We start from the raw sequence: 72089 nt of genomic DNA on the forward strand, positions 1-72089 counted from the left end.
AGCGTTTGTTGTGCAAGACCTCCCAATCAGTTTTCTGATTTATTCAATGTATATCCTGCCTTTCCTCCCAAAGGAGTCCAGGGCAGCAATCAGTGAGCGGCTTTGTTGTGAAACACCTCCCAATCAACCATAATTGCACAAGCTGCCTGTGTCGGTATGTGAAGGAATCCCTCCTGAAAACAGGGACTGTGTAGAAGTCCCATTGGGACTCCCTCTCACCACTGCACTTGCTTCCCCTGCCCTGAGGGAGGTGGGCAGATCCATCCTCTCAGAGTGACTCCAGTGTGGGGCTGCCAAAGGAAGACCAGGAGCAAATGTAAGGGTGGCAGAGGAGAGGGCCGAGCTGGTCTCAAGCTGGTTTGGGCACAGCAGCAGCAGCTGCAGAAGTCGTTCACTGGTGGGGAAAGCTCTCGGCTGCAGCTGGGGCAGATAAAATGGCACAAGAGAAAAATGGCTTCAAAGCTCCTGGCGAGACACATTAAAATAAAGGAATCAGCCACTTACCAACCCTATCTAAGGTCTGGTTGTGCTTTCTGTCTCAGGAGCTGCCAAATACGTGTGGCAGAACATTTTCTGAATGAGACATTTGGTGCACAAAACAGCTCTCTCTGTGCTATGAATTTACATGAAATACTGAGAGCTGTTGCAAAATCTTTAGAAGCCATCAGCTTAAGCATGTAGGTGATTCTGAAAAGCTCTTGTTTGCTTCTGAAAAACAAGCAAAGATTACCCTGAAAAAGCCCACTCCATCGCAATGAGTAGATGGAGCTCTCTTCCAGCCTTGTGTAAGGAAATGTAAGACCAGCAGTCATTCTCTCTCTTTCTGTCTGAATTGTTCCTGCTGCAACAGCTCATTGTGACTGCAGAGATGATGTGGCTTGCCCTGGCGCAGTCTGGCCCTTTAGGTCTTCTACGAAGGCTCAACACAGGCTCATACGTGTATCCCAAGCATCTGGAGATTGGTCTCTGCAGTCCTGTGAACTGTTGTGCTAAGTTCACGTCATTTTCAACGATGCCACCTGTTTACTGCACATACATCCTCATTTGTTAAAGAGAGATTATATGACTTCAGCTATTTTAATGAGCATTCATTCTAATTTTTTTGTGGGGAGGCAAGTGGTATCCCATACTTCCCAGTGCAATCTCCTCATCACACTCAACCCAGTTTTTAGGGGAAGCAGGTTCTGGCAAGGAGCCCTCTGGTAAGCCCACCTCTAGAAATATCAGACAGGAAGGAGTGGCAAATTTACTTTCTCGAAGCCTAGAGAGTATTGCCTTTAACAAACCTTTGTGAAATATTCTTAAAACAGAAGGGGCAGCTGAATAACTATGCAGTCTAGCACATGGGAAAGATTTTAATGAGAAATTGCAGAGAAATACCCTTTTAAAACCAATGGAGCCAAACGTCCATGTGTATGAAGAAGTTTCTTTGTAAGAAGATAGGGCAACAAATCCCAACCAGAGACTTTCAAAGTAAAAATAAAGTCAATCTAGTCCGACTAGTTTTGTCTTTCCCTGCTTGAGTGGGAGGCGTTCCACAAAGGGGTCTCAGTGCCAGGTGCATCTAGATCGGGCTGTTAGGAGCAGAGGAAGATGCCTCAGGCTGAACCAGACCACTGGTCCACATAGCTCAGTATTGTCTACACTGACTGGCAGCAGCTCTGGAGACGCCATTGGGCACTGTTCTTCAACCTTGGATGCCCATGTTTTGTTGGACTGCAGTTCCCATCACCCTTGGCCATGGACCAAGCTGGCTGGGGTTGACGGGACCCAAGGCTGAAGAATACTGCCTTTGGGGGTTGAACCTGGGACCTTATGCATACAAGGTAGATGCCCTACCACTGAGCTGGGGCCGCTTCCCCTACAGGCCATTGGTCTAAACTGGGATATAAAAGTTTGCCCCAGCTTCCCACCAGGCAGAGCTTCCAGGAACATACAGCCAAGAGGCAGACAAAGGAAGAGGCCCTTGGGGTGCATCTCTCACACACATTCCACTGGCTGCTGGCAGAAAGAGATTCAGGACAGCCACTCTTTCTGCCAAATACAAAGCAAAAGGATTCATGTGGCCGAGAGATTAGCTTGTGCTCCACTGAGAGAGGAGGAGGCACTTCAAGCAACTGTTGGTGGGAAGGGGCATTGTCCAGGGGGAATTGGCTGGGCAGATCCCCCAGGGCGAGAGCCCAAGGACAAGGCCAACTGGTGAGAAGCCATCTATAATGTAGCAAGGATCCCTGATGGAAGAGACCCTGGCCATTGACAGAGAAACTCCCAGGCTCTTATGGCTCTCTAGTCCCTGAAGATTCTCTTCAGAGAAGTAATTGAAACAGTGGTTGGATTGCAGGACATATGAACATTATGCAGAGCTATCCACCCGGGTTCATACGAACGCCTCTGCTGGACCAGGCCCAAGGGGCTCATCTAGTCCAGCCTCCTGCTCTCACAGTGGCCAACCAGATGCCCCAATCAAACCCCAAAACAGGACCACAGCCCAACAGCATTCTCCCCACTTGTGTTTCCTAGCAACTAGTAATCGGGGGGATACCGTCTCTGACAGTGGAGGTAGAGCATAACCATTGTGGCTAGTAGCCATTGATAAGCCTTGTACCCCATGAATCCAACTGGCCTCACATGGCTTCCTGTGCCTGGCATAGCTCTCCAAGGTCTTGGGTAGAGAAAGGTCCCTTCCGCAGCCCTGTCTTTCTGAAAGCCTTCTCACTGGGAAGACCAGGGACTGAACCTGGAAACGTTTGCCAGCAAAGCATATACTCTGTGGCCGAGGGGTGGTGACCTTGCCCACCAGCTCTCTGAGTGCTGCTGACAGGACCTCCAGCCCCCCCACGTATACAGCCCAGGGAGGTGGGCAGGGCAAGGCAAGGGGAAGAGGCAAGGCCCCCAATGGATTAGCTCCTTTTCCTTTGAGCTGAGGGAACCCAGCTGTGCAGCAACAGGCCTGTCAGTTTTGACAGGGCAGGGAGGGGAGACGTTGAAAATATTCATATTGTGTTATTTATTCAGTTCTTTCTCTCCATTGATTTTAATTAAGTTCAGTCTCTGCTGCAAAGCCTGAGGAGACAATGAGCTAGAATCAAGCTGCCCCATAATATTTCACTTGCTGCCTGTGTCTCCTCAGCACGAACGCAAACGAAGCCACGGTACACATACAGCCTGGGCAGATCCTTGCCTCGGCTGGTCTCCAAATAACAAACATAAAATTAAAACCCTGTTCAAGCAAACCACAAAGTCATTATGAAGCACTGTACCAATCATAGCTTTGATCCAATCTTTCATGCAATTTCATGGCGTTCAGGAGGAATTGACCACGCACATGCTGATCATGTTAGCTCTGGCTTGATTTTCTGCTCCCACTGAAACAAAGCAGCAGGAATGGCAGAAAAGCAATCTCATCTCTTGATTTGGGCTTCTGTCACACTTCTTAAGGCCAGCTGCAGCATGGCAGGAGCGGCCGTAGAGCTGGTGCTGGCAGCGGCTGCTGGCACCTCAGGTCTGATGTCACACCTATCCCAGGAGCTTTGTGCATCTCGTCAGCAACTGGTTACACTTGCAGCCTTCTCCATGCCTGACATACAAAATGTACTTAAGCCTAATGCAGCTTGGTGCTTTAGCTAAGGGGGTTAAGAAGATCCAAGGTGAGGCGCTTGTTGGAACTGAGGAAAGATCACAGAACTGTGGATGTGAGGAAGGGATCCTGGCTGCAGGCCGACAAGACCAGCAGGAGGGGAGTCCTCCTAGATTAATCAAACAAAGTCTTTGCGTAGCCTAGAGTTGCCATGGAAGGAAAATTCTGATGAAGGTTCCAGTCCAGACAAAATGCACAGATTGACAATTACAAGCAGGCCAACGAAGTGACGACTGGTTTGCAGCATACCCTCTTTCCCACCAGCGTCGGCATCGCGAAGTGTTTCCTTTCTCTGACCAAAGTGTTTTACGCACACACAGTATGTAGGTATGGCTTCAAACTTCAACTAGCCATTGAGGGCAAAGATCAAGGATGCATACAGAGGAGCATATTTCCAAGTAGCCTGTCCATATCCTGAGGCTTAACAAGTTGAAATGTTTCCATAACAACCACCAGACCTGATGGTAACACTGCCTGCCTTCACCTCTTGACTGTGCTATACCTGTGGCATCATCCAAGCCAACATTTCTGTTTTACTGTCACTGGATATTAGAACTGAACTGATGGGATGCCCAGGAATTTTCCTTAATAGGGAAATGAACATGGTTCTCTGCCCCCCTGCCCCCCAGCCTCTGCTCCTCCTGCCTCCCTGCTGCCTTCTCAGCCCCTTTGCGCCTGGTCTTTAGCAGCCCTCCGCTCTTCCCCCCATCCCCTCAGTACTGCGCAGCTGCAGCCCAGGCTCAGGGACATGATAATGAGATGCCCACTGAAAGGAAGCTACATGTATGAAAATGTGGCCTCGGACCAGGCAAGTCCTTTCTTCATGAACATAAGGAGGGCCTGGCTGCTGGATCAGTCCAAAAGGGGCCCCTCTTATCCAGCCCCACAGTGGCTCTCAGAAATGCTCAAGCCTGCCTTGGTGTCTTTCTCCGTCATGTTTCTTGTAGAAGGCACATACAAGGGCACCTCTCCCAAGAGGAAAGGTCCCAGAATCCAGTTTCTCACCTTCCTGACTGTTCCGCTCTTCATCGACCTGCTTAGCGTGATCTTCCTGAACCCCTTTTATGAAGCCACGAGGGTTGGTGGTCATCACAGCATTCTGTGGCAGTTAAAAGGCAATTCCTGTCTCTTCATGTGATGGAGGAGGAACCACAAGAAGGAAGGTGCCTTGAGCAGCAGCAGCAGCAGCAGCAGCAACAACATCTCTCACCATCTCTCCTCCCAGGCCGTACCAAAGAGGCCAAGTGTTGTTTATGTCTTGTGAGGCCACCAAGTCTCAGACAATTAATATCAACTTGCTGTCATTGTGCAGCTGCTAAAAGCTGAGCAAGAGGAAAGTCAATTAGCAGCACTTTGATCTGACAGCCCAAAGAAAAGGGCAGCAGCAGGACCTGCCAGCCCTGATTGGTTAAAGGCAAGAAGTTCAGGGACTTGTCAGGACTCTTGTTAATGCCATTTTGGGGAACCAGCACAGATGGGTAGGGGCCTAATGGGAGCTTGCACACTCTTCTCAACCTCCCACGAGCAGAGAGCATCACATACAAAGCAGTTGTTCTGAGACGCTTGCTCCTTGCTGATTCTCCTCTCACTCCTCTCGCTGACAAGAGATACCTGAGGAGAAATTGCTCAGTTACAGTAGGAGCTGTGATGATGGTCCAAGAAAGGAGGCCATGAGAGGCTGAGTGGGGATGCTGCAGCAGCCAGGCTCCTGCATAGGCAGAGGGTTGGACTAGGTGACCCCTGAGGTCGCTTCCAACTCCATAATATATGCCCTTGAAAAAACTGCTGCCCAATTAATTTGACTTACCTTTTCAGTGAATTTAAAGTGGGTTTTTTTGGTCAGAAATTAATTAAACCAGTCTTCCCCCAACCTGGTGCCCACCAGATGTTTTGGACTACAAGTCCTAGTTGATGATACTGGGGCTGATGGGAGTTGTAGTCCAAAACAACTGGAGGGCACCTGGTTTGATGAAACATTGGAGCCCAGAGCAGGAGATTTCTCTGTCCATTGGAGCCCCTGCTGACAGTATGAAGGGGTTTAGTTCAGCACAGGCTGACCATTTCAGAACAAAGCCTTGCCCTGAAACAACACGTGACACAGAACTGTGTGTTAGGGTTCCCATGATTTTTTTAAATAAAAAAGTACTTTACAAAGGGAAGAGAAGTAAAACAAATATCAACATCTGTAACATTTCAGTACAAAGTAATGGTATCCTTCTCTGCAGGTTGAGTTGGATAGACAAATGGTTTACCAAACTGATAATCAAAGTAATACCTAATCACTTTGAACAAGTTCAGATCTGCAGGGCCCGATGAGCTGCATCCTAGAGTATTGAAGGAACTGGCTGAAGAACTCTCAGAACACTGTCTATTACCTTTGCAAAATTGTGGAGGTGACGTGCAGAAGAAGGCTAATGTTGTCCCTATCTTCAAAAAGGGCAAAAAGGAGGAACCTGGGAACTATATGCCAGTCAATCTAACATCGATCCCTGGGAAAATTCTGGAGCAGATTATAAAGCAGTCAGCCTGTAAGCACCTTGAAAACAATGCAGTGATTACTAGAAGCCAACATGGATTTATCAAGAACAAATCCTGCCAGACTAATCTTATCTCAGTTTTTGATTGGGTAACCTCCATGGTAGACTGTGGGAATGCTGGGGACATAATATATCTCAAATTCGGCAAACGTTTTGACAAGGTGCCCCATGACATTCTGATGAGCAAGCTGGCTAAATGTGGGCTTGATGGAACAACTCTCAGGTGGATCCACAGTTGGCTACAGAATAGTGAAAGAGTGCTTATCAATGGTTCCTTCTCAAAGTGGGGGAAAGTAACAAGTGGGGTACTGTAGGGCTTGTTCCTGAGCCCACAGCTCTTCAACATTTTTATTAATGACTTGGATGAGGAGGTGCCGGGAATGCTTATCAGATTTGCAGATGATACAAAATTGGGAGGGATAGCTAATACCCTAGTAGACAGAAACAACATTCATGGGGGTCTTGATAGGCTAGAGGATTGGGCTGAAAACAACAGAATGAAATTTAACAGGGATAAGTGCACAGTTCTACACTTAGGAAAAAGAAACCAAATGCACAGTTATAAGATGGAGAATACTTGCCTCAGCAATACTATATGTGAGAAAGATCTTGGGATTGTTGTTGACCACAAGCTAAATATGAGCCAACAGTGTGATGTAGCTGCAAAAAAGGCAAATGGTATTTTAGGCTGCATTAACAGAAGCATAGTTTCAAAATCGTGTGAAGTATTAGTTTCCTTCTCTTCATCTTGAGTACTGCATCCGTTTCTGGACACCACACTTTAAGAAGGATGCAGACAAACTGGAACAGGTCCAGAGGAGGGCAATGAGGATGATCAGGGGACTGGAAACAAAGCCCTATGAGGAGAGACTGAAAGAACTGGGCATGTTTAGCCTGGAGAAGAGAAGACTGAGGGCAGATAGGATAGCACGCTTCAAGTACTTGGAAGGTTGCCACATAGAGGAGGGGCAGGATCTCTTCTCGGAGCGCAGGACAGGGAATAATGGGCTCAAGTTACAGGAAGCAAGATTTTGACTGAACATCAGGAAAAACTTCCTGTTAGAGTGGTATGACAATGGAACCCATGACCTAGCGAGGTGGTGGGCTCTCCAGCACTGGAGGCATTCAAGAGGCAGCTGGACAGCCACCTGTCGAGGATGCTTTTAGTTGGATTCCTGCACTGAACAGGGGGTTGGATTCAATGGCCTTATAGGCCCCAACTCTACTATTCTGTGATTCTATGATTCCTACCCCATATCAATATTTGCACTACAAATATTCAAGAACAAATCATATATCTCCATTAATATGTATATATTCTCTTCTAAATGTGTGATTGAATATAAGTAGAATGCATATTGTTCAATGTCTCTATGAATAGCCACCAATCCTGTGATAAGAGAGTTGTTTTCCAGTTGCTGTCCAAATATGACTCGTTGCAAAAACAAGTACACCACAAGAGCGTGTTACTGCATAGTCCCATTCTTTTGTATTAAAAGGCTTCTGATCAACCCAGCGTTGAGCAATCAAAGTAGGTGAGTAAGTTGGATAAATGAAGGTGTACTTCTGAAGGTGTACTTGCTGGGTGATCCCCTCCCCCCCATCTCGGTGTCATCAGAACCAGCTGTGGTCTGATCCTGCTAGTCTAGATCAATAAGCAGCAGGTGGAGCTCAGGCCTTTGGGCTGGCTGGGGGAGAAGTGGCCTTTGGTGATCCCACATCCTAGTTCTGTGGGGCTCCTCTGCATTGCACCAGCCCCTCCCTCCTTCTCACCCCCCACCAACGGAGCCCTCCAGGTCTTTGTGTCTCATTCTCCCAGCCCTGCTTGGTGACTGCTGTTTCAGTGCTGACTTGAAATTCTGGGGAAGCAAAGAGACTTCTGTGCCAAGAGGCGTCTCTACCTTGTTAAATGTTATGGCTGCTTTTTATCATCCGTTTTGCCCCCTCCTGCATTTTCTTTTATGGCCCTATTATGCTGCCTGGGAGGTACTTGGTGCATCATCCTATAGAAAGAGTTATTGTGCACAGCCAGGTGGGGGGGGGAGAGGGAGGCTGCAACCCCCTGCAGCAAGCTTGATGGGACGGGAATGGCTGTTGGTGCCCGCCTGCCCCTGCCCTGTGAAAGGGTTAGAGGTTGTGTTAGGAGGAGGAAGGGTTGGGCAGAGGTTGGGGGCATTTCCCAGGGCCATGAGGGCCCCCTCCTCCCCCAGCCGGTCACCATCTCCTGCACTTCAGCTCATTGTTCATGCCCTGCAGCTCCTGAGGAAGGTCTGCAGAATGTGCTGCCAGTGGGCCCTGTGTGGACCCGCTTTCCTCCCTGTGATTTGGACTCTGGACTAAGCTGTGATCACAAAGAGCCAGCAGAAGCATCTCAAGAACAAGTCATGCCAGACCAACTTTATCTCCTCCTTTAAGAGAGCTGCTAGCCTGATAGACCAGGGACAACGTGGCACATCTACCATATCATTGGGGCAGTCACCATTTCAGCAAGGCTTTTGACAAGGCTTCTGCCCAACCCAGATTCCCCACCTTTTAGCCCTCCTCGGCAGGATACGAGGTCAGGCCCCTTCTCAGGCTATAGACAGTTCCCGGGGGGCTTACCAAAGGAGGAAGCAGCCACAGCAGCAGCGGCAGCGGCAGCCACACTTCTCACAGCCAGGATGCCCTTGTGCAGCAGCAGCAGGAGAGATGCTGAGTCCCTCTGCCCTTGCTGTGCCTGGGCACCTTTCCCCCTGTTCTTCCAAAGAAGCTTATGATTACACCCAGTCTTGTGGGGTTCTTCCAGTGAGCCCAGGAGATGCAGACAAGGGTCCTCCCCAGATATTCCCCCCAACAGCCCCAGCCCCAACAGCACCCATGGCTGCCATCGCCACTCCTGGCAGGAGCTGATTCCCCTCCCACAGGGACAGTCTTGCCTCCTGGCCTCTCCTGGGTCACGGGTGGTGGGTCTCCATCAGGTCCTCGTCACCTTATTGGGGCTTCTTCACTGAGTCTCTCTCAGACTAGAATGCGCCTTGACCATTGTCTGTGTCTGACAGAGGGTGGCTGGTGGTTTTAATCTTGCAGAAGACTGGAAACAAACATGTTTGCTCTGATAAAATGTATTGTCTCTCTGCCTCTTCTGTGTATCTTCAGACTTGGCCCAGAATAGATCTGGGCTGCACCTGATCAAGCACAAGAGTCCTAATAGCTTCTTGTACATGGTGTGTCTTAAAGGAGCCATTTAATTGGTTCTGTTCCACTCTTACCCCTCACCCCCCCCCCGGTTTGAATGAACATGATATTGCCTCTCTGGGCAATGCAAGCTTGGGGGGAGGGCTGTCGTAGCCAGGGATTCTGTTCTCCCTGAGTGCAGGGACTTGAGGGGGACGACTCAGTTGTTCCTTGGGGCGTGTGCGTGTGTATTTGTGTGAGGGGGGCCAAGCCTTCTGAGCAGCATAAGGTGGCAGTGTGCAGGTGCTCCACCACTGAGCTACAGCCCTTCTTTGTGCAGATTAAACTGCACACCTAGAACTGGGAGGAAGTGTGAAGGTGCTTTGTGCCGAGATCATCGTGGTATCCCCAGCCAGGCTTAATTCAAAGAGGAGCAGAATTCCTTGTGCTGTAACTCTTCTCTAAGTGGTGCAAATCAAGGCAAGGGGTCCATGTTAATAAGCTAAGGCAAAGGAAAGACGGGGCAGACTTAAAGGGAGGAGATGACTGGAGGTCAGCTGTCATCTCAACAGGAATAACTATGTCTCTTACAGGTAATGGCGTTCATCTCTGACCTCTCCCGACAGGCTACTCCAGGCCTGTTTTTGAGAAAGAGCGTTGCAAAAGGAATATCGTGACTTGAGAATAAATGGCCCAATTAGCATAGAGGGAGCCTCTAATTAACCAGCAATCATCCATTACTGTAGCTTTCAATTCATTAAATTGCATAATTACATAAAAAGACTGTTGATGTGCTCTTCAGTGTATCTGGTATTGTCTTCTCAATAATTAGTTCCAGAATTGTCAGTTTGACAGGGCAATTAAAAATGTTTAAAGACACCATATCTCTCCCTCCTTTGGTTTGCTCTGCAGGGCATTTTTAGGAATGGCTCTTCTCTCAGACTCAACCAGAGTAACAATAGACAATGCAAGGTGGGCCATCAGGTATGTTGAATCCTTGGGTGACATTTCTGCTACATTTATTTTTTTGTTTAAATATAGACTTTGGCACCATTTGCACTGTGTGAAGTGGAAAGACTTGTGTTTTGAGGGTTAGCAACAGCAGTGGGATAGGGCCATTAGAAAAAAATGCTAGGAATTGCCAGATGCTCTCATCTTTTGCCCTAGTTTGCCATCCCAGTTTCTGACCACGTGAAAACCAGACAGGGTCCCTGGCCTAGAAGGGCCAAATCAATCAATACAAAATGTCATAAGAATTCCAAGCAAAGTCAAGATGCACAGGAAAGCCCAAGTATCACAGAGTTGGAAGTAATCTCAAATGTCATCAGGTCCAACCCTCTGTTGATGCAGGAAATCTGGTACTACAAGATCCCTGATAGGCTGCCCATCCCGCCTCTGCTTAAAAGCCTCTAACAAAGGAGAATCCTCCACCTTCCAAATCTGACTGTTCCCCTGTTGAACAGCTCATGCTTAATCTTCTGCTGCTCATCCCAAGAGACACACCTTCTATCCTTGTGCAGAACGTTACTTTTATTTTTGCTGAAATTTGTTCTGTTATCTCTCTTGTCAAGATCATCTTGAATTCTCTTTACCTAAGGTATTAGTTACTCACCCCGGCTTGGTATCCTCTGCAAATTTGATGAATGTTCCCTTCACTCTTCATCCAAGTCATTTCTAAAGATGTTGAACATTGCTGGGCCCGGGACAGAATCTTGTGGTAGCCGCCTTGCTATTTCTCTCCAGGCTGAGGAGGAGGCATGGATTAGCCTGTTTGGGGACAGACTGTCTGCCAGCTACAAATTCACTTCACAGCAGCAGCATTCATTGCACATTTGACCAACTTGCCAACAAGAATATCCTGGGTGACCTTGTCAAAAGCCTTGCTGAAATTGTGACTCCCACAATGACATGGTAGATGTGCCACATTGTCCCTGGTCTATCAGGCTAGTAACTGTATTAAAGCTGGAGATAAACTTAGTCTGGCATGACTTGTTCTTGAGATATCTCCGCTGGCTCTTTGTGATCACAGCATTTTTCCTAAATGTGCACAGACTGACTGCTTAGTGATTTGTTCTAGAGTCTTTCCAGGTATCAAGACAGAACCGGGCATCCATCTTGGGGAACACCTCCATTTAGAAGCATGCTGCTCAGTTTAAACGAACTAGTCTGCCTTCAGGCCAGTAGACATTTATGAGACATCACGCCCTATTTCTTGCAGCTTCTTCTTCCTATGGAGAGCCACACTGCCCATTTATACCAACCCATAACACCTCCTTTCTCCCCCAGGGAAACAGGAGGGAGCTCATGTAAGACATTTACGAGGGTTAGGGTTAGGGTTAACATAACAATATACTGAGGCAAGAATCAGTGCCATGCTATAGAGGGAGTAGGGAACCGCTGGCTTGCAGGCCGAACTTGGCCCTCTAGATCTTTTAATCTGTCCCTTGGAACTTTCTCACGAGCCCAGTAGTTCACACACCTGAAGTGCTTTTGTGTGGCTAGAACGTGTCCTTGGATTGTGATGATGTATCTTGCTTGTTTGGATGGGAAGAAGCTCTATCTGCGTGTGTGTGTGTGTGTGTGTACAGAAATCTCTGACTTCTGTGAGGCTGAAGTGCAGCCTACTGTTCAAAGGGGAAAGAGTCACATCTGTTGCCACACCCACTTTTGCTTCTGGCCTCGCTCCCCCCATGATTATCTTTGGGGGAACATAGCTTGTCAGCTGAAATGGTTCCTCATCCTTGCTCTGGAGTCACCTTTGAGCTGCTTCTGGGTGTGGAATGTTAAGGAGGAAATCATAGAATAGTAGAGTTGGGAGGGGCCTATAAGGCCATCAAGTCCAACCCCCTGCTCAATGCAGGAATCCAAATTAAAGCATCCCTGACAGATGGCTGTCTAGCTGCCTCTTGAAGGCCTCCAGTGTGGTAGAGCCCACCACCTCCCTAGGTCATGGGTTCCATTGTCGTACCGCTATGGCATCAGGAAAAACTTCCTAACTTATAGGCCCTTTCCAACTCTGCAATTCTTTGATTCTATGATTCCTACCCCATATCAATATTTGCATTATAAATATTCAATAACAAATCATATATCTGTATTAAAATGTATCTCTTTTCTTCTCTTGAAACGTGTGATTCAATATAAGTAGATTGCATAAGTAGAAGTACTTAAAGAGTGCTCTCATATCTCCCCTCTGTCTTTTCTTCTCAAGGCTAAACATGTCCAGTTCTTTCAGGGAAAGAGCACACAAAGGGGCCTTCTGGACCAGCTAAAGCTTCTCTCTCTCTCTCTCTCTTTCTCATATATCTGTCTCCTGCTCCTGGTGTGTCTTGCCAGACACATGGAGAAAAGAAGCAAGTGGCCAAGACTGAGTTAGCCATCCCCTGTTCTTCGTCCTAAGCATCAGGCAATCAGAAGTTCCATTTCTGGTCACTGCCAGCACTGATATATAATTGTTTTACATGAATGTACCAACCTTTTTTTTTAAAGCCACCAATGTTTCCCTTTGCCTTGCCTTGCCTGCTGCTGACTCCTTCCCACATAATGGCTCCAAAAGAGTCCCCCCCCCCCCAGTTAGCTGGAAGCTTCCTTCCCAATAGCATTTCCTTCCTTGGTAGGAAGTGGCACATTAGAGTCCAGATGGCAAGCTCTCCGTTGTTCTCTAGTCATTATTTTGCATTCAGTATCCATAATTTCCTTGCTAAACAGAGTAACTTTGCAATCTGTTGCAGGCCATTACATGCGGAACCAGAGCCAAGCAATCGGTCCCTTGCTGCTGCCCACCCAGCCAGGGGGCCCAGCACTTGAGTCACTGTTGCCATCCGGTCTGTGTTTCAAGGGATTCAAATGGGGATATCCAAGTAAAATAGGCAATGGGGGAGTGAAGTCAGGTTTTGCACAGGTGTGTGTGGGGGGGGGCACTGCAAAATGCATGGCTTAGGGCGGCGATTGCAAGGGCTGAGAGATGGATGGGTGCCCTCTGTGCTTGTAATATGCTTGCCGTCCTCCTCCCCACTCAGTTGCTTTGTCGATGGGTGTTAGTGTGCACGTTTCTCCATCAAATTAATAGGCTCTCTGACAAGCCAGCCTGGAGCTGAGCAAGGCCTGGGACTTGTCTTGCAACAGACACATGTGCTGATGGGTTTTAGGGCCTTGAACTAGTCCCTTTAAAAAAAATTAATAACAAATTTAACAGAGAAAGTATAACAGAGGAGAAAAAAAGGGGGAAATAACAATCAACTTATTGGCTCATATTAAGAATACAATAACTATCAATACATTTGATTTAATTTAAACATGTACATTGATACATGCTGTCCAAATATCCAGATGGATACCCACACAAAGTTCATGTTTATAAGAAAATATGTTCAGATATAACAGGAGTGGTGAGGTCTTCAGACCATTGTGTAATAGACAGAGGGTATTTATCCTTCCAGGCTTGAAGTATAAGTCTCTTGGCAACCATAAAGGCTTGCAAAATCCATTTTTGTTGTCCTGCCATTAATTCCCATACTACAGGAATATAATTTAATAGCTCATGAACAGACTGTGACTATCAAGGATTTTGCCAATACAAAATTGATATGGACAAACAACTTCAGACCAAACAGAATGCACTGCTGGGCATGCCCACATCATATGCCGACCAGTCCTGAAGAAAACTCATTCCTGTTTAATTCCATGGCTTCCTGTAATGCACTTTAGCCTCTGTGGAGAAGCTGCAGGCAACACCTCCAAGGACAGACATGACAGATGCTTCAAAACAATGGTCCATCTAGCCTGACAGCCTCAGTCTCTTCTGTCTGTCCGGGTTGCTGGTATTGTTTCTCCCCAGCCCTGGCTGGAGCTCGCCTGGCAAGTGCTGCTCTGGAGCTCCCACTGACTTCCTCTTCCAGGCTGCAGAGTGGTGAGGTTCTCCCCTGAGCTACTTGCCTCCAAAGTGGGGGAGAGGCAGGATATCTTCACTGATGCCCCGAGCACCACCTGCCCATCCCACCTCCCTGCTTTCCCAGGTCGTCTGACCACCCTTGCGTTTCCTCCCCCCAGCTCACCTGCTGTCAGGAGCACATGGCACCAGCGGTTCTGTGTGGAACTGCCATTCATCCCATGTGCACATGTACAGACACACACACAGGAGTGCAGATGTTTTTTGGAATCCGTGTGGATGGCACAACTTTGCTTGTGTCTAGTACACATTAAGAATAATATTCCCAAGCTTGCAGTGATGAAGAGAGACTTGTGGGATAGATATCTGAAATCACAGGTAGCAATGCAGCCTAGCCATCAGCACGGCAAGTCAGTGCAAGGGGCCCAGGTAAAGGCATGCATAGTGGTGGCAAAGCCTATCATGTCCCTGAAGCCATCCAGGCTTCTGAGAGAAAGCTCTTGGATCTGGCAATCTCTCTAGCCCAGTTCTGCACAGTTCTGTCATGGGTAGAATGATAAGACCTTTGCCAAGCTCCAATTATTTTTCAGAATTTGGTGGCAACTCTGGGAGGAGTTGCATGGCACATTCTTTGGCAAGGCATGATGCCCTGCCAAGGTGATGCTGTCCACTGACTTGGCATCTCTCTCTCTCATTCTGTAAATCCCTCATTCTCTGATCATAAAATAAGTGTTCCCATTCAGTCTCCATGTCACTGACAGCCAGTGTGGTGTATTCTTTAGAATGATGGAGTAGGACCTGGAAGATCAGAGTTCAAATCCTCATTCAGCCATGAAGCTCACTTCTGTTGACTTTGCTCCAGTCTTGGCCTAACCTACCTTACATGCTTGTTGTGATGATCCAATGGGGAGAACCATTGTACTCTGTCTTGGCTTCTTGAAGAAAAGGTGGGATATGAAAGAAAGGAAGAAAGAAACCTGCAGCCAGACGGAGATGACAGCAGCTCTCCAGGATGAAGGCATTTCCCAGCCCAACTGTGACTTTTCCTGTGTCCAGGAAAGGCCTGGACCTGTGCAGTGGTGGAACTTCTTGATTTTGGGAACTGGGTCTGCATAAACAGGTCAGTGCCCTCCTCCCTGGAATGGAGCCTCCCTCAAAAATAAAGTCAGAGTGGTGGGGCTCTCCTGTCTCCTGCTGACCTGTTGGCTGATTAATGGCTGGTGGCATCACTCTTGCTTGTCACTCAGTGCAGGACTGGGCACACTGACAACAGCAGCTCCCCTTCAGTCAGAGAAGAACTTCGTCACGGCAGAGTATTAACAAGTTCATAAATTCTTCTTGTGCCAACTCACACCGTTACCCTCCAAAGAATTTATTACTCAAAATTCTCCTCTCTGCTCATAATAATGAGATTTTAACTCTGATACGTGGTTCTAACGACGGCTGGTGTTATTAAGCGGGAGGCAGTCAACTTGGTGAAGGAAAGGCTGGCTAAGCCTCCTATGAGTGGAGACAGGAATGCTGCTTGCCATGGAGGCAAGCCCCACAACCATTAGGAGTATTTCTCTGAAGCACTTTGGCCTCCATTTTGCCTGGGAAGGCTTAGTCACCCAGTGCCATGTTATGTTTTATTTCTAGGCCGCCTTTTGGCCAAAAAGGCCCCCAAGGCGGCATACACACAAATAAAGAACACAAATACAAAATACAAATAAAAACAATACAATTTACAAAAAATCAAACTAACAAAATTATAGCATTTCTAAAACATGGATGGGGGGGCAAAGCAGGTGGAAAAGCGGGCCCCTTGATGGTCCCAGCACAGTCTCACCCCAGCAGCAGTCACCCCTACATTCAGTGCAAGGAAAGAGCCGTCACGCCCTGGCTTCGGCCCCCCATCCACATGGACCATGGGCATGTCCACACATGCTCTATTCAGCAGGCCTGAATAGGTCTCCAGAATACGCACACAGTACCCTGTTCCCCATTCCCTATTCAGCACCCCTAGTGCAATGAAGGCATGTGGCCCACCTGCCTGCTGGCATTCCAGAGCCCTGGAGAAGGAAGCCACCACACAGGAAGTGCTGCGCATGTGCTTTATCTAAACTGTGGCTTATTGTCTCATGGCTAATTCCCCCTCTTAGAAAACCCAGCACTTGCTGGGGGGGGGGCACTGTGACCCTTGGTTAAGGACCCTAGCACACATTCTCAGAGTGTGTGAGTGTAGCAGTAGATACATACAGTATGTAGACAAGGAGTTGTGGTAACAGGGACAGGACTGGAAATGAGGGCACCAGCCCAGACAGATTTCCCAGGAAACACTTGAACGACATTCAAAAAAAGGCCAGTAGACCCAGAAATGTGTGTGGTAAACAGAACATGAATCTACAAAAGATGAAGTCCATTTCTTTTAGGCAGATAAGGGGTCAAGAAGAACCTGGCTGCTCGGTCAGGCCAAAGGGGGCCCGTCTGGCCCAACATCCTGATCTCACAGTAGTCCACCAGATGCCCATGGGAAAGAACCTCATGCCTGGCTAAGCCATTGATGCCCCTTGGCTACACCCCAGGCTCGTGCCATGGGCTTCCCATCTTGCCTTCAGCGGTGGGGGGCCAGGGATGTGTTTCCAGCTCTGAAGTGGCTGGGTTGGCCCAGCTGCTTTCCTTCTGCTGGCAACAATATTTTGGCTTGGCAGAAGAGTTTGTAGCTGGTGCCTCCAAAAGATGATGATGATGATGCATTTGTGTGTGTGCACGCGTGCAGTACGTGTCGCCCACCTCCCTGCTATGCCACTCCCATCACACTCTCCACAGCCAAACCAGTCGCAACTCTTTGGAATACTTTGTACAGTTCTGGTTGCTACATCCCAAAAAGGATCTTGTAGACTTGGAAATGGTTCAGAAAAAGGCAACCAGAATGATCAAGGGGATGGAGCAACTCCTATGAGGAAAGGTTGCAGCATTTGGGGCTCTTTAGTTTAAAGAAAAGGTGAGTGTTGTGTAAATTTGTATAAATGAGCAGAGATCGTCAACAGTCTGAGATGCGCGTGTGCCATTGTGTGTATTTAGCTAAGTAGCAGGCTTTTACCCTGCATTGAGATCACTGAGACTTAAGAACATAAGAACATAAGAAGAGCCTGCTGGATCAGGCCAGTGGCCCATCTAGTCCAGCATCCTGTTCTCACAGTGGCCAACCAGGTGCCCGGGGGAAGCCCGCAAGCAGGACCCGAGTGCAAGAACACTCTCCCCTCCTGAGGCTTCCGGCAACTGGTTTTCAGAAGCATGCTGCCTCTGACTAGGGTGGCAGAGCACAGCCATCATGGCTAGTAGCCATTGATAGCCCTGTCCTCCATGAATTGGTCTAATCTTCTTTTAAAGCCATCCAAGCTGGTGGCCATTACTGCATCTTGTGGGAGCAAATTCCATAGTTTACTATGCGCTGAGTAAAGAAGTACTTCCTTTTGTCTGTCCTGAATCTTCCAACATTCAGCTTCTTTGAATGTCCACGAGTTCTAGTATTATGAGAGGGAGAAGAACTTTTCTCTATCCACTTTCTCAATGCCATGCATAATCTTATACACTTCTATCATGTCTCCTCTGACCCGCCTTTTCTCTAAACTAAAAAGCCCCAAATGCTGCAACCTTTCCTCGTAAGGGAGTCGCTCCATCCCCTTGATCATTCTGGTTGCCCTCTTCTGAACCTTTTCCAACTCTATAATATCCTTTTTGAGATGAGGCGACCAGAACTGTACACAGTATTCCAAATGCGGCCGCACCATAGATTTATACAACGGCATGATGATATCGGCTGTTTTATTTTCAATACCTTTCCTAATTATCGCTAGCATGGAATTTGCCTTTTTCACAGCTGCCGCACACTGGGTCGACATTTTCATCGTGCTGTCCACTACAACCCCGAGGTCTCTCTCCTGGTCGGTCACCGCCAGTTCAGACCCCATGAGCGTATATGTGAAATTCAGATTTTTTGCTCCAATACGCATAATTTTACACTTGTTTATATTGAATTGCATTTGCCATTTTTCCGCCCATTCACTCAGTTTGGAGAGGTCTTTTTGGAGCTCTTCGCAATCCCTTTTTGTTTTAACAACCCTGAACAATTTAGTGTCGTCAGCAAACTTGGCCACTTTACTGCTCACTCCTAATTCTAGGTCATTAATGAACAAGTTGAAAAGTACAGGTCCCAATACCGATCCTTGAGAGACTCCACTTTCTACAGCCCTCCATTGGGAGAACTGTCCATTTATTCCTACTCTCTGCTTTCTGCTTCTTAACCAATTCCTTATCCACAAGAGGACCTCTCCTCTTATTCCATGACTGCTAAGCTTCCTCAGAAGCCTTTGGTGAGGTACCTTGTCAAACGCTTTTTGAAAGTCTAAGTACACTATGTCCACTGGATCACCTCTATCTATATGCTTGTTGACACTCTCAAAGAATTCTAATAGGTTACTGAGACAGGACTTTCCCTTGCAGAAGCCATGCTGGCTCTGCTTCAGCAAGGCTTGTTCTTCTATGTGCTTAGTTAATCTAGCTTTAATAATACTTTCTACCAGTTTTCCAGGGACAGAAGTTAAGCTAACTGGCCTGTAATTTCCAGGATCCCCTCTGGATCCCTTTTTGAAGATTGGCATTACATTTGCCACTTTCCAGTCCTCAGGCACGGAGGAGGACCCGAGGGACAAGTTACATATTTTAGTTAGCAGATCAGCAATTTCACCTTTGAGTTCTTTGAGAACTCTCGGGTGGATGCCATCCGGGCCCAGTGATTTGTCAGTTTTTATATTGTCCATTAAGCTTAGAACTTCCTCTCTCGTTACCACTATTTGTCTCAGTTCCTCAGAATCCCTTCCTGCAAATGTTAGTTCAGGTTCAGGGATCTGCCCTATATCTTCCACTGTGAAGACAGATGCAAAGAATTCATTTAGCTTCTCTGCAATCTCCTTATCGTTCTTTAGTACACCTTTGACTCCCTTATCATCCAAGGGTCCAATCGTCTCCCTAGATGGTCTCCTGCTTTGAATGTATTTATAGAATTTTTTGTTGTTGGTTTTTATGTTCTTAGCAATGTGCTCCTCAAATTCTTTTTTAGCATCCCTTATTGTCTTCTTGCATTTCTTTTGCCAGAGTTTGTGTTCTTTTTTATTTTCTTCATTCGGACAAGACTTCCATTTTCTGAAGGAAGACTTTTTGCCTCTAAGAGCTTCCTTGACTTTGCTCGTTAACCATGCTGGCATCTTCTTGGCCCTGGTGGTACCTTTTCTGATCTGCGGTATGCACTCCAGTTGAGCTTCTAATATAGTGTTTTTAAACAACTTCCAAGCATTTTCGAGTGATGTGACCCTCTGGACTTTGTTTTTCAGCTTTCTTTTTACCAATCCCCTCATTTTTGTGAAATTTCCTCTTTTGAAGTCAAATGTGACCGTGTTGGATTTTCTTGGCAATTGGCCAGTTACATGTATGTTTAATTTAATAGCACTGTGGTCACTGCTCCCAATCGGTTCAACAACACTTACATCTCGCACCAGGTCCCGGTCCCCACTGAGGATTAAGTCCAGGGTTGCCGTCCCTCTGGTCGGTTCCATGACCAACTGGTCTAGGGAATAGTCATTTAGAATATCTAGAAACTTTGCTTCTTTGTCATGACTGGAACACATATGCGGCCAGTCTATGTCCGGGTAGTTGAAGTCACCCATTACTACCACATTTCCTAGTTTGGATGCTTCCTCAATTTCATATCTCATCTCAAGGTCTCCCTGAGCATTTTGATCAGGGGGACGATAGATCGTTCCCAGTATTAAGTCCCTCCTGGGGCACGGTATCACCACCCACAACGATTCTGTGGAGGAGTCTGCCTCTTTTGGGGTTTCGAGCTTGCTGGATTCAATGCCTTCTTTCACGTATAGAGCGACTCCGCCGCCAATACGTCCTTCCCTGTCCTTCCAATATAGTTTATATCCAGGGATAACCGTATCCCACTGGTTTTCTCCATTCCACCAGGTCTCCGTTATGCTCACTATATCAATGCTCTCCTCTAAGACCAAGACTTTGTAAAATAAAAAAAGCTACTTTATTTATAGAAATACATAGTAGATAGAAAGGCATACCTAGTTCTAACTAAGTTGGAGGCGCAACACCCAGGTTTGGGAGTTGCCCTCATGGCTCAGGAGGGAGAGCAAAGACAAAGGTGTCTCCTCTCTCTCAGACAGTCGAAGAAGAGAGGAAAAGGCTGAAGGAGGAGGGGCGGATAAGCTTCCCTTAAGACGTATCAGTCTAGCGACGACGGGAGGAAGTCAGTCAGAGCATCACAGGTGAAGGTAAACAAGCCTATCCCAGTTTGGTCTATGACCGTAAAGAAAAATCAATCAATCAAGCCTATCCATCTGGAGGACCCCAACTCTATCTCCCTTCTGGAACATAAACAAAGGAACAAAACAGGAGTTGCTCTTGCCCCTCTTCCAACAAGTGTAAAAGGTGACATGATGGAAGTGTATAAAATTATGCATGGCATGGAGAAAGTGGATAGAGAAAGGTTTTTCTCTCATAATACTGGAGCCCACTGGGGCCATCACATTAAAGTGACCGTTGGAAGATTCAGGACAGACAAAAGAAGGTACTTCTTCACACAGCCCATAATTAAATCTATGGAATCCGCTCCCACAAGGAGGAGTGGTGGCCACCAACCTGGATGGCTTCAAAAAAGGATTAGACAAATTCATGGGGGATAAGGCCATCAGTGGCCAGCTACTAGCCACAATGGCTATGTTCTCCCTCTGTTGCTGGAGGAAGCATGCCTCTGGATACCCAATGCTGGGAATCACAAGTGTGGAGAGCATTGCCGTTGCGCTCAGGTCCTCCTTGTGGGCTTCCCATTGTGGGGCATCTGGCTGGCCACTGTGAAAACCGGTGCTGGACTAGATGGCCTCCCCCCTCTGGCTTGGTCCAGCTGCTGCTGCAGGGCGATTCTTTATTCTCATGGTCTCCTACTATGTCCGTCCCATCTCAGTCCATGGAAACACCACTTATCCTAATAAGTAAATGGAACCTCCATGCCCAGAGACAGCATACCTTTAAATAATACCAGCTTCTGGGGGAAACCACAGGGAAATGCTGTTGCCCTCACACCCTGCTTGCAAACTTTCCAGAGACATTTGGCTGGCTAGTGTTGCCAAAGGAATCGTGGGCTGCATAGAGATGTTTTGTGGCCCAAGACCACCAAGCCACTCCTGGGCTCCAATATTTGCTGTTGCAACACAGCATCCATTTTGCGGAAGGCACATGCCTTGCCCAAGTCCACAGACTGAGAAGGCAAAGGCCACCCTCCCTTTTGCCCATTTCCAAAAATAACCACAGCTGCTCTCTCTTCATGTGCTGCCGTTCCATCCTATGATGCCGATTGCCCCCCTCTCCACACTGCCCAGTCTTGTAAAGATTAACAGGAAGATGAATTCAGGCAGCATCCCAAGGCAAGGCAGCTGTGCATGCCACCTCCTTACATAACACTGGTTAACTTATGGAGTCCATTGATGGCATCATAAAAGGACTAGACAAACTGGTGGAGAAAAGGCAAGCGATTATTCATGCTAGCCAAATGGAACTTCCATATCCAGAGGCAGTCTGTCTCTTCACATGCTGGGGACAAGCAGCAGGGGAAGGCCATTGGCCATCCCACCCACCCCCCTGCTGCCTCACATCAGGTTTGATTTCTGACATTCAAGTCTGGTTGGGAAAGGGCTGAGGGCACACACACATGCATGCACAGAGCTTCATTTGTCCCCTGGGAGCTGGGATGATCTCCTTGGCAATTAATGTTCTGGGTGGCAGAGATGTATTGGGAGAGCCCGTGTTTCCATGAAGGGAGACGGAGTGAGCTGTTCCAATTTGCATGTCAGAAATCTGGAGCTTGGTTACTATAGTTACTGCCAGGATACATGGATAACAATAGGAAAGGAGAGGAAGACAGTGTGTGTATGTGTGTGAGAGAGATGGATTTCTAAATGGATTGTTTTATAGCAACAATTCTCCTTCACTTGACAGCACTGGCTGTAACTTCAGCCTGAAGAAAGTTCACCCTTCAGGAAAAATTTGTCACCGCTGGGGGATGGGAGCCACAAGAAGAAGCCTCCTGCTCTATAGAGAAGAGCATGATCAAGGCCGATGTGGTGCCACAAGGTTGTGCGTTGCCCAGAATTACAAAAAATGGAGGGGAGAAGGGCAATGGCACCAGATGGCAATGGTGGCATGGGCAGCAGAGCTTCCTCAGTTGCCCAGCCTGTCTGATGCCAGGGCAGAGCTGTCCAGATGTTGTGGGCTGCAGCTCTCGTTGTCTGCCCTGACCATTAGCTGTGCTGGCTGAGGCTGATGGGAGGTGGGTCTCCAAAACATCTGGGGGCACCACATGGACTACTTATGATTCTAATTGCTCCTCTCAGACATTCCCAGTGCAACGTGGTGTGTGTGTACATGTGCACGACCCCACACACTGCTTGCCTGACTCTCACGGAAGTACCTTAACCAAAGTTTGGTACACTTCATGATCAGGTGTCCTATTTTCAAGCTTGTGTGGTAATCGAGGCCCTTTGGACTACTGCATATGCGCTTAATTTCATTTTTTTAGGAGACCCAGAAGTAGCTTCACCATTTTAATATTCCTGTGGAGTGAGTGAGTTATCAGTCCCAAGGCTCTCTACCTATTCTGCCTCAGGCAGCAATGATGGACAAGGGGCACTGACAGGGGAGGGAGTACAGAGTTGCCACATGACTGACACCATTCAGGAAGGAAAGCCACATGTTGCATGGGGTGAAGAGGGGGATCATGAAGGGAACTGGGGGGGAGGAACCAGGGCAAAGTCTCAATGAGCTGCAGGAAAGAAAAAACAAGAGGAAGGCATTCTGGGTGAGCATTTTCAAAGCCAGCCTGCTCAGGAAAGGAAGAGGAACTTTCCCCTAGCCACAGGGGAAAGTTTGGAGTGTTTTTGGAGGCCAGGAGCACTTTGGGAAGCAAGATCATCTTGAACATCCAGTAAAGTGCACCTTTTGAAATATGCCCTCCCTTCCTCACCACCCTGTTGCAGCAGCCACCCAGGCAGGATTAATAGAATCCAGGACATGAAATGCAACAGAAAGGAAAATACTTCTTCAAGCACCCAGAAATATTTTTCCTTGCTCCCCTAAACTGTGTATCAGGACAATAATTCATTGAATTTTGTGTGTGTCCCCCTTAGCCAGAAACAGGATCCGTGCACTGATTGTAGTTGTAGTAGGAACAAATGTTCTTGGTTTTATTAATATGTGAGATGATCCATGAACCAACCTAAAGCCCATCAGGGCTGGGCGGGCTGGCTGGCTCTGTGTGTGTGCGCGCGCTCTTACAAGACCCCTGCAGGGAGGATTGAGTGTGCAAGGGCTCAGACCCTGGAGAGAAGAAATCAATTGTGGGGGGTGGAGAGAAAGCGGGAGTTCAGTCTCTACCTTCCCCATATTGGAGATTTCCATTTAAGATGAGTTACATATTTTTAAACTGTTTTTATGATTGGTTGTTTACATTATATTTACATTAGTCTGGCTATGTTGTAAGCTGCTTTAGAATAGAATTATATAACCACAGAATAGTGGAGTTGGAAGGGGCCCATAAGGCCATCAAAGTCAACCTTCTGCTCAATGCAGAGGTGCTTGCCTGGGATAGTGGGGTATACTGCCTGTATAAATATTAATTAATTGATTGATTAATTAATTAAAAACCCAATTCTATCCTGACCTGGAGGACGGGTTCTCTAGCTTAGGGTTCCTGAGGTCAAGGGCTTGTGTTGGCACAAAAGCCAACCTTTCCACCAGGCGAAGGCTGAAGGGTCCCAGGATTTATATCAGGCCTATGCCTTCTGTGAAGCCAATAATTTGTTTCTTGTAAACACATTTTTTGAGCAACCAAAAAGATGACTGTACACGTGGACATCACCAAATGGTCAATATAGGAATCAAATTGATTATATAATTGGAAGCAGAAGATGGAGAAGTTCCATACTTTCTGCGAAAACAAGACCAGGAGCAGACGGTGGTACAGATCATGAACTGGTCGTATCGAAAATCAGAGTAAAGCTAAAGAACAACAACAAAGCAATCATAATGCCAAAATACAATTTAAATAACATCCCAGAAGAATATAAAGTTCAAACAAGGAACAGGTTTGAGGCTTTAAACTTAGTTTTAGAGAGCCAGAAGAACTATGGATTGAAGTCATTATTAGGGAAGAATGCATACCTTTAGTTAAAGAGAGAGAAAGACCTCAATGGATGGCTGAAGAAACTTTTAAAATGGTTAAAGAGAGAAGGAAAGCAAAAGCAAAAGGAGATAGAAACACAGAACCCTAAATGCAACAATACAGCGACTAGTACGTAGGGACAAAGAACTATTACAATAGTTATTGTATAGAAATAGAAGAGGACAACAAAAAAGGTAGAACAAGAGACCTATTCCAAAAGATTAGAGAAATTAAAGGGAAATTTAAACCAAGAGTAGGGATGTTGAATAATCAACAAGGAAACACACTGACTGACCGAGATAAAAATAAAAGGAAGATGGAAGCAATACACTGAAGAACTCTATAAAAGAGATGCAAGGATGACAGATTCATTCACAGAGGAACCGTATGATGAAGAACCTGAAATTTTAGAATGTGAGGTGAAAGCTGCTCTTAAAATACTTGGAAGAAACAAATCACCAGGAACAGATGGCATACCAATAGAGTTGCTACAAGTTACTGAGACTGAATCTGTCCAAATTTTGACAAACATTTGTCAACAAATATGGAAAATAAAACAATGGCTTACAGACTGGAATCGTTCAATATACATCCCAATTCCAAAGAAAGGGGAATCCAGGAAATGCAGTAATTATCGAACTATTCCCTTAATATCCCATGCAAGTAAAGTAATGCTCAAGATTCTACAACAAAGGCTCTTACCATATATGGAGTGAGAAATGACAGATGTTCAAGCTGGATTTAGAAAGGGAAGAGGTACCAGAGATCATATCGCAAACATACGTTGGATAATGGAACAGACCAAGGAATTTCAGAAGAAAATCACCCTGTGCTTTATAGATTACAGCAAAGCCTTTGACTGTGTAGATCATGAAAACTATGGACTGCTTTAAAAGAAATGGGGGTACCACAGCATCTGATTGTTCTGATGCGCAACCTATACTCTGGACAAGAGGCTACTGTAAGGACAGAATATGGAGAAACCGATTGGTTCCCCATTGGAAAGGGTGAGAGACAGGGGTTATTTTGTCACCCTGTTTGTTTAATCTATGTACAGAACATATCATACAGAAAGCGGGATTGGACCAAGATGAAGGAGGTGTGAAAACTGGAGGGAGAAATACCAATAATTTAAGATATACAGATGATACCATATTACCAGCAGAAACCAGTAATAATTTGAAATGAATGCTGATGAAAGTTAAAGAGGAAAGCACAAAAGCAGGACTACAGCTGAACAAGAAGACTAAAGTAATGACAGCAGAAGACTTATGTAACTTTAAAGTTGACAATGAGGACATTGAACTTGTCAAGTATTACCAATACCTTGGCACTGTCACTAACCAAAATGGAGACAATAGTCAAGAAATTAGAAGAAGGCTAGGACTGGCGAGGGCAGATATGAGATCTTCAAATGCAAAGATGCATCACATCAAAGTCAGGATCATTCAGAGCATGGTATTCCCGATCTCTATGTATGGATGTGAACGTTGGACAGTGAAAAAAGAAGATGAGAGAAAAATCAACTCATTTGAAATGTGGTGTTGGAGGAGATTTTTGCGGATACCATAGACTGCGAAAAATACAAATAATTGGGTGGTAGAACAAATTAAATCAGAACTACCACTAGAAGCTAAAATGATGAAGCTGAGGTTATCATACTTTGGACAGGTTGTGAGGAGACATGATTCCCTAGAAAAGACAATCATGCTGGGGAAAACAGATGGGAGTAGGAAAAGAGGAAGGCCAAGCAAGAGATGGATTGATTCCATAAAGGAAGCCACAGACCTGAACTTACAAGATCTGAACAGAGTGGTCCATGACAGATGCTATTGGAGGTCGCTGATTCATAGGGTGGCCAGAAGTCGCAGCTGACTTGAAGGCACATAACAACAAAGCAATCCGAATCTTGCATTGCTCACTCAGCCAGGCCCAGCCTCAGTCTCAGAGGTTCTAGGCCTGCCCCCCCCAGATGCTTGAAACTCCCCAGGAGAACGTCTGAGACATGCTTCACTATTGTCTGCTGCACTGACTGGCAGCAGCTCTTCAGGGCTGCAAGGGGCCAGTCTCAGCCCTGTCTGGAGATGCTGCCAGGACTGCACCCAGGCCCTTCTGCGTGCAAGCAGAGGCTCTCCCGCTGAGCCCTTCTGCAGATGATTACTGTTGGACTCCTAGAAGGTTGAGCAAGGTGCCCCTGAGTGTGAAAAATGTGGAACTGCTTAAGGTCCATTTAAAGATGGGGGGCAGTGGGGGGAGGGGAGAGAGAAACCCTTCGTTGCCTGTTGTGATCAGCTGGGATGCCCTCTCGCTTTTTGTCAGACCCAGAAATCTGAGTTTCTGCTGCTGGTTACCGGACGAGATTAGCTGTGGTTGGACTGTGAGGGCTCCACACAGCAAAGTCTGCCACATGCTGAGCCTGCAGAGAAAACCAGTTGCCTCCTGCGGCATCCTGGAGATACTTTGTGCGGGGACTTCAGAAATGTTGTTTCCGTCCTTCATGTTCTGGCATTGCCGTCCTCCTCCAGGCCTCTCGCATTGCTTCCCATTTGCTCTCCGCCAGCAGCAGTATTAATACACACAGCCCACAGCTGGACTTAACGGAGGGGGAAAAAGTTATCTAATTAGTCAAATGGCACTTTCTGAAATCTCTGTGATGGACTCCAAGTCAGGCTGGGCCTATTAATAACTCTCCGCCCCATGAGCTGCAATATGCTGTTTGCTTGATAAAGAAAACAAACCACCCCTTCCTTCTCCTTTCTGCGCTAATTAAGGAGATTCCCTCCGTGGTGCTAATTCCAGATGCCAGAATCAGGCGTTGGACCTGGCAGGCTGTCATCGAAGCGGAGGCTGGCTCGCAGCAGGGGAGGGGGAGATCGAAGGGGGAGTGCGGGGGAGGGAGGGAGAGGGCCTGTCGTCAGGAGCACCTGGAAGTCACATTTCGGTACTCCTGGGGCTCTGGCCAGGGGCCTCCAGCCGCCATCTTTGCACTCTGCCATGCTCTGGCCCACGTCCTGTGAGATGAGCCAGTGCTCTTCCTCACCACCGCTGCCTCTTTGGGCCGCCGGTTGTTCCATTGCCTCACAGCTCCTTCCTCCATCTTACCCACCTGGAGTTCTCTCCCCGCTGCCCCCACACCACCCCCAGGTTTCTTCTGCCTCCCTCTGGACTGAAATTGAGGTGGTCTGCTCTGCTTCTTTCTTTGTTTGGCTCCTGTCAAGTGCCATGACAGTTGTGGCATTATTATGCCATCAGTAATATGAATTAACTGCAGGGGTTCCTGCTTCTGTTGGAATCACTTGACTATTAGGAGCTACTGAGGGCAAAAGCTGAACAGAAAGAGATACTTGTTTATTTATCTTTATTTATTATTACATTTATATCCCACCTTTCCTTCAAGGAGCTCAAGGTGGTGTACAAACATGGTTCTCCCCCTCTCAATTTTATCCTCACAACAACCCTGTGAGGTAGGTTAGGCTGAGAGACAGTGACTGGCCCAAGGAGCTTCATGGCTGAGCAGAGATTTGAAGCCTGGTCTCCCAGGTCCCAGTCAGACACTCTAACCACCACACCAGACTGGATTCAATGGTGGTGGTGAGGGACTTGGGCCACTCCAGACTGGTGGGGGTTTGCTGGTGTATTGTTCTGCAACGTGTCATTGATGCAGTAATAGTGCATTAGTGGTGGAGTTTCATACTGGACTGTCCGCACAGCATCTGTTTAGTTGCTTTGCGATGCTTCCCCAGTGATAATGCTACTGATGTCTGGAGGAGCTCCCTTGTGCCATGGTGCAACAAAAGCAGAACAAACCAAACCAAAACAATTGTGGAATGAACAACGACAGGATTTCATGAGGAAGCTAAAGGACTAATAGGAAAGGAAGCAGGATGTCCATCCTGAAACATTTAAAGGTGCAAACAGTATTGAAAGTGGAATAGCCCCTATAACCACCCCAATAGTGCCATGAGCAAAAATAAGCATGAGTGCACAATAAAAAGGATGCACTGGAGGGGCCTTTGGCTGAAGTTTCCGCCCCCCCCCCCAGCTTGTTATTAATCTTTCTTGTGTGGCCTTTCGTGAGTCACTCCCTCCCAGCCTCAGTCCTCACTCTATAAAATGGAAATAATTGTGATTTTTCTGTGATTCATTTTATGCCATTCCAAATTAGGGGTGCTCTTAGGTAAAGCAATAAATGCCATGTTAGTACTGCATACTTTTATCTTCAAATTTGCCAAGAAGATTTAAAATTTAGATCTCATAAAACCGTAACATCTCATAAAGGTTTGTTTAGATTCTGAGTGGTTAATCTGTGACCTTCCAGTTACTGTGGACTCCTCCTTCCATCAGCCCCAGCCTGGTGGCCAACCTTCAGGGACAAACCAAGAACATAAGAAGAGGAGCCTGTTGGGTCAGGCCAGTGGCCCATCTGGTTCAGCATATCCTGTTCTCACAGTAGCCAACTGCACTCCCCAGAGGGAAGCCCACAATCAGGACCTGAGCACAAGAGGACTTTCCTCTTGTGGTTTCCAGCAACTGGTATTCAGAAGCATGTTGCCTCCAGCAATGGATTTGTTTTAAATTAGGCACAGAAATGGTAAATCTGAATAAAGGGGTGAGGCATTTTGATGAGGATGACATTGTGTGAATGCCGTGCAAAACCTGCATGCATGAAGACTGCTGAGTCCACCACAGACTGCCATGTGGAAGCAACGCATTGCAGGTGTCAAGTGACTGGAAAGACCTCTGCCTGCTTGAGATCCTTCTAGGTGAGCTGCTGCTGGCCAGAGCAGACATCCACTGGGCTTGATGGGCCAAGAGTGGAGCTGGTGTAAGGCAGAATGTCCCCTCAAAATGTGCATCTGTGCTATGGAGAACATTCCATCCCCCCAACCTTCAGCCTGCTGCTTTCAAGGCCCATTTTTCACCTGTCACTTTCTCCTTGACCTCTACAAAGAATTATGAGGTGTAAACAAAATTCAAATCAGGCAAGAGCTTTATCACCCCTCTCAATGCTTTTGCCCTCACCCAAGGAAGGGAGAGGAAGGGGCTGGCTGAGGGAGGCCAAAGCACCTTTCACAAGCACCGCTCAGTGAAGTGGTAATGTTTAACCAGCACAAGGGAGGATCTGGTCTTTTCTACATCTATTTCCCCAACTGTTTGGGGGAATCTCCACCTGGCTTCATGCCACAGGAGAGGCTGGAGGGTCTCATCCATTCCATGTCTGGTCAGAGCCATGAAATCACAAAGCTGCTCTTGACATCCTCCTGCCTTACTTAACTCTTGCTTCAGATTCCAGCCAGGAAGATGGCAAAGAGAGGAAGGGGAGAGAGGTGTCCTGGGCACTGGTCCATCTAGCTGGCAGGAGACCTCCAGGGACCTGGACAGAGAAGGCTATTTCCCACCTCTGCTAGACTCTGAGGATGCACACACATCACGTTTTATTCTAGAATCAATGGAGACTTTGGGTAGAGACACACTTAGTGTTGTACTGGTTCCAGTGCATCTCCACTTCTCTTTTCTGAAAATGGGGGCTCACGACACTAGTCAAACTCTGCCCGTTTTTACTCTAAAAGTCTGGTAGGATCAGCTCCAGTGCATTTTTTAAAAAATTCAGTTTCAGAAAGATTGTGGAAGAATAAAATGATATGATGTTAATGAGATTTGATACCAATTAAGATAACCGCTGGAGGAAGGTGATTTTATAATCTATTAAGAGACAGGCTTGTTATGTGTTATAAACTTATAGCTGAACTACGACAAATCGGAAGTCAATACTTTAATATTTTTTTTCTTTTTTATTGTATTAGTTATTGATTTGTGTTTTTTCTTTTTGTATTGTTTTGGTTTTGAAAATTTGAATAAAAATTAATTAAAAAGAAAGAAAGAAAGATTGTGTAACTGATTGGTAGATCAAATGGTTGCCCTTCCAGGTGCGGCCAATGGAAACGCTTTGCTCCAGGCTCAGGCAGAGACAGTGATTGGCCCAACACTTTGCTATGGGTGGTCCTGAAAGGTCTGAAGTCAGCAGTGGGGAAGGGAAGTGTGGCCAGGAGAGGGCAGAAATGCAAAACATTCTCCCAGCTTTTCAAGCACCTAGTGTGCCCACAGCTGAAGCACTTGTTTTTTCTACACACAGTCTAGGTCTATTGCATATTTTTTGCCCCAAAAAGCGCTTCTTGAGAAATTGGTTTCATTCCAAAAATAAAAACTCAGGCACATTGATTCTGCTTTACCCTGCAGTGTTACCATTCAAAAATTGGTGAAAACAGATGTACCGGTAGGCATTCTTGGCAATGGGTGTGTGTGTGTATCTGCACACTTCCCCAATGAAGTTGAGGGTGGGTGTATATAGCAAGATCATCTCACCTGGGGCATGGAGGAAAAGGCGTGGATAATCTAATCAAGGGGAGGGTTTTCAAATGTGTATCAAGTAACCACATTGACCTTTGTGGATGGCAGGATCTAGAATCAATCTAGAATTGAAAGCAGCATGTTGAGGACAAGCATGAACAATTTCAGATTGAGAAAAACTACATTTTTGTGCTAGAAATGGGTTAGTATGAATGCAGTCTGAGATTGTTCTTACTGGCAATGCCAAGGAGAAACTGGGAGCTTCTGTCAGCAATTATTTATCCCCATTTCTTGACTGCATGAGAAACTGGGAGGTTGAGGACAACCTGAACTGTCTTTTAAGTGGCGCTAAGCAGTCTGTGACTCAGAGGTTCCCCTTTGTAGTTAAGGCAGCCAGTTTAAGGGAAAAAATATCTGTTCCACTAGCCATGTAACTGCATGTAAGTCATGTGGGGCATTTATAATGTTCTTAATATTTTAATTTTTAGATTTTAGTTATCTGTTGCATAGATTCACCGATTGTTTTTTAAATATGCATTTTTTTTGTGTGTGTATTTGATATGGTCCGAAGACTTATTCAATACAATTTGATTGATTGATTGCCTGCAAGGAAGAGCACTCCCAGACCATCACTATTTTTGTGGGATTCAATCACATACCAGCAAATTCAGGTTGCTCAATTATAGTTGATTGGGAGGTCTTGTGGAACAAACCCATTTTCCCCAAAGACTGGGGGGGGGGTTGCAATAGGGAAAGTGTTGGAAAATGGACTGTGCAGTGTAGGATAGCAGCACTTGCTTTGAATGATGCAATGTCATCTAACCTCCCTGCAAATAACCCAAGATGAATGCTCAATATGCAGGTCACCTGGAAGTACCTCGAGGCTCAGCCACTGTCTGTTCTGCAGCTGCTTTGGACAAAGCCTGTGTGATGAGCTGTGCATGTGGTCCACATGTGTGGCCAGTGCATGGGCTGCATGTGTACCTATAGGTGTGGTGTGTGTGAAATATTGTGTGTGGTGGCCACAAGGACTTCCAGGCATGCTGGATTGGCCAACTCTGAATACAGCTCTCATCCAGACCAAAAAAAGGTTTGTCAACATCTGGCCTAGGAAATGTCTGGATGCTCCAGTGATGGCCGTGTGTGTGTGTGTGCGTGTGCGTGCGTGTATAAAATCCAGGCTCCCAGAAAGCCAAGGCGTCCTGGAGAAGTTTCTACTTTCAATGACTTTAGAGCCGCTTATGCAATACCCTCATGCTCATTGCAGGTATAGGTATAATTATTTCATTACGCTTTCCTGTGAAGTGTGAAAACTATCTTTACCAATCCTCCTAAATTAGTTAAATATAATATTCAGTGAGACAGGAGATAGAAAAATGTTAATTGAAACCGCAGAGGTGTTTATAGGGTGATATAGTGTGGCCAACTGTGACTGAAATTAATGTCTGGGGCCCTTGCAAGTGATTCATATCCTGGAGTTTATTAAATATTTCCACCCACAGTTTGAGCCATGCCAAATGGCCCTACGGAAAGAGGGGAGGGGGTCTTTAATCTCCCAATGAGAGGGGATTGAGAGGCGGTGGTCACCCTGGAACCAACGTAATTGGCTTGGGATTCGTACTGCTGGGTGGCTGGGAGGGCACAAATGGCTGCCCCCCAGATATCACCTGTCTCCCACAGCTGTTGCTTCTTGCCTGCTGCAGGGCTAGCCACAAAGCACTGCCCATCAGTGTGGCTGCCCATCCATGCCAGTTCTTCAGAGTCCTGTGCAAACTTTGCCAAGAGAAGATGCTTTTTAGAGGAACAAAGGACAGCTGGGCAGGGTTAAGATAGCACAGTGTGTGTGAGACCAGGCCATGGACCAGGAATATCGCAGTTAAAGTTTGGTCTTGACCATGAATTTACTAGACGGCTACTTAGGAAAACAATTACTTCTCAACACCCCCCCCCCCAGTATGAGGATATTCAATGGGCTCTCTTCCAGGGCTTTTGAAAGGATAACTGATACCGTGAAGTGCTTTGAACACTCTCTGTGTAGGATTATATCAATGCTGCTGCTGCTGTTGCTACTGATTTAAGAGAGTGGGGCAGGTTGCCTAGGGGCATCCTTTATAAGGTAACAGAGTCTAGTCCCCTCTGTGATCAAATGTTTATAACATATAAAACAATTCAGGGAGCCATTGTTATGATTTATGGAGCATGAGAACATCAGAAGAACCTGGCTGCTGGATGAGGCCAAAGGGGGCCCATCAGTGCCCAGCATCTTCTTGTTACAGGGGCCAACCAGATGCCCCAATGGGAAGGCCGCCAGCAGGGCCTGAGAGCCACAGCCACTCTCCTCAGAAATGTCTTCAGTCCCAGTGAATTAAATTTTCCTTCAGTCTGAACTCATAGCCATTTGCGATTTCCCTTAAAGTTACTGGATGAGATGGGACCTCCACTACAAGGCTGTTTTCTGACAGTCAGATCAGCAACGGATGTGACTCTTGCCTTTGCACTGTAGGCTTCATTCCAGCCACATGGACCCCAGAGGTTCCTACACTTGTATACATCTAACTATCCTGACAAACAAGGGGCATTCTCACAATTGAAGGACACATCCTAGCCAAGCAGAAGCACTCAAGGAGGGCATGGCCTCTGCAGGTGATGGGTGTGGTTTAGACAGGGTCTTGAGGGCTGGATAGAGACGCCTGGAAGGGCACAGTCAGAGGTTCCCCACCTCTAACCTACATGGTGGATGAGCTGTGTGTCAGCTATGAGTTAGCCCCTAAGCACATTAGGTTGTTTCCAACTACATTCTACTACACAGAGACATTAATGAACCTAAGTTAATCATGTCTGTTAATTTCAGTGGGTCTGCTCTGAGGAGGATTAGCACTGGATTCAACCCATTATTTGCTGATCTTTCTTTGATAATGTATTGCAGTCCTCCTCCTATTCCCGAACGCATCTCTCACCTCCAGCTCCTCAGCTGCAGCCAGCAACAGGAACACAGCGCAGGGGAAGCTAAAAATTCTAATTCCTGGTGAAGGCCAGGTCGGGTGAGTAGGAATTGGCCCCAGTTGAAATAGCTGTAGTGAAGATCAGGCTGCAGCCTGCCATCCAAAGGAGGGAGGCTCTCATTCCTCTGGCAGGCTGGGGAGGGCTCAGGTGGCAGGGCAAGGGCTGTTGATGCCATGGAAGGAGGGTCACGACGACACAGGCCTGAGAAGACGCTTTTGCTCCAGGACCCTGAATGAGCCATCAGGCTCTCCAAGGAAGCAAGACTCTGTCTTAGGCTTTCCAGGCAGCTTCATTAGAAAACAGCCCCATGAGCCATTCCAGCAGCAGAGGCTGCTGAGGCCCCAAGATGGATGAGCCTGCTAGACCGGCTGCTGGATTCAATCATTGCAAACATTCTCAGTCCCGGTGGGAGCTGGGAGGCTGGCTGGAAGCTGAGGCCTGTCACCCTTGATGTATCGTTGTCACTCACTGGCTGCAAAGGCACGTTTCTGGTTCCTGGCCTGTAATGCTGCAGTGCTGAAATAGAGGGACAGGTTGTTGCCTGGTGACTAAGTGGCAGGAACGCAGGTGAGATGGAGCCCAAGGTGTGGGCAGCAGTTATGGCCAGCTGCTGAGATTTCATGGCCTTCCCCCAAAGGGACCCACCAGAGGCTAGGCAAATGACTGCAGGTTCTCAGCCTGCACACGCATGGGATCCCATCATCACCATCTTCATAGAATCATAGAATAGTTGAGTTGGAAGGGGCCTATAAGGCCATCAAGTCCATCTCCTGCTCAATGCAGGAATCCAAATCTCAGCATTCCTGACAGGAGGCTGTCCAGCTGCCTCTTGAATGCCTCTAGTGTCGGAGAGCCCACTACCTCTCTAGGTCATTGATTCCATTGTCGTATGGCTCTAACAGTTAGGACGTTTTTCCTGATGTCCAGTCGAAATCTGGCTTCCTGCAACTTGAGCCCATTACTCTGTGTCCTGCATTCTGGGACGATCGAGAAGAGATTGCGGCCCTCCTCTGTGTGACAACCTTCCAAGTACTTGAAGAGTGCTATCATATCTTCCCCACTAGAACTATCTGGGTGAAAAGGGGATTCTGTTTTCTGAAGTCCGAATCGCAGGTCGGAATTCCAGGCCTGGAAGAAATCAAATGCATCCAGGTCTGGAGGACTTGGCAACCCATTTCTCTGGAGTTTCAGGACCAATGCCCTGGTTCTGGCTTCTTCACTGGCATCTGGTACAATTTCAAAGCAATAAAAAAGATGGTTTTGACCTCTGAAGCCCTTTGCAGCTTTGACCCTCCCTGGGTATCTGAAGGGCCAGGCTGAACCTGCCTGGTCATTTAAGATGCCTTATTTATTTAATTCAATAAAATGTAATATTTGGGGTAAGATTAATAACAAAGATGAATATTCTGTCATGGATAATATATATATATACTTTGTGGTATTTCACTACATATTCCCCAAATATATTTTCAAAAGATTCATAGGATCCTCAGGACGTTTATCTGGGCTACCTCTTCACCTCAGTTTTCACTAAGGAGAATGCAGCTGCCAGTATCAGAAGGTGGTTTTAATCTTCCAGGTAATACCTTATATCGTAAGACATATTTGTTAGCACATGCAAACGATTGGTAGGTTTCTCCTTCTGTGAGTACCATGGCTTGGATAATTTTAGAGATGGCTTATTTAACATCCCTCTTTGGATGGCTAGTGCTGAAGTCCAGTGTAATAAAAAGAAAGGGCTGGTGCCACCATCAGTTTTAGCAGCTAAAGAGATGTGGCATATATTGGCTCATCACATTTGACCCATATGCCCATGCTAAATTAGGAGAGGCAGCCTTTTTTGTGGAAGAAATGGGTGGAATATGGGATATGTGCATGAGATCAGCTGATAGGCTCAGATGGAGATTTTTTTCATTTCCTATTTTACAGCTTAAATATCAATCCATTTTTAAATATCAGTCCCCATTCTTATCCCATTTTATTGCATTTTATTCCCCTGTATATTAGGATAATCTCCTCTTATAAGAGTTTTATGTCTCTATTTTATGCTGGTCATTGACTGTAACAATAAAGATTTGATTTTATATCAATTACTGATGACTTTGGAATGGCAATATCTTCATTTACAACATTTGCTAGCATCTATTTATGGTCCATCTGCTCAGGTGCTTCAGAATCTCCTAAACTGTTGGAGGGAATTATTGGCTTCTTAAAGAAAGCTAAACCCATAACTGTTCTTTATAAAAACTTAATGGATCTCTATAAGGTAGAGTTTCAGGAGAGCTGTGGAATAGGGAATTAGAATGTATTATACAGCCTAAACAATGGAAGACTGCATTAGACTCTCCACATAACGTTTTCTTAGGTCTGAAACTGAGATTGATCCAGCAAAAATTAATATTTCAAGTGTATTGGACTCCACAATGTTTGTATAGGAAGGCACTGTCTAATGCAGATAATGTTGGAGGTGTAATGCTGAGAATGTCTCGTTGAGGTATATGATGTGGGCTTCTCCAGTGACATATTCTTTCTGATCTGAAGTTATCATCTACATTAATTTTGTACTGGCAAAATTCCTGATATTTGCAGAAGTTCATGCACTTTTAAATCAAACTCCTATCATATGGGGGTTAATGGAGGAACAAGAGTGGTTTTGTAAGCCATCATGGCTGCTAAGATACTTCAAGCCTGGAGGGATAAACACCTATCACGCAATGGACTGAGGACCTCACTGCCTTAACATACAGTATTTTATACAGACATCAATTTTACATGGATACCTATTTTGACACCTGGAGGGCTTATATTAATTTATATGCTTAATTTAAGATGCATGTTCTGGTTATTATTATATCCATAATGTAAACTGATGGTGGTTTATTGTTACTATTAGCATTCATATATTATTTCTTTTTCCTTTATTTTATTCTATTTTTATTTATTTATTTATTTCTCTGTTTTCTTTTTCTTTCTCTTCTTTGCTAAATTTGCAAATAAAAAATAATAACAATAAAAGAGGTGTCTTTGGTGGGAGGGTGATTGGCGAGTAGCAAGTGGAGACAGGAGCTTTTTGGAGGTGGTGCCCTGGCCCAGAAACATTTGCCCAGCATGCACCCAGGTAAGTCTTAGGCAGCAGGTTAAAAGCCATAATGTTTCCCTGGGCTTTTAATGAACAGCAATGTGAGCATCAAAGTAATGCTGCCTTGAAGTTTTCCTGCTGGGCTCTTTTGTTGCTTTTTTGTTTTATGCTGGGTTCTTTGTTCGTATGTTGAGCGGAAGTTAAACTTTGTTGTTACTGTGTAAATTTCTCTGAAATTTAAAGAGGGATTATTAATATTGTTATGGGATTGAGGGCTGAGATAGATGATTTCTTGGGTCCCCTTCAAGCCTGTGATCTTATATCTGAAGTTGGGATATTCAAATAAGAAGCCTGCTTTATTGGCCAGACTGGTTTCCTTTGCTAATCTAATAGTTTAGCCAAGTCATCCTGTGAGTTGATTGATTTATTATATCATCAATCTGCATATCCAACGGGAGCTACTGGGACATTCTTCCAGAGAGAGGCCCTTCCCCCCCCCATCCTGGAGCCAAAGAGAGGCTTGTGTTTTTAGTCTAGTCTGGAGAAGCTGGGAGCAAGGAAGATGCACAGAGAGGCCTGCTCTCTGCCCCACGGCCTTGGGGTGCCTCCCTACAAGCCTGATGGAAAAGCAAGATCTGTTGGACTGTCAATGCTGTGAACCCCTCCATCTTAACCTCAGTTTGTGTATAGGTGCAAATAAACCATATCTCAAAAAGACACCACAGTGTCCTCTGACCTTTCCAAAGAAACCAAACCCTGGGTAAACTCAGGAACCTATGGAAGTCTCACACTGCTTGGAAATTGGGGTGGCACTCTACAAAATTTTAAATAAACATTCATTCATTCTGGCTACTTCCTTATAAGGCACCTCCTGCATCTAGCTGAAGACTTCCTGGAAGGCAGATCCGGGAGGGAGGGAGGGAAATTTATTTTTTATGCATTTTTATTATTTTTATTATATCCCACCTTTCCTCCAAGGAGCTCAAGGTGGCATACTTGGTGCTCCCCTTCCCCATTTTATCCCCACAACAATCCTGTGAGGTAGGTTAGGCTGAGACACAGTGCCTTGCCCAAGATCAACCCTTGAGCTTCATGTGGCCAAATGGGGATTTGAACCCAGGTCTCCCAGGTCCTACTCCAGCACTCTGGTGGGCAGGTCTGGCCAGTGGCTAACTGCAAGCTGAGCCTTGGTGCAGTCCCTTCCCCCTGTGGCAGCCCCATCACACACCTCCCTCTTTGGAGCTGAGCTGTCTTTGGCTTTCCATTCAAGAGCAGCACACATTCTCCCTGCTTTTTGTCAGCTGAAATGATTATGCATAATCCTTTTGTCAGGTTGTTAAATTCCAATTTCAGCATCAAATACCTGGTTTCTGCAGGGGAAGAATGTGAAAGAGGAGAAATCCATGATCCATATTCCCTCCCCCAGCCACACAACCAACAGCTGGCCTGTCGGATCAATGCCGTTTGTGATTTCATGGCCTCCTGGAAGGCAGTCCACTGCTGTTTCCTGTCCTTGGTAAGAACAAGCCCATTGCCTGTTCCAGTGCTTGAGCAATTAGGCTTCATCCATGGGGACCCTGGGCCAATCTTCCCCAGTGGAGCAGCAAGCAGCTCTTCATTTACCTCATGGGGTGGAAGGGCTGTGGCTCAGTGGAAGAGCACCTGTTTTGCATGCAGAAGGTCCCAGGTTCATTTCCCAATGGCATCTCCTCGAGGGAGGGTTGGGAAAGACCCCTGCCTGCAATCTTGGAGAGCCCCTGCCAGTCAGTGTAGGCCATACTGAGCTAGATGGACCAATGTTCTGACTCAATATAAGGCCGCTTCCTGTGCGCACAGTCCTGTCATGCATGTGACGATGCTAACAGTCGGTGGCTGAAAATGTACACTGATGGAGGGGGGGCACTGGGTCATCATGATGGTTCAGTTGCCCAAGAGGTGCTCTTCACTGGCAGATGTTTTGCCTGAACAATTGCTCTTTCTCCGATAACTTCACAATTTCTCAAGGACCTTGAGGGAGGATGCTCCAAAGATCCTTGTCTCAGCACAATCATAGCGGGGGGTGGGTAGGGGATGAGATATCCCTGGCTGAAACTGTTGCAAAGGAAGAGGAGGCCCCTCTATGCTGCCTATGATTGCCAAAGCCACAAAAGACATCTTCTTTGCTGATTCTGCTGATCTGATGACAGCAAGTGCGATTAAGGCTTGACTGGTCAGCTACTGTGAAGCCACTAGAGGAGAAGATAGTGAACATTAACGGCAAACTCTCTGACATAGCTCAAACAGCTAACGCTGCCATGGACATACATTTGAAGCAACAGAGCAGATTTCACTCTCTTTATATATTATACATTTTAAAGTCTAAAAAGACCAGGGGCCTTCAAGTTGACCTGGAAGAATAGTGGGCACTTCTTTGTTAAAAAAGGAACTTTAGCAGAATTCTGGAATCTGAGGAACATGGGAAAGTTGTTGCCTTCCTCAAACACTGTCTCAAAGAGCTCATAGCAGTTCTCTTCCTGTGGAAGCTGGTTTTGCATGTATGTCCCGTGCCCTCGCACTGAATTCTGGAATTGGCAAAACTGGTGCCCATCCCTGAGCCAACACCCTGGGCAGGGAAGGGAGAAAGGTGCCTGAGATCAACTGGGGTTACATTTTAAACTAGCCATTCATAATAAAGGTCAAATGCCTTCTGCAGTTAGGAACTTTCTTCTGGGCCGTGACTTCAGAACATAAGAATTTAAGAGGGTCCCTGCTGCTGGATCAGGCTAAGGGGGCCCATTGAGTCTAGTGCCATGTTTCCCACAGACAGCAGCCAACCAGATCCAACCCCAATGGGAAGCCCACAAACAGGACCAGAGTGCAACTCCCCCACTTGTGATTCCCAGCCACTGGAACAGACAGAGAGGCATGCTGCCTCTGATAGTGGAAGTCCTGTGTGGCCGTTGTGGCTAGCAGACAGCCATTGAGAGCCTTATCCTCCATGAAGTGGTCTAACTGTCTTTTAAAGCTACCCAAGCTGGTGGTCATCACTGCCTCTTCATGTGTTTCATGGCTCCAAATGTTGCCTGTGGAAACAGTGGGAGAGCCTTTCCTCAGTTGAGTGAGTGGCAGGGAAGGGGTTAACACAGCTCTGATCCTAACTGCAGCCGTGTATGAAGTGAGGGAGTTGCCTAGGCCAGCAAATAATAATCAATTATATATATATTATTTAATATTAGTGGTGCTGTACAAAACTTGGAGCACATGCAAAGCAGCTGAGTTTCTCATTAGTGCTTAATCTCATCTCTGCAATCCCCCCCCACATGCTATTAAATATGCTGATCAAGTGATTTACTGGAAGTTGTTGTGTGTTTCCCAGAGGGGCACACCTTGAGGGCTAATTTCACTCTGGAGGAAATGAGCAAAATGCAGATCACTCGGGGACCACCAGACTCTGGTCCTAGTGGAATCATGTGATGTGGTTGCTTTGAGGAGGTAGGGATTCCCTTCTGGGGCTTCCTGAGCAGAATCCATCTCTGGCATTGATCTGCTCTGAAAGGCCTCTGCAATCTCTCATGCAGTAGCAGCTCCTTGGCCTGTTTGTTACTCCAGAGTCTGGGTGGGAGAGTCAGGCTGACTGGAGAGAATCAGCCAGATGCTGCAATGCTCTTTCTGAGGTGGTCGCCTGATTTTCGCAGCAGGCACATCACACGGCCTTGTCTTTAGGCATGCTTCTGCTTGGAATGGAAACATGCACGTGGGTTACATCATGGGTTACACTCATGCTCAGAAAATGGTATGCAGGGACATAGCTTTGGTCAATGCTCTGCAGACTCCAAAGGGGGGGCAGAAGAGAGCAAAGAATCCAGATGTTTTAAAATGGTGTTCTCAACACTTCAGCTTGGTGGTGAATCACGTTTGCTGAATTTGTCACTTGCAAAAGGATTAATGAGGGGAGGAAGGATATGCGTGTGCTTCTTATCTGCCTGAAGGCACTAGAAATCTGTCTGTGGCATCCACCAGCTCCTCAGAATTTGGGTGCGTTTAAGTTTTCTGGGAAGAGACTGACAGCCCCATCCACTTTGTTGTGGCTGAGAACTAAATCCCACGGAGCGAGTGTAGTGGCTTGGGATCAGCCTCACTGGTCTCTGTGCAGGGTGGGGGCAAGAGACTAATCCCCCCCAAAAAACCCCACACACTTCCCATGTGCTGGCCCTTGCCCCTTCCAGCAGGATCCTCTTTGCAAAGAGCAGAGGCCTCCTTCCCTGGTGAGATTATTGAGCCATCTTTCTTGAGACTGGGCTTTCCATCTGCACCAGAAGTTAATCTCTTCCTCTTCTCCACAAGAACATTTATCACATGGAAGTGGATTGTTGTGGGAAATATTGATCAACAGCCTGTCTTGTTTCTTGGCGGGCTTAAAATTGAGTGCTTTGCTTAGTCAATTGCTCGGTCTTTTCAGCTCTAGAAGGCAGCCCAGACAGATGCCAGGTGTGGCCCCAAGAGGCTGGAGAGCCTCCCTCCCCCACGGCTTCCAGTGCCCCAGGCTTTGCAGGAGTGAGCAGGATGTAGGACTCCTGACGCAACCATCCTCCAGACAGGTGCTTTGAAATTGTTATGAGTTTGACCAGCTTAATCACTGGGAATATCTGGTCAGGGATCTAGCAAAATTATTAGTGTGTGTGTGTGTGTGTTTAATGCCTCAAAGGGTTTCTTGAAGGTGGGGCAATTCACTTGCAAGGATAGAGTCTGAGAAACAGCAGCTTTGACTGTCTGGATGGAGAGCGAGAGGGAGCTGAGAGTTTTCTAGCTGAAGTCAGATGGGAACAAGAACAGGGTGGGGCTGGAGGGATGGTGGGAGGAGGAAGCGGCAGAAGTTGCACTCTGGGCAGCCGGCGCAGTGCAGTGCAGGGCCAGGCTGGGTCTCTGCTTAGAGAGGCGCATGTATCTCCATCAAATTTTGTTTGTATATTATTTGTAAATAAAGTAAATATTACAACCCCCCCCCACAAGCCTCTAGCACTTTTTCCTCAAAAGGAAACCAAAACTGCCCCTGGAACGTCTCACTGCTTGGGAAGGTTATTACAATTGGGGGGTGGGGTTTGATATATTGCTGTTCTGCTTCTGCAATGGGATGGGGTGCGGGGGAGGGGAAAGGTGTCCTAGGTGGCTGATAGGCACATTGGGAAGAAGGCACACGCCTCGGCCTCTGCCAGTGGTTTGTCAGCTTCTGTCCTGTGCGGCCCCTTTCTCTTTTACTAGAACCCATGTGGTTCCCCTAGATGTTTTAAATGTGCAAAGCATGAAGTGGGCATACACAGGATCTTGGAACAGTGAAGGTGTAGCCAGTCAGTGATCCCAGCTTTCCATTCCTGCTTGAGAACTCAAGAAGTGTCTTTCTGGATCAGATGAAGGTCTACCTTGACCTGCATTCTTTGTAAAAATCCCCACAACCAGGAAGTACTATAGGTGGTCCACCAAATATGGACCAACGGACCGCAAGTCTCCCATCCCTGGTTTAAGACATGGTCCTGATTCCTTTTATTGGATGCTTCTACTGACTATGTATTTATCTGGTGCAATATTGCCCTGGACTCTCATGTGCTGTATTGCCAGAAGCCACAAACATCCTTCCATTTGTGAATCGTGTTCCTTGCATAATCTGAAGGCCTGCCTAGAACATGACCTAGCAAATTCCCCCTCTCCCATCCTAAAACCTGAAGAAATCTGCAGACAGTGATGGTGAGTTGGTGTTCAGAAATATTTGTTTTGCTTTCTTGACCCTTCTGGCAGTTTTCCTGAGCAAGTTCTTTGTGCGTCCAAAGTGTGCATCCTGCTTTTTGAAGTTCTCCGCATGGTTTATACGGCATCTGTCACTCCCCCTGTCTCATTTGCTTATTGGCATCTCTCCCCTCAGCTTCCCATCCCCATATCTCCTCCTCCTCCTCCAGTCTCCCAACTTCTTTCCAGACTGAAGCAAACAATGGTAGTCCAATCTGTCTATTTATTTATTTTTGCAATAAACCACATGTTCAGTTACTCTAAATGCTGGCTTGTTATTTCACTGCTACTTCCCCCTCTTGGAAAAGCCCAGATTTTGCCATCATATACCACTGGGGGTACATGTGTATATCGGGTACACATCTGTACTACAAGCCATGCATAGATGAGGACACCCAGCACCAAGCAGCTCTCTGATTTAGCTCTGTTGGGCCAATGTGCGGCTGCCTGAGTTTGATCTCGTCTTCTCTCTTTCTCCCAATTGCATGATAAACCAAGCCTCCATGCCTTATCCTAGAGGGATGTGTGCGGCTTCAGAACACTGATTTTGAGAATGCATTTTATATTTTTGCGGTAATCTGAAAGTGCTCTATGGCTGGAAAAGCTCTCTGGTCTTGAAAGCTGCCCATTTTGGTGAGCCACATTTAATCAGCTCTGGATTCATATGGGCCTGCGGGGCTCTGTGAAGGTTCCCTTTCAGCAACCTGGGTGGTGAAGCTGCAAGGGACTCCTTAAAACCCTCTCCTGCCATTAGAGGGCTCTTCCTAATCACTGCATGCAACCTCCTGCGCCAGCAGCTTCCCACCTCCCAGCAAACTGGCGCTGCACCCTTGAGGTCAGCCTGATGCAGGTGCAGAAACACTTTGCTTCCTGCTGGCCTCCTTTGGGGGAATTATTGGCGGCTCTTACATCTCAATCTCAGAAAGCCAGCAACAAACACCAGCTAGCTGGCAGTTCAGGGCAGGAGAGAGAAGTGTGTATGTGCATGAGTGCATGCACCCTTTGTGAGTTCCTTTTTTCTCATGGAAGTTGAGACATACAGGTGTTTGGTTTTTTTACCAGAATATATATCTACATGGATTAAAGTGAGCTGTGCTGGGACACTTTTGAGAGCATCTCTTGAGAATGTCCTTCATGCTCCAGTTCCAGTGGTGGCTGGTGCCCATTTGGGACTGGCAGGGTGGAAGGCAGGGAAGCCAAACAGGAGGCGAAGGCAGAGCCAACTGGCAGGCAGGGCCAACTCATTCTACTTTCCTCCTCCTCTTCCCTCCTGAGTTGGACAAGGCGGCACTGAGACTGAAGAGGAAGAGGAAGCTGATGGGCAGGGCTGCCACCCTCCCGCCACTGGACTGGTTGTTAGTAAGAAGGCAGGCAGGTGGGGGGGCTGGCTGGGGGCAGGCTGAGTCTGGTGGGGCAGTGCCCCATTTGCCCTAATGGACCAGGCTGTAATGACCAATTCCAAATAGGTGGCCACCTTTGAGGGCTGATTCTGCAGAAGGGTGGCCAAAAGGCTGCATTTTTCAGAAGTAAGTAAGACATAGAGATGGGGGGGAGGATTTGATCTTTACTGGCTTTGATGGGGCTCACTGTGTTTCATGCCATGCAATCCTACATATGCTCTATCCAGAGCTTTGTCATTTATTTTTATTTATTTAGAAAAATTTATAAAGCACTTAATTAAAAAATCCCTAAGCAGTATGCAAAATTATCAATAATACGCAGGTAAAAATCAGCAAAATTTAAAAAACAAGTAGGCATAACTAAGTTATGCATCTGGGTAGGACTTTAGCACCCATCTAAAACAGTATTATTTATGTGTTTAATACACCAGTTAATTATTGAAGTCGCTAAGCGGTGTGCCTGCCTAATGTCAATAGGCAAGCCCTTCCAAAGCAAGGGGCTGCCACACTAAAAGATCGATCCCTCCTCATCCATAATGTGCTGACTTGGACTGCATTCTGTGGCACTGAGTTAGTCTGCACCCAGCAACCTGTTCCCCCAGCAAAGGAATCCCATGGGAAATCTCTTCTCATTAGGGTATTTTCCAAGTGATAATGAGTCACAAAGTGTCCAGGAAGAACAGTTGCATTCAGGTGGGCCCTGCAATGATATTCCTTGCTGTTCCCCTCCTCCCCACATACACACTGCCTGGCCCCTCTTTACAGAGCATCCTGGCACTTATCGAAGGTTAATTTCAGATGATGAACTCAACCACATTGTAATATTTGATTTTACTAGGCTTTGAAGCACTTTATGCTTATTGATTTTCAATAGAGGGCTTTTAGCTCAGCAGCCAAATGCCGTTTAAGCAAAGGGCTTAAAGAGTAGACAAATTCACAGTGGCTGCTTGGACATCCCATCCATATCGAATAAAGACCCCTGCCAAGAAGGCTATAGCAAGAGAGCAGCCTCCCTGCCCCGCCACCCCGGCACACTGCATGGACACAGCCATGGGGCAGCTTACGAAAGGTTCCAGAGTCCTGATGGCTGCACTGCAGGGGGCAGAATCAGTAGGAGGAAGAGATAGAAGAAGTTGACCTGCTGGCTTCCAAATCTTGGTAGGCTTAGGCTACCCTTCCCACTATCCTCAGATAAGGGTGTGGCTCTCTGGGTGTCTCTTCTCACCAAGAGAAAGATGCTGGGAACTTGTGCATGTTGTTGGCTTGAGACTCTGGTTGCTCCCAGATGACCAGTTTACTGAGCATTCATCCCAATTCGTTTGCAAAACGTTTGCTGGGAAGTTATGCAACATCAACTATTTACGGAGAATTCATTCTTATCTGTTTGTGGGGTGGCTGGATGATGTTGCACAGAGCAAATGTTATCCCACCAAGTGCATTTTCCCCATCACTTTCCTTCTCGTAAAGCATCCCATTTTGGGGGTAAGCAGGTTTGTTTTGCAAGAGCTCTAAATCAGCTTTAATGGTGCAACCTGAATTTGCCAGAAAGTGATTGAATCCAAGCCAAAAATAGCAGCAGTCTGGAAGCGCCCTCTGAGAGTTATTAATTCAGTTTTATGAGTCTTAAAGGGCCCTCTGGTCCCCGGACGGGCAGATTGAGCTTCAGCTCTGATAAGCCCCTGCAGGTAAGATGGCTTATGCCCATCCCATATTTAAAGTGAGGGGCTTACAAGCATTCATCACTTAATCCATAATGTTTATGAATCTGATGGCCAAACATATGAATGGCTCCCCTGAAAAGCATTTGAGGGTCTCATGTGAAAGGAAAGTTCTGTGTATGGTGTTACAACTCACAGTGGTTCATTTACCCATGCAAATCTTTATGGGGTTGCAGCCCAAACATGGTTGGGTGAACAGGCCCCTGCAACCTCCCAACCAGAAAGGTCAACTGAAACCCACTGGGCTGCCTGTTTTCCTTACCCTATTGAAGAGTCCGTCTCCTGAAGAGCCTTGATGTAAGACTGCTTGCTTGACAACAGAAATGATACGTTCAGTGTCCTTTGAGGGGCATTTAGATTTTTATGGCTATATTTTAGTATTTCTATAGGAGCTCCAGTATGTGCTTTGCTTGCTTTCATCTCCTTTTGATGCTAGCATGTGTTTTTAAATTGTTTTTATATTGTTTTGAATTTTAAAATTGTGTTTTACATTGTTTTTAAAATATGTTTTTAAATTGTGTATTTGTTTTAATGTTTTTGATTGCTGTAAACCACCCAGAGAGCTTTGGCTATGGGGCGGTAGACAAGTGCAATAAATAAATAAATAAATAAATAAATAACTGAGTGTGAGTGTGTGTGTTTAACCTGCCATATGTGTGAGAGAGAAATGTGGCGGGGGGCGCTCCCTCCCAGGCATTGACTGCGGAATTGCCATGTTTCCTTCAGTCATGGGTTGCAGAACCTGTGGTCCTCTGCATGTTCAGCACATGGGCCCAATATCAGCTCCCCCCCAGGCCAGTGTCTCATGGGACAGCTGCACAACATCTTCATCATCAAATTGTTGCTGTTCTGTGTTTTCCAAGGCAGTTTCTGTCTTTTTCAGACCACAGAAAATCCGGCTGAACAACTTGGGGCTGTTCCTCTTGCTTCTTTTCTGCCTTGTCTGAGAAGTGTCACATTGCGCTGTGCAGGGCACATAGGATAGGGCCCTGGAAAGCCAAGTCAGACCCTTGGTTCATCCAGCTCAGCACAGCCCACACTGACTGGCAGGGGCTCTGCAGGGTTCAGACAGGTGTCCTTCAAAGCCTACCTGGAGATGCTGCTGGGGCTGGACCCAGGACTTCTGTGTGCAAAGCAGATGCTCTGCGAGAGGGTGAAAGTCCTTCCCAGGATGGCTGGGACCGAGTCGTGCATCTATCCTTTGGCAGCATCCTTTCACTATTCTGGTTGGCACCATTTCATCAGCCTGTTAACCTTTTAAAATTGGTCTTTTAGTTTGTGTGTATCACACACACACACAATGCACACATATGTATTTGCTCAATAGTATTTAAATTAAGAAGAGTTTAAATGCGTTTTTAAAAATGACTTTTTAAATAGTGATCTGTAGCTGTCTGAGCCCAACTCATCTGACACCTGAGTCCCTCTGAGTAGGCCCAGTTTGGTCTAGCCAAGTCTGGTGCATAGCCATAGCATTCAAATGGTAAGCATTTTCACAGACATGCTGCAGACCACCTGAATGAAGCTTGTAGACCATTGGTGGTCCATGGACCATAGTTTAGGAAACACCCCCAATGTGGACCAATAATCTCGGTATAAGGCAGCTTCCCATGTCAGAAGCTGTTGCCTCATCCATGGACAGACCTCCCAAGGGCCTTTGCAAGGACAGGGACACTACGCCTTCTCTCTGAGGAAGTCTGCCCTGTGACAAGAGAGCCCAGCTGGCAGTGCTGACTCTTGGATGGTGGGCCTCTGGTGGACCTGATCTGTGTGGACAGCCACAGGCACTGGCCATCTCCCTAGCAAATGGCATCTCGGGGGTGCCCACAGCCACTGTTTCCCTCTTAGGATCAGTTTTCCATTTCCTTGTCCAGGAACCGGGGAAATGCCTGAGACGGTGCAGCCTTCTTCCTCTGCAGTTAACCCATCTGTAGCAAGAATCCTTAAGTAACACTTGCCTATCCAGTCATTTGAATGTCAGCGATAAGCTCCATAAAGACGCGCTCTTCTTGCAGTGTGTGTTCTGGGCCAGTCTGGGGTCAAGAGTGTGTTCGGCATCTCTATGTGGGGTGCATGTTGGAGGGGAAAGGGAAGTGCCTCCTGTATCAAGTCTCTTCTTGTCAGCTCCTTGACACTGTGCCATCTCTTCCTTCATCTGTCCTCCCACCCCATCGCTGACACGCACGCACGCACAGCCTAATGCCATCCTCAAGACAGATAACTGGATAATCATCATGGGCAATTCCTGTTTCCACCTCAACTCCACTCAGCCAGGGATCTGCTGAGGATGGGGGGGGGGAGAGGCTCTCAAGAAACAACCAGCCTCAGGTGACGTTGGCATCCCAAAAGGAAAGCCACTGTGAAAGCTTCCATTCCCATCCTACTGGAGCCAAACCCTATCAACACACAAATGTCTCTGCCGGCTCCAGGCTGAGCAGGGGAACTGGGGGCCCCTTTTGGCACAAGGATGCCAGAGGGCCTGGCTGCTGGCTCAGGTCAAGGGCCCATTGAGTACCTCTTCCTGGGGCAACCCAAGAAGTAGGCAGACTCCACCCACTCAGAGGCAATGGGGCAAGGGGGCTGTGAGGTTGGGAGCAAAGCAGAGCATCTGGGGGATGTGAGGCCTGGCGGGACTTATGGGCAGAAACACCTGCGAGGAAGCAGAATGTCCCCAGACAAATGGCTCAGTAAAACATGGAAGTGCACCTGGGGAGCCCCGGCTTGCCTTGGGAGCCCGAGGCCAGTGTGTGCTGCTGCTGCTGCTGCTGCTGGGTTAGCCAAGCCCTGCAATCTCGTCCTTCCCTGCCCACCCCACCTACCCAGGGTGTTTGGGCAACTGATCCCAAGGGTGGGAATCACACAGTCAGGGATCCACCTTCCTCCAGGCTCACTCTGCAGGTGCCAGATTAGAATCCAACTGCAATGAAATGGCCTGTGACAACCTCTCATTAATCACCGTGGGTGGGGTGGAGGGGATTTTGCAGCACGAAACTGAAGTCCCTGATGCGCAGATCATCTCCACACTTTCTGTAAAGCTGTCACCTCGCCCGGGGCCACAATTTACTATGTTTTGTCCTCCGCTTAAAAGTGCTTGTATAGATTATGATATATAAATCCTTTATTGTTCCCTGCTAACCATCTGAACTTTGATTAGCAGTTGAGTGACCTCAATTTCCCAAGCATCACCTCTGTCTCTGTGGAACAAACATTCCTTGTTCAGCACAAACAGATCTTTATCAGCATACAGTGAAGAGGCAGAGAGTTTCTTCCAAAGTTTGCCATGTGTCAGTCATCAGTCAATGATGTCCCTTTTGAAAAGTTCATAAGGAAAAGGCTCAAGGAAGCCATGCTGCATGCAACAGATATCTTGCAGCCTCTTGGCATTGTTGCAAAGACCACGGGTGTTTCCAGGCTGGTGGCTCCCAGCAGAACCGAATCATTGCTCTTCTGCTGACTTACAATTTACTTTGCTGGGTAAGGCTGGATTCCCACAAACACCTTACATGAGAGTAAGCTCTATTGGCAATAATGAGACTTGCTTCCAAGTAGCCATGCATAGGATTGTCCTGTACAACCTTTTTTTTGGTGGTGGTCAGCACGATGCCTCTGAAAAGGCCACATGTATTATTTATTTATTTATTTATTTTATTAGATTTTTATAGTGCCCGACTAGCATTAGCTCTCTGGGCGGTGTACAACAAAGTATAAAAATACATAACAACTCAAAATCTCATAATAAATACAGCATAAACATATATAAAAACAAAAAAATCAGAAAACAATTACAACAAAATTTAAAACTAAAACAAGTTACATATTAAAACGCCATAGCAAAGAGGAAGGTCTTAACCTGGCGCCGAAAGGACAACAATGTTGGCGCCATACGTACCTCTTCAGGGAGACTGTTCCACAATTCGGGGGCCACCACGGAGAAGGCCCTAGATCTTGTCACCGCCCTCCGAGCCTCCCTATGAGACAGAACTCGGAGGAGGGCCTTCGATGTAGAGCGTAGTGTACGGGCAGGTTCATATCGGGAGAGGCGTTCCAACAAGTATTGTGGTCCCGCGCCGTATAGGGCTTTATAGGTTAGAACCAACACTTTGAATCTAGCCCGGAAGCATATTGGCAGCCAGTGCAAGCGAGCCAGAACAGGTGTTATGTAGGAGATGAAAGCGGTGTCCTCTCGCACTCATGATCCCCAGCAACTGCGCAGTGGTGGTGGTGTTACTAAAGAGCATCCTGCTTCCGATACTGGAAGCCATACATAGCCATCATGTCTAGTAGTCATTGATAGCCTTATGCTCCATGGATTGGTCTAAAAATCCTTTTCAAAAAGCCATCCAAGGTGTTAGCTGTTGCTACCTCTTGTGGGAATGAACCCCACAGTTCAACTGTGTGGTGTGTGAAGAACTCCTTTTGTCTGTCCTGAATCTCCCAACATTCAGCGTCATGTGGTCTAGAGGTACTTTTTGGTTTATTTGAATCAAGGCACTTAAAAAAAACTGGGAACAAACTCTTGGACTATTTAATAAGAAGAAATACGGAGGGCGAGATGTGCAGGACCACCCCTTGTTCGAGACCTCCACAGTTCTCTAGAATGAATTTGGTGGCCAGATTGCCAATCTGCATTTGGGATTCAATCACATACTGGTAGATTCAGGTTGTACAATTTAAGTTGATTTGGTGCTCTTGTGAAACAAAGTGACTTTTTGCAGTAAGCGACGTTATGGGGGATAACACATGTTTGATATGAGGTCATATAACCTCCTTATAAACAAATCAGAATGAATGATCAATAAAGAGCTGACATTGTACAACCTCCCTGCAAACTTCGTGCAAAGAAATCAGGATGAATGCTCAATGAATGGGTCATCTGAAAGTGACTTGTGTGTCTTATGGCTATCCCTGATTTCATCAAGCACAGCTGCAAATATGTTCTTGGTTTCTTTAAAAAAAGAATTCTGATCTAGGAAGCTAGTTTTCTTCTTTGGCTTCTCATTAATGGCATCTAGTATGGTATGAAATTTTTCAGGGGTTCATTAATGTACAATTCTGCTTATTATTCATTGATTTGCATGTTAAGGGGGAAAAAAATCAAGCTAGCATTTTCCTATGAGACAATAACCAGAAGGGTAGTTAAGCCAATGTAGTAGCTCAGACCATGGCCCCTGGGGGAAATTGTACCTAGAGGGAAGAAGAGAGGGAGGGAGGAAGGGAGGGAGGTGGGGGAAGGCCAAGCGAGTTCCCACTGGAAGGCTCTGAGGCCCTTTGCACAAGCATGGCTCAGCCCTTCCATGAACCTGTTCAGGGCAAGGATAACCAGAACTGTAGATGTGTTTGTACCACGGACGTCCTGTCTCATGTGCAGTGGGCATGATAGGAACGAAGCCTTGCCATTCAGGCATGCCTTTCTCTGTACCACTTTCCATGTTATTCCATGAACGTGAAAGAGGACCCAGAAGAGACGTGTCCTGCCCACCCAGGGATGCCTCCAAGCTACAATCCTCACCTCCACCTCTTCAGAATATCAGAAGAGCCTTGAAGCTAGAGGCCCTGTTCTCACAGTGGGCAACCAGAGGCCCAATGGGAAGCAGTAACTCTTCCCCCTTGTGATTCCCAGCAACTCCACCACCTGCCCACCTAGAGAATGCCTCTAAGGCGTGTCCTCTAACACCACCCCTCCTCTGTGTTTGGTCCCCTGCTGTGGTGCAGCTGGATAATTGTAGCCCCCGGACTTGGTGGCCTTCCAGGGCGTCTCTTAGGCGGTCATGTGCACTAGTTCAGCTGTGAAGCACACAATTAACCATCCTCCTCCCCAGCACCATTCCATGCTGTGCAACCTGCTTCTATATTCCTGACAGACAAAATCAATTTCCCGACCTTGATTCAAAAGATAATAATACTCTGAGCATTTGCAGATTTGTAAAACTCACTGAAATCATAATACCACCGTGCCTACAGGAATAAAACGGGGTTTGCTTCTGCTGCCCTGATGCTGCTCTCTGGGTGGTTGTTCCCCCCACCCCAGTCTGTGTGGCCCCAGACTTTAGCCCCAGGTCTGTCTGCAGCAGCATCCTGGTTGCCTTGTTTCTCTACCTCCTCAGCTGCACAGGGACCACTTTCAAATCTTAGTTCTCAGCGGTTTTCGTCAGGCCTCAGCAACCTGTGCTTTCACTGATTATTTCTTTTAAAGGTACATGATTGTACATTAAAACATGCATTCTCCCTCCTCAAGGTCACAGAACTGAGCAGGGAAACATCTTCAGACTATACACAGAATCCTGTTTCTGCTGCTTAGTGCTGCTTAGCACTGAGCGAATGTCCTTCCGCCAAGGCCAGTAATGTTTGGGGAGGAGCCAGAGCAGGAGCAGCATAGCACAGCTGCTGATCACAAGGAATAATGGATGTAGCTATGGAGGTATACGCAGGTAAAGGTACAGGATTTGACCAAATGTGTGGTGAGAATCCAATCCAAGAGACCAAGTCGCCCACTTGAGGAAGAGGGTAATCAGTTTCTCGGCAAAGCATGCATTTTTGGGGGTGGCCAGTGGGCAAAGCGCAGCGACATTGCTTCCAGCAGGATCCCCCCAGCTTTGCTCCAGGCCCCACCTATACTCTGCAGCACTCAGCCCACGGGCTAGTCCAGCTGCTCCTCCCATGCCAGGAGACCTGAAAAGGAGCCCAAATTTGGCTTCTCAGGACGTGGCACAGGCAGCCAAATTCATTCTGCCCCAGACAGTAGCTGCTGCAGACTTAGCAAATGGTCATGTTTAGAAGTCCACGCCATGCTAGTTCTACCATGCCAGTATCTGGAGCACTGCAGGCCTCTTTTACTTATGAACATCAGAACAGCCTGCTGGGTCAGGCCAAAGGGGCCCCTCTAGTCCAGCACCCTGTTCTCACAGTGGCCAACCAGATGCCCCAATGGGACACCCACACGCAGGACCCGTGTGCAAGAGCACTTACGGCTCAGCCTTGCTCTCTCCCTCTCCACAGGCTACATCTTATGACTCAGGAAGGCAAAACATTCTGGGAAAGCGTATTCACCCTCCAGTTGCTTCCATAAAAGCAGGCTTGCCTTGCACATGTCACTGCACTTTCCAGACCCTAATCTAGGAAAGTCTGCAGAACCTGGCAGGTAAAAGCAGCCGGGGAACCTCTCCTACAAGGTGCTTTTCATTAAGGCACATTGACCATAATAAATTATGGTAATTTTATTATTTGGAGGTTTACTAATCAAAGTTCAGGGAAAATGAGAAACTCTCTGTCTCAGCCCCCTTCTCCTTCCAATCTCATTTATCATTTGATTTTCAGTTAATCTCACCCCGCCCTTCTGTGATTCCTTTATTCATTCTAGTCAGGTTAATTAAAACATCTCTCTCCACAATTATTATTGTTCCCCTTCTCTTGCAGCCAAGTGTGGAGGGCGGCTGCTCAGCAGATGTGGAGACTTTGCCCAGAGGTGGGCAATGAGCACTGAGGGCCACCAAGAAGGCAGGCTTCAAGCCGGCCACCTGCAAAGGGCTGTTGTTCTTCTTGCCTTCACCCATCCCTTGGGCCTGCTACTCACAGCAGCAGCAGCTGCCATGTCCATACGGTCCCCTGCACAGTTTTGTCAGTCGCGCCTACACTGGACTGTTCCCAGTTGTGGAACGCAGGAAAAGGAGAGTGCAGGTTGCAGTGGCTGCTGGAACGGAAAGCCAAGAGGGAAGACATGTGATGAAGGTTGAGGTGAGACTGCCTGAGAACAGCAAGAGCACCAGCTGCAGTCTGAATGGCCCTATTGCAGAAACGGAGAATCATAGAATCATAGAATAGTAGAGTTGGAAGGGGCCTATAAGGCCATCAAGTCCACCCCCTGCTCAATGCAGGAATCCAAATCAAAGCATTCCCGACAGATGCCTCTCCAGATGCCTCTTGAATGCTTCCAGAGTCAGAGAGCCCACTACCTCTCTAGGTCATTGGTTCCACTGTTGTATGGTTCTAACAGTTAGGGAGTTTTTCCTGATGTCCAGTCGAAATCTGGCTTCCTGCAACTTGAGCCCATTATTCCGGTCCTGCACTCTGGGATGATTGAGAAGAGATCCTGGCCCTCCTTCATGTGACAACCTTTCATGTACTTCTCAAGGCTAAACATGCCCAGTTCTTTCAGTCTCTCCTCATAGGGACACGGGAAGCAACAGGCCAAATGGCCCAGCTGTCTCAGTATTGCCTACACTGACGGGCAGTGCTGTCCAGGGGTTCAGATACGAGTCTTTCCCAGGCCTACCTGGAGATGCCAAGGACTGGAGCAGAGACCTTGTGCGTGCAAGGAAGGCTGTGTGTCCCCCCCAAGCTACAGCCCTTCTCTGTAGCTATATGAGGGAAGACCCTCAGATACTGGCTGGGCTGGGCTTTTGATACATTTGATGTGGTTCACGCTGGGGCTAGCTGGCACTGGCAGGAAATAGTCTGGTTTATTTCTGTTTACCCTGTTTCAAAATGACTCTAGTTAACTGTATTGATTTTAATTGCTTTGATTCGAGATGGAACGAAGCTGGTGTTTAAACATCCTTCCCCACGGTGCAGAGCGTGATTGCGCTCCCAGTTATTACAGCATCGTAAGGGAACATGATGAGTGGGATTAAGATACCAACCACCACCCGCCTGCCCCCCCACCAGCAGGAGAGGATGATTCTGGGGGCAGAGAAGGAGAAAGGGGTGGAGAGCCAGAGAGCCCCATTGCGTCCATCCAGCAGCGAGGAACCCAAGCAGCATTTCTCCATGACTGATGTGCCATTTCTCCAGCCCCCATCCACACTTGCAGTGTGGGCTCCCATTCCCCTCATTCCAGGATCCCATCATTTGTTTTGAAAAACCAGAGGCTGGATTAATGTTCTTTAGCTTCTTCTCGTTCTCTCTGTCCAAGGTTCTTACTGATTTCTGGCTGCCTCAGCTCAGCGGTGGGGCATTTCCTATGCATGCAGAAGGTCTTAGTTTCAGTCCCCGGAATCTCTAGGCAGGGCTGTCTGAAATCCCAGAGAGATGCTTCCAGTCAGTGTAGACATCACTGAGGCAGATGGGCCAACGGTCTGACTGGGCATAAGGAGCTCCTGAAGTTCCTATGGCAGGACATGAGTGGCAATGCTCTTCAGGCGCTGTTCCCTGACCCTGCAGCCTGGTGTCAGTTGTTCAGAGCCTAAGAAGAGCCTGGCTGCTGCATCAGGCCAAGGGGGGCCACCTGGTCCAGGATCCTGTTCTCACAGTGGCCACCCAGATGCCCGGTGGGAAGCCCGTGAGCTTCTGTGTGTGTGGAGGCTGGAGACTGAACCCTTGCCCGGGCTCTGGAAACGCAGTTGTATCAGCAGCACTGGGGTCCTTCCCACCCCACCCCACCCCACTGCCACTGGGACTAGTGTGTTCTCAGCCTAAGTGTGCCATTTCTCCATAGATTTAGGACCAAAGTACATGCTAACATTAAATGCATTATTGCATTTAATGTGACTGTTTCTTAAAGCAAAAATAACCACTGTGGGGATGTGATGGACGGGTGGTGGTGGTGGGTTAACCCCTTCCTTCCACCCTGTTCCTGATGAGAGTCTCCTCTGAAGCTGGGACCAAAGGTACTTCCCTTTCTAATTGAATTAGCATGGGGGGCTAATTAGGAACAGGGCAGGGAGAGGGAAAGTTAAACTCCTCTTTCCTCCCCCCCCCCGAGTTCCCCTAGTAGTTATTTTTGTTTTAAAAATCAGCCACATTAAAGGCAGTAACACATTATTGTAGTTTGGCCCTTAAAAATTCTAGATAAACTGAGAGTTTATTTGTGGAAACGGAATATCCAGGAGTGATTCCACATTAGACATTTACTCTGGGATCACCACACCTTGCTCACTCACTCATACACATGGGTCCATTGTCCTCTGCTGGTTTCCCTGTGTCACTTTTACATTTTCTAAGAAAATCTCACGGGGGTGGTGGTAAGGGATGGAACAGAAAAGCAATCTTCCCATGTCTGAGCAAGAAAAAGTTAAACTGATGCACCTAGCAGGCAGTAGCGGTAGCAGTAGCAGTGGTGGTCTCTTAATGACATGTTTTGATGATGCCCCACTGTTTCCCATTTGTAGTGCCCCTCTGCAATGTCCCTTTCTCTGCTTATTTTTTAGTGGGCATTTGCAGTGCGTGTGTGTTGAAATTATCCTTTTACAATTGCTCTCCACCACCACCACCCTTCCCAGAAGAAGTCTGTGGAAGGGGGAGGGCGCTGCCGCCAAACTCTTGCTCATAAACAGTGGCTGTGATCCCCCCCCACATATCTCCAGCTGTTTAAGCATGATGAGGAAGGCTGCATTCCTCAGGAGACTTGCTCTCATGTTTGTGTTAAGTAGCCCCATCCTACGCATGCTCATTCTGAAATAAGCCGAGGGGAGTGAACATGGTGAAGAAGATGACGATGATGAAGTAGTAGTTGCCCCTTGCCCCGCCTGGGGCTCTGGAGAAGAGTGGGGATCTCTGCCTCTCTCCTGCCTTGCCTAGGAGCTAATCCAAGTGGTTGGGAGGGGGAGGAGAGAGTGGCAGCCGTGTCTAAGGGCAGAGACCCGTGTCCTGTTATGCCAGTTCCAGGGCATCCCTAACTCTCATTTCTCAAAATGGGAGCACACAAGGCTAGTCAAACTCTGCCTCTTTTTACTCTTAAAACCTCATCAGATCAGGTCCAGTGCTTTTTAAAAAAAATTCACCTTCAGGTAGGGTTGCCAGGTTCAATCCCTGAGACTTATCCTTTTAAAGATACAGAACTTTTAAAGATACAGAAGAGCTCTTGGAGGCTGGGCCTGGCAACCAAGAGGTCTTTTGTATCTTTAAAAGTTGTGCAGGGGAAAGGAAGAATTCCACCTTGTGGTTTTTCCTATTACAGGGTTGCAAGAACACCTGCACTTGGCTGACTTTCTCTTCTCCTAAAGATACAGGATCAGTCTCAGGGATTGAACCTGGCAACGTTAGCTTCAGGGAGGTTTTGCAACTGATTGGTAGATTGATCCTTTTGTCTTCCAGGTGTGGCCAGTGGAAACACTTTGCTGAAGGCTCAGGCAGAGACAGTGATTGGCCCAATGCTTTGCTGTGGGCGGTCCTGAAAGGTCTGAAGTCAGCAGTGGGGCGGAAGGGAGGTGTGGCCAGCTGAGGGCAAAGTTGCTTCAAAAGGCAGCTGAAAAAATCATTCTGGCTTCTTTTGAAGAGACTAGTATGCCCACAGCCTAAGGACCTCCCCAATTCCTCTACCCTACCCACTCACCCACCTAGGGAAGAGGAAATGCCAAACTCTTACAAGATATGTCCACCCCATGGAGATGCAGGTGCCCCAGGTTGCCTAAGCAGCCTCAGCCTCCCCCCCCCATGGCAATGAGCTTGCATCCCAGGCTAGTGACCACCACTGGCCCAGAGAAATGCACCTGCTGCCCCTTCTGCGAGGGCTGGAGGGAAGGGCTAATGTGTCTCAGAGGTCACCTCTTGAGATTCTGTCCCTGATGTTGTGCTCTAGGTGGATGGGAGACTTTTCTGTTAGGAGACGGAGGTCTTAGAGCTAGGAAAAGACATTTAAAAATTCAAATAATTGATCCTAAGGGGGCGGGGGGAATTATGGGATGGAAACCCCTTTCTATAGTAGCCATTACTTGCCCCATCAATCCAGATCTAATCCACAGTTATGATCCTCCATTACAGATATAATCAAGTGCAATTTTCTCTATTCCATGAATCAAAAATACCATGTGCATTAAGGGCCTCATTTGTCTTTTTGTTCCTGCCTTTTCCTGGATCTGTCTCTCTCTCTCTCTCTCTCTGAGTTCTTGTGTTATATTGCTCTGATGCCAGCTAAGGGTGCTTTGCCCTCAAAAATCCCCATTAAATACCAGAGAAATGAAGAAAGTGAAATGCTATCTAGACAGCTGGAAGTAAAAATATGAAAAGTGTGGGCACTTACTGCAGAAAAAAAAGCCAATTTTTGCAACTTGAATAGACAGTTTTGTATAGAGAGGAATTCCTCACCCAAAACCAGAAGTGGCTGAGAGGCAGATTGTGGCCAATTTAGCTTCTTTGTGGAGGGGGGGCAGGATTGGGTGGGAGTGAATTCACACATCCACACGAGGGCAGGCAGAACCCTTGGGTGGGTTTAGGTGCTGGGGCCCATTTTGAAGACACGGTTTTATTTGGAGGGCAAAGAGACCAGGGACCTCCAGGCTGGTCCTCCCTCCTCACTCCCTGGCTGTGCTTCAGTTGTGGGAGTCCTTGTAGTGCGTGGGAGAAGATGGGAACACGAGAAACATCTCCTGAGCTTCTAACACATACAAAACCTTTTCTTTATTAATATGGGAGGGAGGGTGAGCCCATTTCTCCATCTCTGCAGTTACTCTGTCTTCCATGGTAGTCCTCATAGCGCTTCATCTCACGGCAAGGGGCTGGTGGCCACATGCTTGTTATGAAGCATGAAGGCTGGAAAGGCCCTCACCAACACATGTCAGGATCAAAGCCATTCCTAGCCAGGTCTCTCCCACTGGGCTTCTCCTATGAGGAAGGTGAGGCATCCCTGCAAAGGCGAGGGGCCTCTCTGTTGCTGCCTGTGACACTTGGGAAGCTCAGTGAAGACTGGAAAGGGATAGCTTGGTGTCAGATTTGGGGGAAGAGAAACAGAAATGCAATCTGGTGGGATACTGGGCACCCTCAGAAACATCAGGATGGTGATGATACTTGTGGGCCTCTTTCACAAAAAGGTCTCCAAGAGAAAGTCTCTCTGTAAAGAGAGCGAATGTGAAAGTGGGCGCCTCCCCCAATCTGGTGCCCTCGCAGCAGTCCTCCCTCCAGATGACCGTTGGCCATGGTCATCTGGAGGGCACCAGGTTGGGGCAGGCTACAATGTAGTGTATACTATGAGTGAAGGACCAGGAAGAACTGGGTGTCCTGTTCTACCGGGGCTCATAGGGGAAACTGGGCGGTGTCCTGGACGGAGGCCAAGGCACCCAGAGAACTGGTAGGCCCTTGGACAGCTCCCCGGGCCCTGCTGAGATAGCTTTGCAAGTCACTGTCTCTGCCAGCACCTGGCTCTGAATGAAGCTTTTATATATGTTACTGTGACCCTGGCTGAAAGGACACTCACCTCATTCTGCAGAGGTGTCTACAAAAGGGCAAAATGCTCCTAATCACCATTGACATTCAGGATCAAACAACCTGTGCCACTGAACCCCATGCCTGGCATTCCCCACATCCGCCCATATGGATGGGAAGGGTTTCCCCACTGTTAAATCCCCCCACCCCCTGCAAGCTGCTTTTTTCTGTAAATTAGCAAAGATGGTTTTGATTCAGCCACAGTGCTTTGATATCCAGAGAATGACAACCCCCCAGTCCTGCAGTTTGAACCTTTGGCTACAGAATGGCAACTGCCAGGTGACAAGCACGTCTTGGAGTGTCAATGGAATGAGGCAAACGGCAAGCTCCACTGAATCACTTGTAGAAAGCAAGAACTCACTCAAGCCCCAGGAGTTCCATTGAGCCGGATAGTATATATTATTATGACTGTTTGAAATATTTCTGCCCTTCAGCAGAACTTCCAGGGTGGTTTGCAAAAATGAGATAAAAATACAAATAAAAGTTAGGTCCCCTCCAGACTGTCACTATTTTGCAAGAGCGATTTGATCACATACTGCCAAATTCAGGTTTGTGCAATTAAAGTGGATTAAAGTGCTCTTGCTCAGCAAAACCACTTTTAAAAACCTGGACTTTTCGCAGTAAGGAAAGTGATAGGAAAATGCACTAGAAAATGTTCTGTAACCATTGATTGATGGGAAGTCATATAACCTCTGTGCAAACAAATCAGGGTGAATGCTCATTAAACAACGCACATTATGTAGCCCTCATGTAACCTTTATACAAATAAATCAGGATGAATGCTGAATAAATAGGTTGTCTGGACATGCCCATAAATGATATTTTAAAAAACATCAATATATTTAAAATACTGCCTGGATTTGAACCCCTTCCAATGGCTTGTAAGTGATTTAGTGAAGTCTCCCTCCTACCTATTCCAGAACTCCTCTAAGATGTTTTGTTGCCTGAAGTGGCACCCCAATGCCCCCCATTTTACCAGGTTTACTTCTCCACCAATCAAATACCGGTTTCTTCCTTTTCTCCTCCACCCTCCTGCCCCCAACGGTGTGACCTAAAACAGATCACCCCATCTTCATGGCATAGCTGGTTATCCTCTGTTCAGCCATGGGTTGCCACTCTTGGGTAGCCTAATTCAGAGCAATCACCCAGTGGTCCTGAGGGTGTCTTTGGCCCTTTCTCTTCAGGCCTGCCTGTGTTGCCTTATCCTGTCATTCCACCCCTCCCCCATCAAACCAATGTGGGTTACCTTTTGCTACTGCAGTTCTGGTTACGCCAAGGCAAAGAGCTCGTGTAATGACTGTTCTCTGGGTGTATTTAAGTAAAATATATGCATCTTTGAAGGGACAAAGCTTTGTAGTCTCCATTCTGCTGCTTTTCTTGGTGCTCATGTTGAGAGGCACAGGAAAATATTCATCTGCCAACAAAACAGGAGCGTTTAATTACAGCTAGCGGTTGTTTGGAGGATGAGATTTTGGAACATTTGCCAGAGGAGCATAAGAAGCAGGAAGCCAACTGTGAGAGACAGAACCTCCTGTTTTGACGTCTGAGATGTTTACAGCTTGCTATGCTCAAGCACTTGGAAGCTATAATTTAAGATTTAACTAGAGGAAAACTATTAAATCTGTTCCGATTGCAGGGCTGTCACTTCCCTTCCCTGCTTTCCCTACACCATGCCAGTGAGACCATTGGACCCTGAACCCAGAGAGTCGTTCTCACCATTGTCCTTGATGCAACCTTGACAAATCCATAGCAAATATAAAGACGGAGGGTGACTGGGCATGAGGGGGCAGGCGGCACTGGAGAGTGTCGCAGGTGAGGGAGCAAGAGAACATCAGAAGAGCCCTGCAGGGCTGGACCAGACCAGGAGCCCATCTAATGCTGCATCCTGTTCTCCGAGTGGCCAACCAGCTGCCAAAGGGAAGAAGACCACAAGCAGGGCCTGAGCGCAACAGCAGCAGCTCTCCCCACTGTGATCCCCAAGAACCATCGCAGCACCGCAGAAGGGAAGGGAAGGGAAGGGAAGGCAGCCACTGTCGGGAAGGAGGAGGCTGCAGCTCTACGAGAGGATGGGGCCCTTGAGGGCCTGAGGGAGCTGCTTTATACCAGGCCAGGCCAAGGAGCCATCTAGCTCAGCACTGCCTACACTTGCTGGCTCCCCAGATGGGGTTTTCTGGGTCCTCCCTGGTGGTGGTGCCAGGCTTGAACCTGGAACCTTTTGCTTGCAAAGTCAGTGCTTTGCCATGAGCTACAGCTGCAATGCCATGCCCCATCTCCGTCCCACTCCATGTTCTACTTACGTAAATGGGCAGGCGATTCCTCAGCAAGGACACCTTTGCTGGAAAGCTCACTGCTGGTCAATGCCAGCAACCATACGCTGCTGCCCCAGTGGGATTTCTGCAGAGAGCAGACTGGCACTGAAGGGGCAGTTCCCATCCACATCTCCTGCTGCTGCTGCTGCTCATGCCATCAATGGACAGTTTTTGATGGTTCCTCACCACAGAATCCTGAGTAAGCTTAGCAGTCATGGAAAAAGAGGACTGGTAGGGGAAAGTAGGAATAAATTGACAATTCTCCCCAAGGGCTGGAGCAACGCTCCAGTGAGGAAAGGTTGCAAGGTTTGGGGCCTTTTAGTTCAGAAAAAGTTGGGTAAGGGATGAAATGTTGTCATAGGTGTACAAAACTATGCATGGTGAACAGAGAGTGAATAGAGAAAAGGTTTCCTCCCAAACCAGAACCCATTGGGACCATCTAATGAAGAGGAATATTGGAAGATTCAGAACAGACAAAACAAATGTATAGAAATAAATGTAGAGCTGAAAATTTACATCCCCCAAAAATAGCAGACGAGAGTTGTCCTCTGCTACTCTATGCGGATGATACATTATTGTTATCTTTCTCGGAAGTTGGACTTAAACGCCTACTTCGTATCTTTATGACTTATTGTGAAGAAAATTCTCTCACTATTAATTTCACCAACTCCAAGATAATAGTTTTTTCCAGTAAACACTCAAAAAAATATTGGAAAATAAAAGGCCAAATATTTGAGCAGGTCAGAAAATTTAAATACCTGGGAGTAATATTTTGCTCCTCCTTATCTTGGTCTCCCCATATTCGATCTGCAATTCTAGCAGTGCTTAACATCACAAAAGTCACCTCTAGATTTTTTTATACTAGAGGTGGATGATATATACCAGCTGCTTTAAAAATATTCAAAGCTAAGATACAGGCACATCTTCTCTATGGTATCCCGATTTGGATTACAAATTTAAATGGGAAAGTCGAATTAGTGCTTTCAAGATTTCTACAGGCTATTTTTGGCCTCCCAAGTTGTGTCTCCGCAGCTGGTCTTCAGCTCGAAGCGGGAATCGCCTCAATTGAATGTTCAGCATGGTTACTAGCTTTTAGATTTTGGGTCAGGATGGCTTACACTGGACCCTCATTGGGTTATCTCCATTTAATCTGGAAAGATTCTTTTGTGAGCCCCTGGTCCAAGTTCTTTAACGAAAAACTAAATCAAATTGGTCTGTCTCCAAGCCTCCTGGCCTCCTGGAACTCTGAGATAGCCAAATATAATATTAGCCATCGAATAGAGGACTTGGACTACCAACATCTTTTAGCAAAGGCGTGTACTTCTTGCTCTCCCTCTCATTTTGGCCTTAATTTTCGTTTTCCACTTCCAGTGCTTTATCTAGAAGAGTTAAGCTTTCCAAATTACAGATTCCTATTTTCTAGGGTGAGATTTAACTGTTTACCATCTGCTCTGCTAACTGGTCATTTCCAAGGTATTCCTCTAGAAAAACGCTTATGCATTTGTAAGTCAAACAAGGTTGAAACAATTGAGCACGTACTTTTTGTTTGCAAGCTGTATAATGATATAAGGGAAAAAATTATTTCTCCATTGATAATAAACTACCCCGGTAGACCCACTGAATGGTTAATTCAATATCTTTTGTCAGATAGAGTTAAGACTGTAACAGAACAAGTCGCAAAATTTTTCTATATAGCCCAGTCTATAAGAAATAGCCAAATTCCCCCTTAGGTTTTTAGCAACCAAATTATTTTAAATTGTAATAATGTCTGATTTTCTTTTCATTGTGGCTGTATTGTGGATCTATGATCGTATATTAAAGGACTTTGACAAAACATAGTACTTCCCATGACATCCAACTGGGGTTAAAGGGCCAGAGTCTCTAGCCCTGTGCTGAGAGTCGGAGAACAGAGTGTGAAAAGAGGAGACAGAGCAGCTGTCAGGGAGAGGAAGTGGCCTTATCGCAAGTCAGACTGGGATTGGCTCTCCAGGGATTCAGGCAGGGGGTCCCTCCCAGGCTTACCTGGGCAACTCTTGCATGCAGCGGAGATGCTCTTCCATGAGCAATGGCCCTTCCCTTGACAGCTGGGGGGGGGAGGTATAACAGCCTTGGCAGCAAACAGCATATTTTGGCGAGCTGCACATGGGGGGGGGGAGAACTCTGCATCCACCTGGAGCAGAATGATACATATGATACCACAGACTTGCCCCTCCTCCTCCTCCTCGGTCCTAGCTAGAGCAATGATCCTTGGTTATTCTGTCCCTAGCAGAGGATCTGTGGCATCATCAGTGGGGAACAACAGCGAGGGAAAGCTGTTGTGTTTATGTCTTATTTGTGGGTTGCCTGGGGCGGGCATCTGGCAGCAAGGCTGGAAAGAGGATGCTGTCCTGAAGAGAGCTGTGGGTGGATCTGCAAGTGGCCAAGTTTGTCCTCAGTTATTTTGATAGGACCATGTTGATTCCCACGTTCATTCATTTACTGCAACTGAACCTCCTGCAGCCCCAGAAGACTAACGCATTTAGCATGACATGAACTTTCACAGGCAGGAAACCTAATTGCCTCTTCATGTTTGGACAAGAAATTATGCTGTTGTGGTTCTTAAGCAGCATATTTGGGAAACAACAATGACAACAATTACTGTATTTTTGATTGTTTTTACTGTACTTTTCCCCCTTGTAAACCACTCTGATGTTTTAAAAAGAAATACTGGTATATAAATATATTGATAAATAAATTTATAATTCCTGTGTATCGCATTTACTCCCTGCGTGCCCCCAGGAGGCAACTCCTCTCAACAAAGTTTATTTTAAAGAAAGATCCAAACTGAGCAAGCTCCTCCTTCCTCCCTTCAGCCCTGCTCACCTGCTAGCAGATTCTGTGTGTTTACCAGGAAGGTGGAAAGTTGCTCTGATCCCTCTTATCATTGGTTGGTGTTTGCTGCTGGAGAGATGGATTGCCTCCAGCCCAGCTGTGTTTGCTTAGCTGCTCAAACTTGGATCCATCTTCGCAGGGAAGGCAGACAAGCGAGTGATGCTGCCGCTTTCTTGCTAGCCTCATCTCTTGCACTCCAACAACAAGCCGTTTGGCACCCTAGATGCTGTGCCATGCACTTTTGAGAGCCTGTCCCCACTTGCTCAGCTGCTGCTTTATCTTCTCTTGCATACCACAGGATAGGCAAACACCTGGATACAGCTGGATGAAGGAATCAAAGCTCTGAGCTTCTGGCCAAAGGAGAGAGGAAAAGCTAATGTTGGATGGATGCTGGGAAAGGAGGCCAGCTTGCTTGTTTCCCTGTGATGAGCAAGGTGGACCAGCTTAGTTGTGCAAGGAACTTCCGCCTGCCATCCTTCAAGGCAGCATAACCTCTGGTTAAGGAATGGCAAGCCTGGAAGGGAAACAGAAAAGGATCTTCTTTCTCTTGTTCGGTGGGCACTTTTTCTGCAACACTCAGCAAACTTGGCCAATGATCTTACCCAAGCAATTCCCTCTCCCTCCCTCCCCCCTCTCCAGGAGGAGCAGAGCAGGGAGAGGCATAGTGGTGGCAGTGGCGGCAGCAACAGCAGGAGGGAGATCAGATCAGGAAACTTTGCATCAGAGCTGCCTGAGGTGTCCTGGGCTCCTTGCTCCATGGCTGGAGTGTGGTGGGAGCCTCTCCTTGACATCAAGATGCCCTTGAAGGGAAGCTGATGCCTGTATCAAATGACTCTTTTTCTAGTGGAGGCACCAAGAGTCAGGCAGGCAGCTGCCAGGATCAATATGGTGGCTCTTGCAACGGCAGTCAAATATCTTGGGCCTGGTTCAGGATGGGTGCCAAGGGAGGGGTCTGTTTCCTTGTGTCATAGGACAGGCCTTTGCCAAAGAGGCTGTGTGTGTGCACATGCATGTGCATCTCTCTCTGTCTCCTCCTCTGTGGAGTAAAGAAGTGAAGGGGGTGGATGAGCTCAGGCCCTACTTGGGGGGTTTCCCAAAAGGAGCATCTGGTTGGCCCCTGTGAGAACAGGATGCTGGACTAGATGGGCCCCCTTTGGCCTGACCCAGCAGGCTCTTCTTATGTTCTTATGTTCTAAATGATCCTGGGTTCCAGTTCTTGCAATCTGTTGTATCCTTGTATCATTTGTCATATTTATTCAAGGTGATGGCCCCAACAGTGGGCCAAAGACTGACATTTGGCTTGGGAAGGAAACTCTTGCTGGAGTCAATGCATGATGTGGAATGAGGACATTTGAGCTGCCCAACTTCTAACAAGGGAACAGGCAATATGATCTTACAAAGAGTCATGAAAGGACCTGGGAACACTCCAGCCAGAGTTTTACTCTAGAATCAAGAGTGAAATTTGTTTTCCAGAGTTAGTACTGCTGCACCTAATCCAGATTTTACATGCTGTCACCATCATGTTATTTATGAGGAGGCAGGTAGAGTGAGGACCAAGAGTCACCTGAACCTTGCCTAGGAACCTGACTATCCTTGTGGTGCAGGTAGCCAAGCAATTCTCCCATCCCTGCCATGTAACTATATTTTAAGACAAGGGCTGGTTTGCAAAACCCACAGGAGAATATCCCTTGCACATAAAATATATCTGCCCACTCAAATAAGGTTTATGAGGATGGAAGAAAATTGCACCTTTTCTAGCTTAAAGCAGTCATTTAAAGAAAGAGCACAGGGCTGTCATGTCCTCCTTGGCTTAATTCTCAAAACTTACTGAAGAATGTATCTGTCTAATGGTCAGGCATGCACTCAGTCTTTGGATTTGCCATTTGGACAAAGAAAAAACATGGAAATGCAGCCATGTAGCTTTGGCCTGAGCAGGGAGAAGTCTGTTCATGATGGGTCTCTCAGAGCACCTTAAGAGCAGCCTCAAGTGGACAACCCCCTGTGCCCCATCTCCAGCAGCCCCCTCTGATCTGATCATTGCCTTTGTGCAAATTTGCATCTTGGAGACCAGTCACCCCAAATAACCCCAGATGCTGGGCCTTTGCTCAAGGCTTTTCCTGCTTGGAGCTGCAGCATTGATCCACCCATCTCTCTCGGGCTTGAGTACAAAGAGCAAGCAGGGAAGAAGAAGATGTTTGTTATGCTCTCATGGACACCGTGGCACCAAAGCAGATGGGCCTAGCTGTTGCCACTGTATATAATTGCTCCTTGGAAATCTGGCTGCTTCCCAGCAATTGCCAGAACCCAGCTCTGTAATAGCTCTTTTGCCTTCAGCAGCAAGGTCTGCCTTAGAAACCTTCTCCAGGGATCTGTGTAGGAGGATCATGACAATCTCACACTGGCTTCTTGGCTAAACAGCAGCATCTCATCTGTGCAAGGAAAGCTTTGACAGAAACGTTGCCAAATTGCAATGACTCCAGGTGTTGGGGACTCTGTGTTGGATCTGGGAAGGAACTCACCCCATCCTTCCTCAATATCCATGACGGCCACGTGGTGCAGAGGCCAGAGCCAACCTGGCAGAAACTAGAGACGGATGAGAGCGGTTAACCCAGCAAAGGCCCAGAGGAGACAGAAAAGCTTATAACACCATTGCCAGCTCCTTCTGTACCTAGTTCTCCACTGGGTCACGGTCTGCAGCACACTCTGCTTCTTTGCCTTCCTCCTGAGAAGACTCCCTGATCCAAGAGCCCAACAGGTGCTCTGCTGGCTATCCTGGGCTTCCTGCTGGATCTGTAGCCTCCTTAGCTGCAGTGGCCACTCAAGGCCCATGGCAGGGTCTAGAATGTGGTTGGAGAGGCTCTTGGGGAGCCCAAGTGAGGCATCCCTGAGATGGGGCTGTTCCAGCTGCCTTTGGATTCCTGAGGGCTTCTCCAGGTATCTTGTTGGAGTGGAGTTCTCTGTGGGGCTCCAAGCCTCTTCCTCCAAAGAGGTTTCAAGGGCCTGGTTTGATGGAATCCTAACACCCATTCACATCGACTGTGGAAATCATGCAGGTATGCAGCCGGATGGAGACTCTTGCCAGATTCTGTAAACACCAGCCACAATAATCCAGCAAGGCTCTTGGTAAACTGCAGCCCAAAATATTGGAGCATTGATTTTTAATGCACTTTCTGCCAAGTGTTGTTGCAAAAAGAAGCAGTTAACATGACATTAATTGAATCTCTGGAGGTACAGTGGTCTGCAGAAATAAAATCATGCTACTAATCAATTTGATTAACCAGCTGGAAAACTATGGTCACTACATGGTTAATTGTGATGTGGAAATGACATGAGAACAAATGTGTCTAAGGCTGCCCTGCCTGAAAAAGACCATTTGCATGTTGTCTTCTCTGATTGCCAGGAGCATTCTTGGACAACCCACCCCTCTTCCCTCATGACAGCAACATCTGCAAAAATAACTCTCTTCCCAGGTCCAATAGTTTTTATTTATTCAATTTAATGCATTTAAACATTTATATCCTGGGATTTCTGCCCTCAAAGGTGTTCAGAGTGGCTCATGGCATAATGGTATGACCTTGGAGCACAGCAGTGACCCAAACACTGAGTCAGAGGCTTCAGGGCCATTGGCTGATCATTGAGAGCAGGTTCCTGGCTCGGAGACTAATTATGGTAATTGGGGGCCCACTGAACTTGAGGCTGGGAGGCAGGAGCCAACTGAACCAGACACTACAGCACTAGGGCCTCTAGAACCAGCCCCAAGACCCTTACGGGTTCCTTCTGCTGGGACTGAGGAGCAGAATGTCTTCCACACTACCTCTCCAGCCCAACAGCACAAGGAACTCACCAGGTGGGAGACCGTGGAATGTACTGAACCTTCAGGCCGGAAGTAAAAGAGACTCTAACTCTCCACAAGGGGGCAGAGCCTAGAGGCAGAGCTATCCATGGTGCTGAAGCAACTGACTGGCCATGCAGATGGTTCTTCCTCCAGACCAGAGCTGGACGCATAATAATGAAAGTACATTGTTTGCCATATCAGAAATGCAAATCTATAAAATAACTAAATATACTGCAATTCAAAGCAGAAAGAAGCACAGAGCCAGCTCAGAAACCAACCACCCTTGCAGGGCAGTTTTGCTTGTTTCTAAAGGAGACAACTGAACTTCCTATGAGAAGGATATCCATCATGGGAGGAGGGAGTGACCAGCTAGCAGGCACTGCTTTTGGTAATGGCTACAGCAGCTTCTGACAAACTTACAAGATGAATCAGGGCCTCTAGTGATAACCTGAGCACATGACAACAGGCCAGCCTCTAGGTGCCCTAGTCTTTGGGGCAGACATGGCTAAGCTGTGGCTCTCTAGATGTTGCTGGATCCCCACCCACCCACTGATAGTCAAGGTGCATAGTATCCAAGGATGGTCAAGCTATTTTGACATCTGGGGCACCTCCCCCCTCTCCTGCCCTGATAGTAAAAAATTCAGCCTTTAAAGTTGTTGCTATTGTCAGTCTTGTCTGTCTTGCTGCTCCTTGCAGGATGTTGGGAGGGTACTGGCAATGGCTGTCAAGAAGAGGCACCAACCTGAGAAGATGTGAGGCATCAGATATAGGAAGAATTCTCATGGCTCATTGATGATAGTCCAGAAGCATCATGGGAGATTTCAGTTAAGGCTGACAGAATGTTTGGAACAGGATTTGCAAGCAGAGGCAGAAAATCTCCCAAAGTCCACCCACACTACTCTTTCCTGTGAATTCTGGCAGCAGCAGACAGACAGACAGACAGATAGACACTCTAGCCAGCAATGAGGCAAGTGAGGTTCAAACAACACAGTGTATGCTATTTGTGCCTTTAAGTACAGGGGGTTGTTGTTGGGGGGATATATAAATTGCCAGTGTGGGCCCCCCCAATCCAGACTGGGACCCTTGCATCAGGGGTAGGTATGCCTCCGCTATTTATTTATTTATATCCCGCCCTTCCTCCCAGCAGGAGCCCAGGGCGGCAACTATGGCCCCGAACCATACCAGCCCCCTTCCCCTAAGCCTACAATTGGTATAGGAAAATATGAAGTAGATGTGCACTTTGGCCCTAAGCCAGTGCAAAGGGATCACAACCCCCTCTCCTCCTCCTCCTCCTCCTCCATTTCAGCTCACTCAGCGCTGGTGTCTTGAGCACCTCTTGTCTCCAGTTAGGGGCCTTCCCACTAGTCTCTTCCTTGAGAGGAGAGTGTGCCTGGGTTTGGCATCCAAAATTAGACCAATGCCATGTGGTGCTTTTATATATGTTGTGAGAGACACTGCAACATATGGGCCACCCTACACATTGCAGGCAAAGGGATGAGCAGGCACCATCTGGGGGGAGGGAGGGGGGAGAGGGAGGCTGCTTGCAGAATGCCCTAATTGCATGCAAAGCTAGGAAGGAAGGAGAGGAAACTGAATTGTCAGGCAGGAGAAACTGCCCTGCCCTTTAGAGAGTCCCTCTTTGCCCTCCTGAATGCAACCACCTATCTTCATTCAGATGTGTCTGTATTGTTGCCCTTCATTGACAGGTGCCCCTTGCTGATAACAAAAGGGCTTCATGACTTGAAATCTCTCCCCAGCCTTTGGAAAGGCACAGCCTTCAGCTGGGGGTGGGGAAAGTGAACATAGAGGGAGGGAGACTAAAAAGGATGAGTTGAGCTCAGCTAGGAAGCATTTGGAGAGTGGGTGCCCTGTTGTTAGATGGGAAGGATTAATTGTTGTGCTGCCTGACTCAGTGTCCCCCATGCTGTGCTTGTTCATTTGTAAACAAAGAGATATTCCAGGGACTCCAGAAGTCTCCAGCTGTTTCTCATTACAAGGAAACAAACCTTGCAAGGCGGGCCTACTCCTGGCAGAACTTGGGGAACTCCCTTTTCATAACAATTAGTTGACTTGAGATTCTTACCACTTGCTCACACATCTTCAGAGTGAGACTCCTCCGGGGAGAAGCGCCTGTTAGCAAGGCTGCTCTAGCTGGCATGATAAAATCAGTTAGGAAGCATGAGGGCCCTTTTATTAGTAGTGTGTGGTTGTTTAAAAAATATCACTCTGTAGCCTGGCTCGGTCTCCGGATATGCCTAATATTGCGATTTTCTCTTACTTTGAATGATTAAGAATTCTATGAAATGCAAAAGCTTTCATATTCTCACAATAGTCTGGTAACCTGGTCCAATAAAAGACTTGCCTATCAACTCCCCCCATTTTTTTTTTAAAAAAAATCTGGGTAGGGGTCCACTATGAATCCCCAAAGCCTGTTTAAGGGCCCCCAATGTCCCTTCCTATAACTTCCTGTGGTCTTCCAGCTTCTCCATGTTTGACAGTGGCACCTGGTTGGCCACTGTGAGAACAGGATGCTGGACTAGATGGGCCACTGGCCTGATCCAGCAGGCTCTTCTTATGTTCTTATGTTCTTATGACTAAATGCGCAGTGCTCTCTCTCTCTCTCTCTCCCACACACACACACACACAATCTGCATTCTGGGGAATGCTTCTCTCCCTTCCCATGCTCCTTCAAAGGGAGGTCAAATAAAAGGTGAAGTTAATTTGGGAGCGAGTGTGACGCGGGGGCAGCTGAGGCCACTGGTAAGGGCCACTTTGAATTCAGCCATCTAGAGGCAGTCTGAATATTTATGTATTATTATTTCCAATTCTAGTGTAAGGCTTTTGGTAAAGCTAAGGCAGGCGGGTGCATCAAACTGCAGAAGAGCTGAGCAATTTGAAGTCCACTTGAGCTGTAATGGGCACCATGGATCCACAGAGCACCACACCATGATTTTGGCAGTACTAAGGTGGCCCTTTGACTGGCCAGTGACCTAGCACAGAGAGGCCAGCTAACATGGAAGAATGCAATTATGCTGGAGATGTTGTTCACTCAAGGCCTCCCTCACCTTTCCAAACAGCAGGCAGGATTCACTTCTATGCAAGTCCTCCTCACCTGAAGAGCTCCCACAAGCTGCTGCACCCACAAATCTCTGCTCCCAAGGCCACCTTGGTACAAATGCATTGCCCCTCTGAGTCTTGGAGGGTGGCCAAGAAGAGGAGTGGAGGAGCCACTCGCTCAAGCACTGCTGAGCTCTCAGCTTTATTCCTCCAGATCATGTGTAATGGTTTCGTGAAACCATTGCTCTGCCATGACTCTCTAGAAGTCACAGCCTCTCCGTCTCAGTTCCTCATCCTTGAAATGGGATAATGTCTGTGATCTTGACCTCCTTTGAATTGGACTCTGCTTCCCTGTCCTGCCCTCACCCATCATTGTCACAGGTGCCCATGGCAAGGCGGGACTACGCATGCAGCCCTTGGAAGGAGCCCTGAAACTCTCCAGAGCCACTTAGCAGCTGGATGAGTTGCAGTCTTGTTGCCCTGCTGGTGGGGATGTGACTCTTCCACTGGAAGCTCCAGGAGAGGCAGCCAGGGACCTTGCCCATGGTTGGGATGGTGGCTGCAGGATCTATGGCAGATGTAGGTGGGAGGGTGCGGGTGAGACCAGCTCACTCCGTTGCTCCACGGCTGAGCAGGAGAAGGAGGATCCGGGTGCTTGTGAGCTTCTCCCCTCCATTTCTGAGGCTAAAGGAAGGAGGATTCAGGAGCGCCAATGAGGGAACCAGGACGGAGGCCATACTGAAGGCTCCTTGCTGCAACAGGAGTAGCCCTGCCTGCTGCCCACCCCGTTCTGGATTCAAGGGACAGGGGAACAGAACAGGAAGGAGAGCCAGGAGCAATTTGCCTCTTGGACCATCCACATGTGCTTGTGCCGGTTATCTCTCTCCAGGCACAGAGCGGGAGCAGGCAGACTGAGGATGGCAACATCACGGCCATCTCTCTCCTCCTCTGCAGCAGCAGCTGCAGCAAGGGAGCAACAGGGAGACGGGGCTGGCTGAGTGGTAGACTGTTGGCCTTCCATACAGAAGCTCCCAGGTTCAAACCCCAGGTAAGGCTGGGAAAGACTCTGGCTTGGAGAGCTGCTGCTGCTGCTGCCAGC

Source organism: Rhineura floridana, chromosome 17, assembly GCF_030035675.1.
Source record: "Rhineura floridana isolate rRhiFlo1 chromosome 17, rRhiFlo1.hap2, whole genome shotgun sequence".
Classification (NCBI taxonomy): domain Eukaryota; kingdom Metazoa; phylum Chordata; class Lepidosauria; order Squamata; family Rhineuridae; genus Rhineura; species Rhineura floridana.